Below are 72,089 nucleotides of genomic sequence, written 5' to 3' on the forward strand. Positions count from 1 at the left end.
GTAGAATACACTTTCTACGTACTTTCAATTGACATGGTAGCGTGGGGTGATAACATCAATAGACTAGATGGCACCTGCCCCTCTGATTCTTTGCTTGTTAACCCCTTTACTGGTCTTATTGGTCTTACTGGTCTTGCATATAGGGGTGAATTTTAGGTCACCGTAGGTCACTTTTCCAGTGATGCACTTCTTCAAACACCGCTTATATCAATCGCAGTCATGCAGTGTGCAATATTACAGGAGCAGTGCCATGGATTGTTTATCAGTGCTATTCGGCTCGTCATTTGGCACTACACAAGTTCCTATGCAGTAAACAATTTGTATGCAGTTTGTATCCCATATGGCAAGCCGAGTATGTTAAACTGTACAATGAGCAGGTATAGGGGAGCAAACAGTGGGGAGTAAGCTGCACCACTGATCTAGCCGGGCCCCTTCCCTCACCACAGGCGCAACCCTCGGACAGAGAGCTAAAGCCCTTCCCACACCCCCGATACCCACCTCCAGTTGCACCGCAAAACATATTTTTACCAGGGAGCATTGCAAACCTAGGTGGGGCCCTTTCTGCAGACACTCAACCTGTCAGAACCGCTATCTGACCACTGACTTGAGTATTAACCTTGAGTTCCTGCCTTGCCGCCTCACCAACTTAGCGTTGAGGGATGTCTTCTGGGTGAAAGATGAAGAAGTGATTTGGGAGCTCCAGGTCCTCCTGGGTGGGATCTTCTCTGCAGTGTGGTCCTACGAGCAGCAATCCAACTGGGGCTGCCTGTTTAGGTTTGCAAGGGTTGTAACAGGCCTCACCAGGCATCTCCGGTCGCAGGCCACAGCTTGCTTTGGTTGCATCGGTTTCAGCAGCCTCAGTGCGTGGGAGCGGCAGCACATCTGCGTCTCACCATCTCACACACCTAACTCTCAGCGTCGCAACCAAAGTGGATTATTAGTTGAAGTGGATCATAATACATATCAAGCAATAATGGCACTATTCCTTACTAGGTCCAGTTGGGCCCATCCTTTGGTAGCTGTAGTACAGAGCAGACAGGCTTAGAAATAGATGAAATGTGTAAATCATTTCTCAGTATCAAACCAGTTACAATGTAGACAACAAAACACAACAAAAATACCACTCCAATTTATAAAAATAGAGTAAAAGGAGCAAATAGTCACCAAAATGACAAACATCAGATTTTGGGAATCAGAGTTATGAAGTTGTCAAAGTTTTAGATGTTTCTAGTGTGACATCCGTGGGTTTCTTGATGTGCTAGACCAGTTTAAAGTCAAAAGTTAAGCTAACCATAATGGATCACACATCAGATACAGAGAGCAGAGTCATCTCAGTGAAAAGTTTACCATCTGAGTTAGTCCTTTTCTTGTACAAAAATGTTCCTCGAAGGTGTCGTCGGCAGGTCATGCTTCAGGCTAGAATGGTTTGTTGAAGGTGGCCTGATGCAGTCCTAATCCTTGATCGGACTGCTCTATTGCATGGAACGTGTGCTGGTTGTTGTTGACTCAAGGAGCTAGTTGCTGGTCAGAACTTCATGTTGCCGGGATACACAGGGAGACCGTTGTTGACATGGAAAACTCAGTGTGGGTAGAGTCCAGAATCTGAATCCAAAAAGGTCTCACCACCTGTCAGATGCAGTTTCCACATTGTCCTCAGTGGAGTCCATTCGCATTTGCGAGGAGACTGAGCAGTTGTTGTCAAAGCAAGAAACTCTGTGCGGGTCATCTGGCCAGGTGAATCATACCGGCGGGTCATTGAAAGTGACTGTGACTTCAGCGGCATCTCGGCATCCCGGCATGAGCCTCTGTGTTGTTTTTAGGAAAAATTTTGACCTAAGTTCTTAGTGTCTAGTCCTTCAATTTTGAGATTGGAGTAGTACATTCTAATACCAGCCAAGGGTGAAGGACCTTTTGGGAAAGACTTGGGGCTTAGGGCTCATTCTCTCTGAAGCCACCAGTAGTATCCATTGCAAATCCAGTTGGAAGTGGTCAACTGGGCTCAGCAGTTTCTTGGGCTTTTTGCAGCTTGTGTCTACCTGAAGCTTAATAAGAGGCTAGCCTACTAGCTCTTGGAGACCACTCTTCAGTGCTCAGTACAAGTGGAAGCAGATCAAGCCCGAGCGATCTCTGTCGCCGTGGGTTATAGAAGGTGCTGTCCTATTTCTGAAGTGAGGGTCTGGCAGGGGCAATTATCTGTCTGCTTTCTACAGGTCAAGAGATGTTTTGAAAACGTATCCAGGTGTGTCACTTTTATGCCTGGCACTAGCTTGTGGGTGGTGGTGAACTCCTTACCAATAGGGAAAAAGTTCCAGGGGAAATCCTATCCTGCCCACTTTGACATCGTTCCTGGTGGTTTGTCCATTAACAATCGCACAGTGCTCTGACCTGCCATAGTCCAGTATGGCAGAATCTTTCTTCCCTTGGCCAGAGCTCTCGGCACTCCCCTGACATGCATCTAGAAAAATTTGGAACCCCCCAGCAAAACCAGTTGTAGAACAGGTTTCCCCCCCACTTGGATAGGTGCCACTCTGACTACTTAGACAAACCAGGGGCAGGCAATACTCGAGGAATTCCGAGACTACTATACTGGACTCTACAGGTCCAGATCCTCTCGAGTGGAAGAGGAAATAGATGACTACCTTAGCTACATTAAAATGCCCCTGCTGACTGACTCCCAAAGAGAATTCTTAATGATGCCCATACAAAAAGATGAGATTATGGAGGCGCTGGAAGGGATGCGATCTGGTAGCGCGCCGGGAGCGGATGGCCTGACGGTGGGTTTTTATAAGGCCTTTAAAGATAAACTAGTTCCACATCTATCTACTCTGATATCTGTATGGAAGGTAGAATGCCTAGATCTATGAGGGAGGCACTCCTTATCACAATACTGAAGCCAGGGAAGCCTTCGAATGCCTGTAGCTCTTATAGGCCGCTTTCTCTGATAAATGTAGATGCTAAATTGTACGCGAAAGTATTGGCCACGCGCCTTGCGTTGCTCATCCCAGGAATGGTTGCACCGGAGCAAGCGGGATTTATACCTGCCAGAAACCTCACTTATAATATCCGTACAGTGCTAGGGACCATGCAACATGTAAGGCAGGAGAACAAAGCGTTGGCAATTTTCCTCAACATGGAGAAGGCTTTCGACTCTGTGGAGTGGCCCTTCATGCTGAGAGTGCTTCGAAAACTGGGACTGGGGGAACCCTTTTTGCAGATGATAGGGGCACTATACTACAAACCCACAGCGAGACTGCGAATGGGGGATCGTGTTACGGAAGCTTTTGAGATTAGTAGAGGAACTAGGCAGGGCTGCCCTCTTTCGCCCTTACTGTATGCACTGGTGGCAGAACCGCTGGCGTGCGCAATTAGGGAATACCATAGGTTCGAGGGAATAAACTTTCCAACATACCAAATTGGTATCTCTACATACGCGGATGACACGTTGTTATATGTCCGGGACCCGGAAACGAACCTCTCCTCAGTGCTCAGAGAGGTGGTGAGATTTGGGGCCCTCTCAGGGCTGAAGGTGAACTGGCACAAATCGGTTGCATTTCCATTAACACCCGTGACATCAGAACTTGATGTGGAATACCCGTTACAGTGGACAACGAACCCAGTCCGGTATTTAGGAATTCAGCTCCATACGGACCCCGACGTTTTGATACGGGAAAATTATGGGGTTGCATTTATGAAGTTGGTCGAGGATGTGGATGCATGGTGTAAGCTACCCGTGTCCTTAATGGGAAGAATTGCCATCATGAAGATGGTGGTATTACCTCGATTCCTATTCCTGTTTAATACTATCCCGGTGGTCCTATCCAAGGCCTTTTTCAAAAACCTGACGCAGGTTTTAGTTAAACTTGCCTGGGGCGGTAAACAGCCCAGAGTCCAGTGGAAAGTTTTAATACTTCCCTACGAGATGGGAGGGCTGGGAGCACCAGACTTGGAGAAATACTACAGAGTTGCCCAGGCAGCGCACCTACATACGTGGATACACGGGAATCCTGATATACCCCATGTGATTCTAGAGCGTTTGTTTGCAGACCCGGCTTCCTTGCCGGCCACTGTGTTTTATCCAGCTGATCGCAGTGTTGGTAAGCTAGACTTGATTAAGACCACAAATCACGCGTGGCATGCACTGTAACGGGACAGGAACTGTGAACTCCTATACTCCCCACATATGCCAATAGAGTGGGCGGTGTCATAGATGCACTACATAAACTAGGAATAGCAAAAATGGAGTACCTGTTTACAGACGGGGTGGTGAAAACATGGGAGCAGGTCCTCTCTCCGGGCATTGTAGCTACACTGCTATTACGCTTTCAGTTCCACAGGGTGCGCAGCGCGCTGTTGGAACTATTGGGTGCAGATCTCACAGAACCACCGGAAATCCCGGAACTCACATATGGGATTAGAACTGCGACTCCTCGCAAACTAGTCACGAACTTACTTAAGATAGGATGGCAACAAAGGGAACAGCATGAGTTGAAGGCTAGACTGGAGTGGCAGCGAGATTTACAAATACTGATAGATGACGCAATGTGGAACTATTGTTGCACAAACACGAGGAAGCTGTCCCTCAATGGAAGGCATAGGCTGATCCATTTCAAATACTTACAACGTGTCTATTACACGCCAGTGAGACTGCATAGATATGGGCTTCGCCGTTCGGCTGAATGCGAGCGTTGCCATGCACAGGAAGCAGATTTCATGCATATGGCGTGGAGCTGTCCTGGTGTTAACAACTTTTGGAAAGAGGTGTTCTCGGAAATGAGCGGGATATTAGAGATTGAGATGCCGGCTAACCCTGCGCTGGCGTTGCTGGGCTACTCCAAGCCACTTCCGGTTGCACTGCGACGACTGGCAGATATGGGCTTCTTAATGGCCAGGCGAGTGGTCGCTATCTGTTGGATGAGGGGACCGTTGCCGTCTAAGAGGCGATGGGCGAGGGATATGTTGTATTGCTGCACACAATCGGAAATTTACAGTGAGCTGCTACCACCTATGAGCCGCCCTAAGAATTTTTGGAGTCTGTACCAGACATATTTGCACACTGGGGATGGTGATGAGCTACCTCGGGGTGAGGGAACTGTTGGACAGGGAGTGCACGCGAGGAACCGGGAGGGAACACCACAAAGCGAGGTAATAATGGACAGGGACTAATCGTTGAGGGGATGGAAGGGGCTTAAAAGGGTTGGTTATCTGGACTTAAGAGTGAGTTTGGGTTGAACAAGACAGGAAAGGACGGCTGCCCATGGGAAGGGTGGTGGCGGGACCATGGGATATTACCTGGTGTATATTCCGAGGCGTGGAGCTGAAGGGAGAGCAGCACTGTGCTGACTCGTTCCTTTTTGACAGACAGTACATAGAGTGGACTTGGGCTGGCTCCTGAGGTGAGATAGGTAGGGCGGTAAGGTCCTGTACTTCCAAGATGATGGGATAGGGAGGCTAATAACTGGTGAGTTAAGGGGGGTTGGGCTGTTGGGGTTAGAGTTTGTTTTTTTGTGTATCGGACCTTAGCTTAGGCCTGCATCTTAGAAGGGTAGGCGCAGCACTTGTTGCCTAGACACTAAACACTTATACGCTCGGGCAGTAAGGCGGGCTCAGACCGACGGAGCGGTAGATAATCTGGAGATGCTTACCTAACATGTTATTTGACTGCCGCCGGACCTCCGGGGTGTCGGCTTATTGGCTATGTACGATGTGATCAGATGATGATGCCTTGCTGCCTATGATATGCTGCCGGCCTCCGGGTTGTAGGCTGTATGCTGTGTGATATACACTTTGTGTGAATAAAGGTTTTAAAAAAATAAAAAAAAAACAGGGGCAGGCTTTTGTGTAAGTTACATTTACCTACCACAGGGGCTATCACTGTGAGCTTTTAAAATTGATGGGCACATCACCCAGGCCATCCTGTCGGGAGGATGTCACACCCCTCACATCCCAAGCCCATTCATGAGAGACTGCCAGGTGGTAAGTCCATATAATTTCAGAAAGGGATACTAAAGACTTCAGGTAAGAAAATGCTAACAATCCTAAAGTCAGGCTGGGCCACACTAAAGTCTAACAACACCAGAATTGGCAGTACTTACACACATTCAAAAAATCACTTAGATTTGTGATCACACAATTGAATCACTGCAATCACCATTTATTTGCACAATTGTAAATATTCTTTTAGAGTCTGTTTTACAAAATGAAGAACAATTTAACATGTTTTTACATATACAGCACAAGCACGAACAAAAAAATAATCCTTTCAACTGCACAGTCAATACAATTCATGCAAGACTAAAACATAAACAAATATGTACAAAACAACACAATAAACACTCAAAGAATTGTTGTGTCCAGGTTCTGACTTTTTGTTGCCCTTTAGGAGCTTGATATATTTTAATCTTGTATTACCATTCGTAGCTCCTAAATAAATAGGCTGTAACAAAACAGTGCCTATACAGGACCCAGGGAGAATTTACTACTCCTATAGCATTAAACACACTGGCATCACTGACCTCCAGTACAGACTTATTTTGAATGCACTTGTTTTGTGAAACTACTGCTGAAACGTTTCGAAACCTTTTCTCCTTATGGGTTCTTCTCAGGACTCAGAACTTTTAAGCACTCTTATACTTTAATCCAATCACATGCCATCTTCCATGGCAGGACCATACATCGCTCTTGTTACTCCTACACCCACAAACAACACTTGGTTGCTCTGTTTTCAATGAAGTCTTTTTCTTTCTTAACAAACCAACGGGGGAAGAGGAACAATCCTTAATGTCCTTGTCATCAATTTTTGAAGTATCTCAGTCGAAAAGCTTGCACAGAATGTTGGCATCATTACGATCTTTCCGAGTAAGTGATTTCTAAAGTTGATGACAATGAAATTACGGATGGAAAGGTGTTTGAAACGCGTCAGCAGTAATTTCACCAAACAAGTGCATTCAAAATGATTTTTAGAACGGACTCTAAAAACATCTTTACAATTGTGCAAATAAATGGTGATTGCAGTGATGCAGTTGTGTGATCACGAATAGAAATGAGTTTGGGAATGTGTGTCATTACTAGCAATTCTGGTGTTGAGTTTTGAATGGCCCAGCCTTCCTGACTATGGGTCCAGTGCTGTATAGTTTATACAATCCTAAATTGGCATTTTCAAAATAGTAATTAAAAACCCAACTTATATGTAGATTGGATTTTACATTTTAATTTGAGTCACTTAATTATAGGTCTAGCTTTTCCCAAACCAAAGTTGTACATTATAAGGTGTTATTATGTAACTCACTGCTTTTCTTTGGGAAAGCCAGCATTGCCACAGTGAAAAACAACTTTGGAGATTTTTCACTACCAGAACATGGAAACTTAAGAACACATGTCCAGCCTTTTAAACACCATGCACCCTGCCCTATAGGCTCTTGGGGTTTACTTTAGCTGTGACCTACCAATTTTAAAGAAAGAAGGTTTAAGCGAGGCAAATAGTGTATTTTTCCAGGTTGAATTTGCAGTTTAAACTGCACAGCTAGGCTGCAGAGGATGGCCTAGGGTCATGTTTTCACTTGACACCTTAGTAGTGACGCAATAGGTGCTGCACTCTACTATTGACATTTAACTTACAGGTCATAGGTACACAGAGTACTATATACTAGGGACATATAGGTAAGTTATGTATGATAATCAGGGATTAGCCAATTCTACATGTGTTTGGGTGTCAGACCATATACACTAGGCACTGGATGTCAGCACCCCAGTGTGCAGAGTCACTAAACCAGCATTAAGTCTAGTAAAAAGAGGGAGAGATCCTGCAAAAAGAACATTCTCTCACACTGTTGTTATGACTCTATGTTGTCCAAGACTACTATTCAGTATGTCTTAAATGGTGCTGTCAAAATTGGTCTACTGAATGTACATGAATGACTTTGTTAGATGATACAGTATTACACTTTAGATGGTGAATTTAATTTTCATATGTGGGCTGTGAGGTGAATTTTTGCCACTCACATTTCTAACAAAAATATGTGACTGAAGTAGCACCTGTTTACTGTACCCAAGCTCCAGTTTAAAGACACTGCAGGAAAATATGAAAAAAGCAGGTGATTTTGTTATTAAAGACAGCGTTTGAATGTATTAATAAGTCGTCCTTAAAGTGTGCCCTAAAAGTGCTAGGGCTGAGAATTTAATATAAAAAAGTGGCATATTACATATTTGAAATAATGTTCCATTACAGTGACTGAAACCCCAAGATATGATATGGGGGCAGATGTATCAAAGCATTTTTTTGTCGCAAACGCTGCGATTCGCAAAAAAGCAGCGTTTGCGACTAAAAATTCGCTAAATGGTATGCATGAAAAAAATTGTATAGCAAAATTAAGGAATCGCAAAATTTGCAATGCCTTAATTTTGCATAAGCATTTAAGGAATCGCAAATTGCGATTCCTTAAATGCTATGCATCAAGCATTTCATTTTTGCAATTTCTCCTTACGAAATTGCAAATTACCACCAACTTCAAGTTGGTGGTAATTTGCGATTTCTTTTACAAATGCACTTTCTGGCATTTGTGAAGGTGCCATATGGTGCACATACATGCCCTTAGGGCATGTATGTGCCACATATGCGAACACATGTAAATTTCAGGGGTGCATCAGGGTGTCCTTATGACACCGTTGCCCCCTTGAAATTATACTCAATTTGCGATTCTCAAATTGCGAATCGCAAATTGAGAATAACTTCACATTCATTCCTATGGGCCTCCTGGCCCATAGAAACGAAGGGGAAATTATTCCTTAATTGCGATTCGCAATTTTGTAATCGCAATTAAGGAATTTTAAGAAATCGCTAAAAAAATTGTGATTTTTTATATACATACCATTTTGCAATTCTCAAATAGCGATTCTCAAAAAATCGCTATTTGAGAATCGCAAATAGGTATTTTGATACATCTGCCCCTTACTCTGCAAAAGTAGGTTACTTTCTTCAGGAACAAATCTAGTTATACTTACATTGTTTAAAGTTTATCTTTTCCAGGACCTTTGCTAGAAAAATGAACTAAAGTTCGTTTCCACTGAGTTCTTTCAATATAATTTACTGGTTAACAGTATTGTTTATAACTGTAATGAATAGGCAAGTTTATGAAAATGTGCCTTGACCTGTCGGAGTCAAAACTGGCTTAAAACCAGTGTTACCACTCCCCTCAGCTCCAGAAGATCAATACACAATCTGGATTGGAGTTAACAACCCTGATCTTCACTGGACAATGGCTTGGCCTCTGGGCCCAGGAAAGCAGGGATGTTGGTAGTAAGAAGTCAATTTTCAGTGTTTAGTTGTATTGGAATGGAGCTGGGGCATTTGGGAGAACAAAGGGCAGCTTTAACACTATCTCTTTTGAGTTGGAAATTTAAAATGGGTCTAAAAAGATCCATTCTCATTCATCCCAGGGCCCTCCTAGACATCCAACCACAAACCCCAAACAAAGGAGGAGCCCTACACCTGAAAGAAGCAGTTAGCCAATTTGGACATAGGGATTCTGGTATTTTACATTAAAGCATAAACAAATTGGTGCAAAAGGGGATATCATAGGCAAGAATGTAGACACAATTAGGTCCAATACCTGGCCTGTGCACAGGATAGGACTGGCATCTCACCACAACCTCCTCAGAACATTCCTGGACCTGGGGAGACTTTATCTAAATAAGTAGGCCCTGGAAAAAGAAATAAGATCCAAGGACTCCTGATGTCTTCTAGCACCTAGGGACTGGAACTGTTCTCCATGGGTCAGGAGACTGACCTCCTGTTTTCCTGCTCCAGTGAGTTAAAAAGCAGAAGGACTTTTGACTCCAGGTGAGCCCAGCTGACCACGGAGGAATGGATCCTATCAGCAGTACTGGTTGGAGAGAAACCTGGTGCCTTGATACCTGCCATGAAGACCTGAGGGCTTCAGTAGTCACCAGGGAACACTGTTCCATAATTTGTATAAAAAGGATTGCTCAAGCAAGATGGATTAAGCTTTGACAAAGTGGTTCGCTCATTGCAATTATTACTGAATTGAAATTTGTGAACCGCTAATCCAAATATATTAAATTAATAAAAAGTTAACTTTTAGCAATTTGGTGAGATTACCAGTCAACATGTTCAGAATCTCAAATTGTGAGTTAGTTATTTGTGAAAACATTCCCAAATTGCTAATGTTGCTTTGGCAGTGTCTGGTGACAACACTACCAGGAAGTACAACATCAGGTGCTCAGTACAGACAAGGAGAAAATACAGGACAGGAAGGGATCTGCTTCAGATTCTACTGAAATTCTTTAGAATGAGGGCCAGCCAGAACCCAAGGAAAGGTGGAGCAAGAAAGAGAAACATAAAAGTTCAGTGAGAAGGAATTGGAGATTCTTGTTGAGCATTGTGCTGCCCATAATATTGAACTTTGAGGGAAGTCATCTTTATTAGTTCCGGAGCTGCATAAAAAGAAAACCTGACAAAAAAGTCAAAAAAACATAATGTGATCGCAGACACTCAACGTACCATTGACAAGATCAGGAAATGAATGTTTAACTTGCAGTGTTCTTCCAATGAAAGGCCAGCAATTCAAATAAAAGAGCCGGGCCATGGAAGGCGACAAGGCGGGCCTTTAAAAGCCAAGCAATCGACTCCTATGGAGCTAGTGATTGGGTCAACACTTCAAGCAGAAGCTGTGTCTCGAATTACAAATATAGACACCACTGCTCTTGCCCCACCATCCTCGAGTGAGTGCTCATTATAAAAAAAACATCAATTTTGAATGCAAAAACATTTATAATATAAATAGACATTTGTTATTCAGTTTGATTATGTACAGTTATACGTACGTATTATAAAACTATTATCTCTACAGAAGCGGTATTACTAATAGAAGGAATGCATTTTGGGAGAGGTAGTTAAAAAAAGTGTCAAAATAATCTACATCACGGCCAATGTTCCCTAACAAGAAGTGAAGTAATACACTAATTTATGTTTCAATGTATTAAGTATTGATATGTTTTGGTAATGTATGCATGCTACAACAACATCAATCTAATAATGTCATCTTTCAACAGCGTACCATCAACTGGAGAAGAAGCAGAAAGAGGGAGGAATGGGAAAATAAAGCCTATGGATTCTGGCAGCACTGGCCAACTCACAGACACTCCTATTCCACTTGATTGAGTTAGATCAACAGACCGAAGACAACCGCAACACGGCCGGTATTGCACTCAACCTCCAAATTGGAGTTCAAGACAAATGCAAGCCTAGGCACTTGTAAGACAAAGAATGTTAAGACGCTGCCTTTTACAAAGAGCTGAAAACAGAGCACGAGCCTCAAGTGACTAAAAGATGAGGGTGCAGTACCAACTCCTGGACAATTTAAAGAACTCATTAAGGCCTTAAGGGGTCAGTCTAGAAAAGCTGGGGGCTTGTTTCGGGACATAAATCAAGAGTACACGGCTGTATGTGGCACCATTAACATGTGTTACTAACCGGATAACAACATGGAAGCCTTAACCAGTACTGTCACAACCTTATGCATTACAATGCATAGTGCCAATATCGGCCCGCACACCATCCCCCCAATAATCATGTTGTACCACAATAAATAAGCAGACAAGACAACTTGTTGTTGGGAAAAAGTAGCTGCAGGTTTATTAGCATACTTATGCCAAAACATAGTGGGTTAACTTACAGATGATCCAAAGGCAAGCCGCCCCTCGCAGCTTGCCACCTGATAGGCCAAGTAGCCCGTGGCCTTGGCCAGACGGTGCTTAGCGGTTGTGGTGAGAGGATAGCCCCTCCCCTGTCCGGTGAACCATTGGTCCACCCTCTAGCTCACACCCCCCCTACGAGGGGCGGAGCCTTCAAGCGACCCCCGGTTGTCCAGGTAACCAACCGCCCGTAGGATAACGGGGCGCCGTCGCACCCTCGGGGTCCACCGCACAGATCTCCCGGGGATATTGGGCCTGAGCACCCTTTGTGCTTCTGCATGGGGTACTCCTGAGTACCTTTTGCCTCTAGATCATCCTGTAACTCCTCCACAGCCCTGGATGTGGCGACCGTCACAAGCACGGCCCCACACCTGAGCTACCCTTCCTAGACGCAACCTGCTGAAAGAAGGGCTTCCTGAATGTCCAACAGAAATAAATCCATGCCTACTTTGGAAAGGTGGACTCCTTCCTCGTCAAGGCAACCAGTGGCTTTGGCGTGAAGTTCCCCATGTCGAATGAAGCCGAAGCCCATCAGTTCTGCGAACTTACGAATTGCGCAGTTTACCTTCCTTCGCACCACTTCTATCACTTGCCCAGAGCGAGCACCTAGCCAAACCCGGCGTGGTGTGATCTCAGACCACCATAGTTCGCAAGGTCCTAATAAATTGCTGATCTTGGTAATGTTCACTTTCATGTCCCTCAGGAGGAACCTTTTACCTAGGATAGGCAAATCATTCCCTCCCAGGTGCAGGATAAGCACGTCTGGGGGGTGGGCGTTCCCTTGTAATTCTTGTGATAGTAAGCCCAGCACCCCGCTCCAACGCAAGCCAGCAATTCCTCGCCACACAAATTGAGTTTTGGATCATGAGTTTTCCGCCCAAAGGGCCAACTTGGAAACCCCCTCGTGGCCCAGCACCCAGACCGTGGTTCCTGGTAAATAAAGAGAAGTGTTGTATGAAACTATTTTATTAAAACATGCAATAAAACACACTGGCAAGAAAACCACACTGCAAAACATACACAGCAAAACAGTTTGTGGGACAGGGCCGAGAGTGCCCAAAATTCACAGTTGCTGCCTATAGTCCCAGTACAAAACTTAACAAAATATCCTGTGCTCACTGAGCACTACATGCTGCTGTCTGGTCTGATGTACCTTTTGTAACAGTCAGATGTACATCTCCCTAATTGTTTGATGCCCTCTACTTGCACACCTTCAGAGGATGCAGTTGTCGCTGCACCTATGCGGAAAGAATGAGTGCTGAAATTTTTTGCCTAGCGTAGAGACACCTGCCGAAGACAAGGAAGCGTGCATGACATGTTCCACTTGATATTTAGTGAGCGGCGTGCCATCCAAATGCAAGAGAAAATTACCCTCACTAAAAGGGCGGATGGCAAGGTAAGCAGTCAGGAGGCTCACTGGGCAAAAATTGGGCGAGCCTAGGCTTCGTAACCAAAATTCTATCCCCCTTCCCCGCTGATCGGTTTTGGATTGGCGCAGGGTAATCTTGAGCGTATCACCCAATACCAAAATGTCCTGCAGAGACAATGCTACACCTGACGTATCATTCTTGGATTTGGCAACCAGCTTGGAGATCCTGAAAGCGCCAAAGAAAGCTAAACTGAAGGCAGATGCAAACAAAGCTGTCTCGGAAACAGAGGAAGTAACCTGAGGCAAACACAAGATCATTTTCTGGAGTGTTATGATATCAATAGGTGATCTGTTGTCGGGCACTTTGGGTTCACTTCTAGCCCACCCTTTTAAAGCTGCCCTAATTACAAAGGTACTGGTAGGGTCCGCCTGCCCTTTCAACTTGGCCTTGTGGCTAATGGCTGCTAGGTGGCCTGAAATCCAAGATCGGCTCTTTTTGTTATCTTTGGCCCACAGGATGAAGGCCTGAACTTTCAATTCTGCGGCAGCCCCAGAGTTTTCCCACGGCCCCACAGTGGCAAAAAATTGTTTAACACATGCTTTGTATCTATGTATATATGTTAGTGTTCGGCGCCAGCGACATCTCCCCCAGGGCCCTCATTCTGTTCACCACTTCAGAAGGTACCAGAGGTGTGCTGGGAAGGGGGTGGCTTCCTCTCTCGCACTTGGCCAAGCCTCTCGGAACCGTTGCCACTGAAAACGAGAGAGAGAGCGTCAGCAGCGATGTTCTTGATACCCTGAATGTGTCGCGCCCTGCATTCGACATTATTGAAAAGGTAAGTTCGCACCAGTTCACGCAGCAGGCATAAAACCAGGGGGCAACTAGCAGAGTGAGAGTTGATTGGCTGTACTACTGCTAAGCTGTCTGACCACAGCAGGACCCTTTTGGCAGACAGGATAGCAGGCCATAAGTGGAAGGCCACCATGATGGGGTAGAGCTCGAGGACGGTGATCTTAGTTGTCACCTTTTTCTTAATCCAGGCGTTGGGCCATTTCTCAGCGCACCACTCCCTGTCTAAGATGGCCCCAAAACCGTGCCTACCTGAGGAGTCTGTGTAAAGGGCAAGGTCAGGGCTGCCCGCCCAAGGAGCCCTCCAAATCACTGCCCCGTTGAAGTTACGCAGAAATTCAGCCCACATGGCCAAATCGTGTTGTATACCTTTGCTCAGTTTCCCCATGTGGTGCTTTTTGGCTATGTTAGCAGTAGCCCTGGCTAGTCTCCTGGCAAAGACCCTACCTGCTGGTAGGATTCTGGCAGCAAAATTGAGTAGACCTAGGATGCCCTGGATGCAGCCCAGGGAAGCTTTGTCCAGCCCTACCAGTGCCTGAATCTTGTTAGTCAGGTCGCGCACCTTATCCTCTGGTAATTTGGACTCCCCTGAAATCGTGTCGATCTCTATTCCCAGGAATGTCAGGATTTGTGCTGGCCCCACTGTCTTACCAGGAGCCAGGGGAACCCCCAGGTGGTCTGTAAGAAGAACAAAATCTGCCAGGGCCTGAGAGCACAGCTGTGTCCCGTCACTCCCGATGAACAAAAAGTCATCCAAGTAATGAGTCACCCCTTCTACACCGTATGTGTCTTGGAGTGCCCATTGCAGGAAACAACTGAAAGCTTCGAAGTACACACAGGACACAGCGCACCCCATAGGCATGCATTTGTCATAGTAAAACATGCCGTCTAGCTTGAAACCTAGCAGGTGATAGCTGCTCGGGTGGACTGGTAGTAACCTAAAAGCTGATTCAATGTCTGCTTTGGCTAACCAGGCCCCTCTGCCTGCCCTCCTGACTAGATCCAATGCTACGTCCAGCGTGGCATAAGACACAGAGCATGCTCCCTCCTCTAGTCCATCATTGACCGAAGTCCCTTTAGGGTAGGAAAGGTGGTGGATGAGTCTATAGGCACCTGGTTCTTTTTTGGGCACGACCCCCAGGGGAGATACAACAAAATTCTCTAGAGGTGGGTGCAGGAAAGGACCTCCCATTATGTTCAAAGATCTCTCTTTTTCCACCTTCGCCCTCATCACTTCTGGTTGTTCCTTGGCAGATCTAAGATTGTCAGCATCCTTGCTCCCCAGCGCACCAGTGAAAGGGATCCTAAAGCCTTTGTGGAAACCGAACAACAGCAAGCGGCTGTCTGCCTCTAAGGGATAGCGCCTGAGCAAAGGAGTGATGTTGTCAAGGATCACAGGGGACCCTCCTAGTGGCGCTAGCCGGTGCAACATTGGTGGAGAGGGTGAAACTGGAGAAAGAGAGCGCCCAGAAAGCTTGCTTTGCTGTAACGGGGGAGGGTCTGAAAGCATGCAAGGAGTAGCCAGACACGGTGACCTGCTGCCTGTCCCCAAATGACTGTCCCCCTTTACTTTCTGGCTGGGAGCTCTGTTTGGAGTGGCAAGAAGCTGAAGTTGCGGGGTGGGGTCCCCCCACAAGTGTTGAAGGCATGTACGAATTTGCATGTCTTACGTTCCATGGTGACAGACGCTAAAATGGAGAAAGCTTCTAGCCAATTAGCAATGTTCTTTTCAGGCCAAGGCTGATACTTTACCTTTTTGTCATCTTCCTTTGCCCCAAACTTTCTAGCGTCCATGCCTTCCTGACCCAACATAAGTAGGGTAAAGATATCAATAAACTCCCTTTTCCAAATACCCTCTTTGGCAGCTTGTGGTACCTGCCAAGCCAAGGAGCATCGCCCAGAGAGGAGCGCTGCGGTGGAGATCGCAGGAACAGGGGAAGGCGGGGGAACAGGCAATGGGCTGGTAGCAGGAGGGACCCCTGTGGGAGTGCTTGTGGAGGTAAAGGGTGTCAGGTCCGTTCTGGTTGCTCCTCAGGATTGGATCGATGCTATAAGGGGGCCCACCTCTAGATCAACCCAAGTCTGACTGAAAGTGTGTCCAGACTGTTAAGGCGATCAAGCGGGGGAAAAGTTGGGTCCGGAGGAGAACAGCTGGGCTCTTGGCACCGAAAACCTGAAACCACAAAAGCAATGAATAAGGACTAGATAATCCTAAACTGGGACGTTTGCTATGTAACAACACTCCTGTAAACCTCACCTGGATAACCCACAGGTTTTGCCTGAATGCAGGAAGGATCTAAGGGCGGCTTCTATATCCCTGGGTATAGTACTGGAAAATATAATATAGAGAACGTTAGCAACTCCCTGGTTCCCTCCCTTCCTTGATTCTGAAAGATGTAGCCAGCCAAGAACACCTACCCTTATGTAGGAAATAGACAACCTGTAATTGCCCCAGAGCATCAATTGAAGAAAACAAATAGTGATCACATTCCTGTTCACAGCGGTAAATAAGAACAAAGGTTTTTCTCCTCCGAGGAAATAAGTAGAAGAACGACCTCTGGGTGTGCAAGACGCGACAACCCCAGGATCACTCCTCCCAATATTCCCTGCAAGTTTATAGTTAGAAAAGGAAATTATAAGCCCAGCATAAGTTTGTGTATAGCGTCTCTACAGATCCTGCTCTGTAAACGCTGCTACGTGGTTAAATAGTACAGTACAATTAAGGCGGCACCTATGCCCAGGTGTCCTGCGCTTCACTGGAGCAAAACGCTCCTTGTATGAACAAACAAATAGTTTTAGCGTCTCTACAGATACTGCTCTGTAGGCGCTTTCAAATGGCCAAAGAGTACAGAACAAGTAAGGCGGCACCTATGCCCAGGTGTCCTGCGCAAACCGGAGCAAGACGCTCCCTGCAAGTACTCAGCAACGGGACACTGTACCCGCACACGGAAACTTATGTGCCCCACTCGATAACAAGGAAAACCTGTTGCTGGAAAGAAGGACGAACACGGGCGCTTCCTAAGCCCCTCCTGGTAAATCCAACAACGAACGGCACCTCACCAAGGAACACCACGTTGTAGGCGCTTCCAAAGCCTCACCAGTAATCCACACGCAGAAAGCAGCGTGACCCTTCTGTGAATACCAACCGCTACCTCCGCCGATATCCACGAATATCCACAGTCAAAGGACCAAGACAACAGCAGGAATAATCGGCGGCGCGTCTTCCGCCCGAATTCCTGTTTATCCCTAGGAGCGTCGCGTCATAGGAGCGCGCGGCTCAAAGGATCATGGGATATGTAGTTTTTTATTCCGATTCTCAAGATCGGGCAGACAGTGCTTTACCATAGGTCGGGGAGGGTGAAACGTGACAGTACACCCCCTCTTAACACTCACTGACTGCCACCAGGTTTACCAGGATGAGACAAATGGAACTTCCGCACCAGTCCGGGTGCATGCACCGCACCCACCGGTTCCCATGAATCCTCCTCGGGACCATAGCCCTTCCAAGACACCAGGTACTGGAGCCGTCCCCTTACTCTGCGAGAGTCCAAGATGCGCCGCACCTCATACTCCACCTCCTGTTCAACCCTCACCGGCACAGGGGCTTTATGACTTGGACCCTGGGCAGGCTTGATCAGAGAGACATGAAACACAGGGTGTATTCTGAAATGTGAGGGAAGCTTGAGTTTCACGGCTACGGGGTTAACATGACGAACCACCTGGTAAGGACCGATGAATCTGGGGTTGAAAACACTGAACCTTTTGAACCGAATGTTCCTAGTGGATAGCCACACCCAATCCCCTTTCGTGTACCCAGGACAAGGCCTACGATGTCTATCGGCCTGCGCTTTGTACCGAAGTTTGGCTTTAACGAGATTGTTTCTGGCCTGCACAATAGACTTTCTTAGCTGTACCAATCTGGTCTGTAACTGTGGAATCGAGGCTTCTACACCTGGCACACTCAACGGGGTAAACCTGGGATGGAACCCATATGTACAAAAAAACGGGGAACACAAGGTGGAGGAATGCATCGCGTCGTTATACGCCACCTCCGCTGACCACAACCATTCCACCCATGCTTCTGTGGATGTATCTACAAAACACCTCAGGTATTGTTTGAGGGTCTGGTTTAACCGTTCGGTCTGCCCGTCAGTTTGTGGATGAAAGCTTGTGGACAAGGAGGAGGCAATGCCCAATCGATCACACCAGACCCTCCAAAATTTGGCAGTGAATTGCGCCCCTCTGTCAGACACAATGACCTTAGGTAAGCCATGTAATCTGACAATGTGTATGAGCAGCAGCTGGGCTAATTGACTAGCTGTGGGTACCCCTCTACAAGCTATGAAGTGGCCCATTTTTGTTAGGTAGTCCACGACTACTATGATAGCAGACATCCCATGATCCTGAGGGAGACCCACCACAAAATCTACTGAAAAGCTTTCCCAAGGACTCACAGGCGTGGGCATTGTTTGTAACAGCCCTTGCGCAGGTCTATGATCGCTTTTGGCTTGCGAGCAGACCTCACATCGTTGAACCCAAGCAACCACATCCGGCCGGATGGTGGGCCACCAGTAAGCGCGTAGCAGCTTTTCCAATGTCTTCTGTCCTCCAGTGTGTCCAGCGCAAGGTAGATCATGACACCACTTGAATACTTGTTTTCTCAATGCAAGAGTAGGGAGAAGCAATTGTGATCCCTTCCTAGGCAGTCCTTGACGTATCCTCCATTCCGGGTGCAACCGAATCCACGTTTTCCACGCGTAGGTCTGGATGCCTCTCTTAACCTTGTGTAGAAAGTCAGCCGTATGGATCACCCCTATCACCCTTTCCGGTGTGATGATGCTGGTTTCGGGGAGCTCCCTCAAGACGGGGTGACTTTCTTGCCGGGTGAGAGCATCTGCTTTCCGGTTGTTACATCCAGGCCTGAAGGTGACCACGAAATGGAACTCTGAAAAGAAGAGCATCCATCTCAGTTGCCTGGGAGTGAGATGGCGTGCGGCTCTCAGAAACTGAAGATTCCGGTGGTCTGTATAGACAGTGATTTGATGGGTGGCACCCATCAACCAATGCCTCCACTCTGTGAAGGCGTCTTTAATAGCAAGCAATTCCTTTTCAGCAATCGTGTAATTGCGTTCTGCCGAATTTAGCTTGCGTGACCTGAAGGCAATGGGATGCAGATGTCCTGTATCTTCACTTCTCTGCGAGAGAACAGCCCCTACTGCGAGGTCAGACGCATCTGCCTCTACCACAAAAGGGAGGCGTGGGTCAGCATGTATTAGGACCGGAGCAGAAGTGAAAGCGGTTTTCAACCGATCGAAAGCAGTTTGTTCTTCTGTTCCCCATATAAAGGGGTTGTTCTTCCGGGTTAATTTCGTGAGAGGGGCCACCAGGTCCGAAAAGTGAGAGATGAACCTCCGATAGAAGTTTGAAAAGCCCAGGAGTTTCTGAATATCCTTGACGGAGGCGGGTTGTGGCCACTCCACAATGGCTCGTACCTTCCTCTCAGCCATTATCTGCCCTGATGGAGTGAGCATGACTCCCAGGAATTCCACGGTCGTGACATGGAACTCACATTTTGTCAGTTTGCAGAATAGTTGGTTTTGTCGAAGAGCTTCCAGTACTTGTGTCACATGCTGGATGTGTTCTGGTTCATCGTTAGAATAGATTAAAATGTCGTCTATATAGACAACTACAAAGACGTCCAGGTACTCTCGCAACACCTCGTTGAGAAAAAACTGGAAGGAGGCTGGGGCGTTGCATAGCCCAAAGGGCATTACAAGATACTCAAAAAGTCCGTACCTAGTTTTAAAGGCAGTTTTCCATTCATCGCCTGAGCGGATGCGTACTAAATGGTATGCTCCCCGAAGATCCAATTTAGTGTACATCTTGGCTGATCTTACCTGTTCCAGTAATACCGGAATCAATGGAAGAGGGTATTGATTTTTGATGGTGATCGCATTTAATGCCCTATAATCGATACAGCAGCGTAATTCCCCATTAGCCTTCGGAATAAAAAAAAGGGGGGAGGCTGCTGGGGATCGTGATGGTCGAATGAATCCCAAAGCGAGTAGATCGTCCAAATATTCCCGTAGGTGTTTCGTTTCAGGCTGAGACAATGCATAAATACGACCACATGGAACCACTGCCCCTGGTGTTAAGTCGATGCGGCAGTCGTATTCCCTATGTGGGGGAAGCACTTCTGCTTTGGTTTTACTGAACACATCTTCAAACTCCTGGTAACATTGGGGCAGTTCCACCTCTTTTTCCGCTGCTGTGGAAATGGTGTGAGTAACAGCCAATACCATAGATGGTCGGGGGGTCTCCTGGATGCAGTGGACTTGGCAATGAGAAGAGGAGAACTCCAAGGATTGTTCTTTCCATTTAATATCGGGTTCATGTTTTTTCAGCCAAGGGAGTCCTAGAATTATACCGTAATTAGGAGCCTGGATGAGGTTAAATGACAGCTGTTCCTTATGATAACCCCCATACCACATTTCATATTCCGGAGTGTGTTGAGTGATAGGACCGGATTCCAACACATGACCGTCTACTGCGAACACTTCTTCCATGACCGGTTTATCCACTGGGGTCACACCCAATTTCCTTGCTTCTGCCAAGTCCATGAAACAACCTGTTGCTCCGGAATCCACCATTGCACGGACACACTTAGGGTCTTGGTCAATCCACAATTCAATGTCTATAAAGAACAATCGGTTTCCCACTCGATTTTCTTCGGTTATAGAAGGGATGTAATGAACACTTGAGTCCCTCCCTTCCTTAGGACTCAAGCCTCGGAGTTTTCCGAACCCTTATCAACAGTGGATAAGGCTCCTTGACCCACTCGATAGCGTCCTCCTTTCGGTTTCACCGGACATTCTCGCAAAAAATGGCCTTTTTTCCCACAGTACAAACATAGTCCGAATTTGCGACGATGTTCTCTTTCACTGGTAGTGAGAGACGCTCGCACTACTCCAACCTCCATAGGTTCGGATTTGCCTTCGGCTTTCTCCCCGCTAGTAGTTTTCTCCCCGAACACCGGAGGTCTGTCTCTTCGTCCGGTCTCTCCTTTTCTTTCTCTTAATCTGTGATCCAAGCGTAACGCCAAATCGATAAAGGCTGCACATGTGGTCGGCTGGGGTTCAACTTGTGCTATCACATCTTTTAGATTGTCTGTGAGACCTTGGTAAAACAGAACCATCTGTTTGGCTTCAGGCCAATCTGTTTCAGCTATCAATCGCCTAAAATGATTTAGGTAGGTCACTATATCCGAATTGCCTTGTTTAAGAACAAGCAACTCCTTATCAGCTGAGAAGGTCTCAGCTCTTCTGTCAAACGTTTTCTCGAATTCGGCTCTAAACAGGTCCCAATCATAAAGGATTCCCTCGTTGTTCCTGACTATGGGTACAGCCCACTGGGCTGCCTCTCCTCCCAGATATGAGATTAGAAAGGAAACCCGAGATTGATTGGTTAAAAAACATTTGGGTTTACAGGTAAAGTGCATCATCACCTGGGTCATAAATACCTGCACTTTCTTTCTATCTCCCATAAACCTTTCTGGGGGAGCCAAAGGAACCGGAGAAGGCATTTCCACTACCAACGAGGTTGGATGTGGGGCGGGATTCCCTGCATCAAACGGGTTCCGCTGCATAGCATCCATGCGTGCTTGCAACGCAGCCGTTTCCTGGCGAGAGGCTGCCAACTCCGCCTGAACTAGGCCTAAGGCTGTTACTACCTCTTCTAAGTCCATGTTTTGAATCAACCCAACCAGGAGGAGCAGAACTTTTAGGCCGATTATTCTGTCAGGTCCGTTCTGGTTGCTCCTCAGGATTGGATCGATGCTATAAGGGGGCCCACCTCTAGATCAACCCAAGTCTGACTGAAAGTGTGTCCAGACTGTTAAGGCGATCAAGCGGGGGAAAAGTTGGGTCCGGAGGAGAACAGCTGGGCTCTTGGCACCGAAAACCTGAAACCACAAAAGCAATGAATAAGGACTAGATAATCCTAAACTGGGACGTTTGCTATGTAACAACACTCCTGTAAACCTCACCTGGATAACCCACAGGTTTTGCCTGAATGCAGGAAGGATCTAAGGGCGGCTTCTATATCCCTGGGTATAGTACTGGAAAATATAATATAGAGAACGTTAGCAACTCCCTGGTTCCCTCCCTTCCTTGATTCTGAAAGATGTAGCCAGCCAAGAACACCTACCCTTATGTAGGAAATAGACAACCTGTAATTGCCCCAGAGCATCAATTGAAGAAAACAAATAGTGATCACATTCCTGTTCACAGCGGTAAATAAGAACAAAGGTTTTTCTCCTCCGAGGAAATAAGTAGAAGAACGACCTCTGGGTGTGCAAGACGCGACAACCCCAGGATCACTCCTCCCAATATTCCCTGCAAGTTTATAGTTAGAAAAGGAAATTATAAGCCCAGCATAAGTTTGTGTATAGCGTCTCTACAGATCCTGCTCTGTAAACGCTGCTACGTGGTTAAATAGTACAGTACAATTAAGGCGGCACCTATGCCCAGGTGTCCTGCGCTTCACTGGAGCAAAACGCTCCTTGTATGAACAAACAAATAGTCTTAGCGTCTCTACAGATACTGCTCTGTAGGCGCTTCCAAATGGCCAAAGAGTACAGAACAAGTAAGGCGGCACCTATGCCCAGGTGTCCTGCGCAAACCGGAGCAAGACGCTCCCTGCAAGTACTCAGCAACGGGACACTGTACCCGCACACGGAAACTTATGTGCCCCACTCGATAACAAGGAAAACCTGTTGCTGGAAAGAAGGACGAACACGGGCGCTTCCTAAGCCCCTCCTGGTAATTCCAACAACGAACGGCACCTCACCAAGGAACACCACGTTGTAGGCGCTTCCAAAGCCTCACCAGTAATCCACACGCAGAAAGCAGCGTGACCCTTCTGTGAATACCAACCGCTACCTCCGCCGATATCCACGAATATCCACAGTCAAAGGACCAAGACAACAGCAGGAATAATCGGCGGCGCGTCTTCCGCCCGACTTCCTGTTTATCCCTAGGAGCGTCGCGTCATAGGAGCGCGCGGCTCAAAGGATCATGGGATATGTAGTTTTTTATTCTGATTCTCAAGATCGGGCAGACAGTGCTTTACCATAGGTCGGGGAGGGTGAAACGTGACAAAGGGCGTGTTAGGAACCAAAGAAATGACCGGGGATGGAGCGGCGGGAGGACTCCCCAGCGGCGCCGCACTCAGCACCCCATTCGTAATAGTATTAGCCACCGATGTGGTTGCAACTTGCCCTGAATGCCCTTGCTTAGACGCTTGCACAGATGAGCAAACAGTGGAGGCTGCCGGCGCAGGACTCACGCTAACAACACTACTACCCCCGGCTTGGGGTAAGTTAGCAGCAGAAACCCCCCCCTTGGAAACGCCCCATAAAATTGTTCAAAGTGTCCAATACTTTTGCCAGATTGTCTCTGGTAGCGAAATTACCTTGGGCAGCCTGGTTGTCCTTGGAGAGGACCGGGGGCAGTGGCGTAGCACTTGCCCCCTGTGACGGGACCTCACGGGGGTTCGCCACCGATTTGCTTCGTGTCAGCGGCAAAGATTCCAGGGGGAAATCCCTAACAGTGGGCTTTCTGATCCGTTTGGGCCTGGAGGGAGCGGCATCGGTACTGCTCTGGGTATCGGACGATGGGGATTCAGCCGGAAAACCAGAATCCTCTGGCTCTGGCGTGTTCATCAAGTTCTGTGCCCAAGCAAGGCCTTTGAGCTTTGCCATTTCCAAAAAGTCTGACCACATTGCGTCCTGGGAGGTGCCCGGCAACGAGTCCTCCACATGGGTATTTTCTTGAAAGAGGGGAGGGGAACTTTGGCTGTCCATTCTCACTTCTGTTCGCCCACACAGGATCTGGGGATAAAAATTAGGATCAGCCACAGCACACACAAGGTGAAAAGTAACCTGGCCATCTTGAGTAACAACTGGTGCGTGTCCCAGACCCCTCCATACTTACATTACAATGGTGCGACAAAGCGGAACGAAAAAAAATTGCGATCGATTCGGAGGAAATCCACGAGGGAGAGTGAGAAAAGGCTATGGAGGGAAAAAGGTCACGTTAGTTGGAGCACTTGAAGGAGACAATTTTCTTGACAACACACTGTCGTGTTCCCTCTCCCTTTCTGTGTGCATGCGCCCCCCCTCTGTGTCCACACCAAAGACTGGTCCTTCACCATATACCTGTCTTTAGTCCACCAATTGCCACCTGTGCCGCTTTCTCGTCCTTTGCGCTGATTACTTTGCTTTGTATCCTGAAAAATAAAAGAAATTGTCACAACGTTCCTTCCATTCTTTACAATGAGCTCTTTAATCTGTAGTGCTCCTTCCGCTTCAGGCGTCATGCCACCGTATTCCAGCTTCCTCTTAGCCAGTCCTCGCCAGCCGTACACGTTCTAACCTGAAAGTAAACACATGAGAGTGCCACCTTATATGTAACATGTAACAGCCCTGATTGCCCTTCTAGTTACTCCCCAAACCAAACCACCCAGGGCAAAAGTGTCAATACAAAAGCTCACACTAACTTACTGCGAGACCTATTGCATAGCAAATGCTTGTTTAGTATAATGCGCTTCACGGGAAAGTGGTCAAAAAGCACTGACTTACCTCCCGTGCCTGCCCCTAGGGCGATGCCACTTGCACTCCGAAGAGGGAGCAGCCACTGAGTTATAAATAGCACGAACTGGACCCTGTCCGAATCGGGTATCAGAGCGCATAACATAGCACCAGTTACATGCAAGGGAACAGACATACATTTTAGATAGGCACGGAGAAAATAGGTGATTTGCACAGAATCACCGGAAGTTGGGCGTGGTAACCGAGACTCGAACCCAGCACCTCCATGTCCGAGGACGAGCGCTCCAGCCAAAGGCCAACACCTCTCCAGGGTAACGCAGGCCTGACGAAAGACGTGGTCTGAATGCCTGACGTGACTCGCAGAACAACTGAGGAGTACGGACCGAGGGGAGTGCCTCCTTGAACCAAAAGCCTAGGAGGGGGGTTTTACCCAATAAAAACTCTCTCGCAAGTGGAGTGCGCGCCGCATCGCCGCACTAAAACCCCCGTATGCCGATCAAGACCAGGGACGTCCCCCTCAGCGCTGGCCAGCACGAGGCATACAGTAACGCAACTAAATCCTCCCAGGCAAGAGGAGGGCCGACACGGGAGATCGCCGTGGCACAGGAACACCAGGTACGGTACATGCACTGCATGCGAAGATGAGACCTGGACCCCAAGGGGGAAACCTGTGGTTGCCCCACTCTGCAGTGCGAGGGGAAAAATGCGCTGCCACAGGAAGGGAAACACCGGAGCGCGCAGGCCAGTCCCGCATGGACCGCGCTGCACATCCGACCAGTGTTGGGCAAGGAGAAGGGGCACAACCAAAGTTCCCTGTGTCGCCCGGGAAAAACGGCCCGCTGGCCGAGTTGCACACCCCCAGGAGGTGAGGGGAAGATCCCCGAGGGGTGAAAGAGTGTAGGCAGATGCGGTAATAACTCCCCGGACCGCCGCATGGGCGAGTGCCCCGCGAGCGCTGGAAAGTGAACGCTCAAAAAGAACACACATGACATGCTGGAAAGTCTACTGCTCTTAACCCATTGTGCATGCAGTGTAGCTCCTTGTACCCCGGCCCCTGCACCACAGTGGCGGCAATGACCAAAGCTGCCCCAAAATGGCCACCCACCCACACCCCTCCCCCACTTGAGCCGAAGCGACAAACTGCCTGAAAATGGCCCCCAGGGCGTCCTACCCACGAGGCCGAACAATGGCGCCCCAGGAAAACACCCGCAGCGGAGGGGTACGACCCCACGCCTCGAGAGAGACTGGACACTAGCTACAGTGCCTAAGACTGCTCGTCCACGAGGGGTCAATAAAAAGAACCACCTGACGAAAGTGGGCAAGATTCCGTTCTTCCCGCGTGCTGAAACCCCGAGAAAGGATAAGGAGAGGATTCTGTTCGCGAACCCGCTGCCTCTCGCAAGCAGAGCGAGACGTTGCAAATGCTCGTGAAAAAATTCCAGTCCCGGGCAAGATCCCATGGGAACACCGCCGGCTAGCTACTAACCCGGATAAGGCAAAATCCCAGGCCCCTTAAATCCTAACCGTAGGGAAGAAAATGCCAGGGACGGGAGGGGTGGGAGAGGGGGGCAGGCCGGCCCTAGACGAACAACCGACCCCTGCTTCCTCACACTGCTGCGACCCGGTGTGAGCGCATGTATCCTCAACATAAATAAACGCATGCTGCCCCCGGGCAAGGAAAGTACCTGAATTTAAATAATCAAGCCTCGCATGAAACCTGGAGCGAAGAACCCGGTAAAGTGCCCAGCCCTGACGAAAACAAACTACACATAATTTATAAATTAAACATCGTTTCGACAATTAACGCCCCAACTTCAGCGGCCCGTTACTAGGCAGGCCGCCCAGCCCATCTCGACCCCCATAATGGGGGGAGCGAGCACGAAGGGGGGAAAAGCCTCTCACCTCTAATCCAGACGATCCTGGGCACCAACATCGAGGGCAGTAGGAGCGACAAAGAGGGCGCTCATGGGGATGGAGAAGCCTAAATACCCCGACCCCCCCTACCCCCCTACTGGAAGTGACGTGACCGCAGCGGCCCCAGCCGCTGAACACCAGAAGGCTGGTGCGCTTGCTATCTTGTGGCACTACGGTGTCCGCCCTTTTATGAGGGTCACCTGCGGCGACGAGTCGGGAGGCCTGCAGAAAGAAGGCAAATCTAAAAAACGCTGGCAGTAACAACTAATGCACCAACTGATGTGTTTCCCATTCTGCAAACTATCTGTCAAACGCTACATAAGTATTATGCAGATGCACAGGTAATTTGCCAGTAGAAATTGCCTATTACATGTAGCACGTGGATTAAGGAAAGTCACTACTGCACTTGACGTTTTGCAAACTTCACACACTACTGCTACTACAATAGTATAACGAACTGAAAGGGAGTAGGTCTCAAGCCAAAGTGGTTCAGGAGATACACTGTTTGCATCAAAGCCCGAGGAGAAGTGATGATCCCTCATAATCTGCTGTGAGGTGTAGCTTCTCAAAAGGAAGGAGTCACCATTAAAACGGGTTTATGATCAATTTAGAAATTGTTGATGTTAATTTCTGCTTAATATATATTCTCTAATATTGTGCATTATTATTTCATTACATGCTACTGCTACCTGCTATTTTTGGTATTGTTATGTACAGTGAATAAATAAACAGATTATTTCTATCCAATATAAGAATAAACAGCACAATTGTTGCTATTTCTTCTTTGTTATAAAAGTCTTGCATTATAATTATTTTTAACTATATGTATGGGTATATAATAGACTTTTTGTGAGGTGTACTAAAAAAGTATTTAATTTCTTGATGTCTCAACAGGTAAATCAAAAAACGTATGTACATTTTTAAAGAATACAATAGGCCCAATCCCACCTACTGTCAACACAATGCGATCTAAAGCAATATAAACAGTAGGTGATATAATTATAGGAAAAAATGGGATTCATTGATTAATATGTACTTTACTTCTAAGCACATGGTAAAATAAACTAACATCCTGCAAAGCCAGTACTACCCAACATTCTCCTTCACAATCCAGTTAATAAGTCTTACTGGGTCTTCAAAGATCATGTCCTTTCACCTCATTCTCCTATGTTTTGTTTCTAAAATTTACAGTTTTTCATATGTGCATTGTAAGAGACAATTCTGGCTATAAAATAAGAAGGATCATATATCAATTTGTTTCCGCATATGCCTACCACATAGTTCAACTTCAGAGTAATCTGAGAGTCCAAAATGTTGGTTTTGCAACTATTTGCAATTTGTGAATCGTTAAATAAATACGGTTAATGACTCGCTATTATTAAATAGATATTAAGAAAGGTCACACAAATTGCTAACTTGTATAGATTTGGTTCGTTATTCTATTTTTGCAAATATAACTGAATTGAACTTTACTATACATTACCAGTACACTTTGTATGGTCCTAACTAAACCAGTTTTCAAGTGGTTTGGTGACTCTTTCGCACATCTGACCCTCAGTAATTTCTTTCACTTCCAGAGTACTGGAACAAGGCTTGTCCAGTGAATTCACACCCAAGGTGGAAAAAAACAGGGTTGTCTCTCTCAAAGCTTTTTGTTGTGATGAAAACTGGTTCAACACAACCTGAAGGGTAAAGTATTTAGTCTCATGGAGCTCATCCCAGCAACAGCTTCCAGCTTTAAGAAACTAGTTTCAAAGGTACATTTTTGTCCTGGGGCCAGGTGGCAAACCGATCTCAGGATGAAGCGCGTTTGGAAAACTACAAAATCCAGCTTTTCTACACCCTCTGAGATTTTGCTGTTAAAACCAACAGATTTTGTGGGAAGTCAATGACGGCATATTCAACTTCGAGGGACACTTGCCATTTTCATTCTAGTATCTTGCCCAGTGGAGGACTTTATGAGCGATAGGGAGAAGGGAGGCAAGCTGACAAACAATAAACAGGGGAGCAAATAGGAAAAGGAAAAAAACTCAGGAATCAAGGGAACGAAGGGGCCTGGGGGAAGGGGACCAACAATGATGAGGGAACAGAACAAGCTGTGAACTATAGTAACATGCAAGGGAGTCACAACAAACAATGTTGCCAGATAGCCTGCTATTGCACAGATTGGGTCGTATATACTGTGTCTGCCCCTAATGCCCTAAAAGTCTTCCTATTAGGAATGGCTCTATTGTGACGGGAGCAGCATAAGTGACTCAGGGTGTGTTGTCTTGGGGGGAGACACCCCAACACGTTCTGGGCACAGCTGGGTGCGTGGATGGGCACAGCACACTATAAAATATTACAGGAGCCAGTGGTGTGGTTAACCTCGTGGGATTCGCCTCCGTCGCCTTACTGGCCTACGTGAGAGCATCTCACTACTTTTATAGAACACGGGTCACATGACCGTTATGCTCGTGACGAGCCTCTATCATCAGAGCCACGACATCACATTCCTCCCCAATACAGATCAAAACAAACATAACAATGAAACTGCCCACAAACAGTGGAATACACCTTGACTACTATAACTGAGACCCACACGGGGCACTCTTGTTTAAACGTAAATATATATAGAACAGTCTTACGTGAGATAGTCTTTCATTCGGCACGATGGTTCAGGATTTCTACGCAGCAGGTACTGAGACTGACTTTGCCTGGAAACAGGAATCGGCTCAGTCTCAGTAGCGACTTCACCGCAGTTGTCCACCAGCAGAGCTGGACCGCTCTCCATCTCCGCACCACAGGGGTCATTGAGTGAAGAGATATTCAAACCACCCGAGTCACCATCAGCTTCCAGGGGGTTGTGATCTGCAGAGTCACTGTGACCTTCCTCAACTTCTGACTGAGCGGAAGGCGAGGCCAACAGTTCCGGATGAAACTTCTGGAAGTGAGAAATATTGCAGGTTACTGTTTCCCGCCCTCGAGTGGCCATGATCCTGGTTCATTTGATGGTGATCACAGTCCAGGGCATCTTTTCATACGGCAATTGGAATTTACCAGTATAGAAACAATTCTCGAGCAACACTCGATCACCTTGTTTAACCTGTGCATTCTGTCGGTGGCTTACTTGGGCATAGGCATTTCTACGACGAGCATCAATCCGAGGATCATCCGGGTTCTGCAGTTTCCACTGCGGAGGATGAGTAATGGAGCCAGCAACTATTCAGCCCATCAATAAGTGAGCGGGAGCTACCCCAGTCGTGGTGTTGGAGTTTGGCGGTAGCTGCGGAGGAACGTGAATATAGCCAGCTCTATGGATTGCTTCTTATCATGTGCAATTCTTATTACCTTGTTAAGAGTCCTCATGAACCGTTCTGCTTCGCCGTTGACTTGGGGCCAGTGAGGCGTGATTCGGCGGTGTCGGACACCCAGGGCCGTAAGATATGCAGCCAGTTCTTATCCCTGGAAGGGAGGCCCATTGTCAGTGCGCAATTCTTGCATTAGTCCATGGGTGGCCATGATTTTTTCTATTTTGGGTATTACTTCAGCGGCAGTAGGAGACGTTACAATCTCCACCTCAGGATACTTGGAGTAGTCATCAATAGCCACTAGAGTGTCTTGACCGTCAGGTAAGCTGCCAAAATCCATGCTGACACAGGACCATGATGATTTTGGCCGAGGCTCTGCGATGACTGGAGCGGGATGAGGCATGTCTCCGGTGACCTGACACGACGGGCAAGATCGGACAGTATTCTCCACCAACTCATCCATCAAGGGGAACCACACCTTGGTGCGAAGCTGGGATTTGGTTTTTACCATGCCTTGATGCCCCACGTGGGCCACTTGTATGCATCGGTCCGTTAATGATGTGGGGATGACCAGCCGATGTCCTCTCAACAAACAACCCGTAGGATCTTCAGTGAGTTCATCTCTCACATGGTATAAGCCTTCAATGATCAGCTGAGCTGGAACTGTTAGAATTTTCCATTACTCTTTGGCCTCGTGCCAGTTCCCATCGTGCAAAATTTGCTTGGTTCTTTGTAGGCACTCGTCCTGGGCTGTGGCCTCAGAGAAATCCTGCATGGACAGGGGAAGTGGATATGAACAAGCCGTTACACATTTGACATATTCTTCGGTGTCAGCGGCGTCCTCCATCTCCTTGTCCGTAGCTGCTCTTGGATGTCGGGACAAGTAGTCCGCCGGATTGAGAGAGCCGGGTTGGTATTCCACTTTACAATTATAATTTTGAAGTTGTAGCTTCCATTTCTCAATCCTTGGCGGAGGCTTCGTGGATGTCCCTGTGAAAAGGGCCACAATAGGTTTGTGATCCGTCGTAACCACAAACGGCTTTCCATATATATATATAAGTGGAAGTGGCGACACCCCCAATGGATGGCAATGGCCTCCTTCTCTAATTGAGAATATCTTTGTTCAGTCTCAGTGAGGGACCTGCTTGCAAACGCCACCGGGGCCCAGTCTTCTTTCTGACGTTTCATCTGTAAGAGTACTGCCCCTAGGCCCATCGGGCCTGTATCAACGGCAATTTGGGTCTTCTTCTTGGGGTCAAAGAAAACAAGAGTTGTCACCTCAGAGAGGGCGTCTTTGATGTCTTTGAACGCTGTGTCTTGAATCGGCCCCCACTTCTACTGGACAGAGTCTGTGGTAAGCTCTCGTAGCGGCAGTGTTAGGGTTTTAAGGTCCCTAATGAACCTGCCGCAATAGTTTATCATGCCAAGGAAGCTGCGAACTTCCGTCACGCTGGTTGGGCCACGGCTTCTTTGATGTCCCATACCTTTTCGGGATCCGGGTTGACTCCCTCAGTGGGAAAGGTGTAACCGAAGAACTGGAGCTTCTTCTTTAAAAATTCACACTTCTCTCTACGTAACGTGAGGCCAGCGTCTCGCAAACGTCGCAGCACTTGTGTTAGGCGAGAGTTGTGTTCAGGTAGTGACTTAGCATGCACCATGATGTCATCACTTACATTGATGACTCCCGGGATGTCCATGATCAATTCTTGTATGACCTTTTGGAATACTTCCGCAGCGCTTGATACTCCAAAGCTCAGTCGAGTAAAGCGTTGTAGCCCCACTTGAGTTGAAAATGTGGTAATATTGCGTGACGCCTCATCCAGGACTAGTTGGTGGTATCCTGACCATGGATTCAGTTTGGAGAACGAGCAGGCTCCTACCATTTCTCCGATTAGATCATCAATGGTCGAGGTGAAATGGCGCTCCCATTTTATTGCGGCGTTTGGCAGGTGCATCTCAACACAGATTCTTACCGCGCCGGGCTATTTTGGTTTGCTCGTGACCACAATGGGGGAAACTCACGGCGTGGGACCGGTGACTTTCTCGATGATTCCAGCGGCCTCCAGCTTTTTTAACTCTTCCTCCACTTGTGGCCATAGGTGGAATGCTATCCTTTGGTGACGTAAGGCGAAAGGTTGAACCGTGGGGTCAACATGCAGGTGGACTTCTTTCCCCTTGAACCTTCCGATGCCTTCGAATACTTCGGAGAATTCTTCCAGCAGGTGTTGTATGGACTCGTGGTACACACTGAAAGCGAATGTCACAACCCCTAGGTCTTCTGCAGCCCTACACCCTAAGAGCATACCTTGACCATATTCTGTGACATAAATGTCGGTGTTGACGGTCCGCTCTCCATGAGCTATTGATGTCTTGAAGCGTCCCAGGATCTTCAGAGGGGTATCTTGGCCATACGCGAACACCGTGATGGCTGACGGATGGAGCGGGGGTGCAGGGCAAAATGTCCGGTGAAGGGCGGCGGACATGATGTTAATGGTGGCCCCAGTGTCTACTACCGCCATAACTTCCTGAGCTCCTACACAGATGCTGCACTGTGGTAGGCGTTGCACTTTGCGGGTGGTGGTACCAATCATGTGCACTTTGTGGACCACCCGCTCTTCCTCCTCATCGTCGTCCATATCGCTTGGTGTTTTGTCTCCTTCCGGTACCACGTTGACCATGTGTCGTGGCTTGTGGTACTTCTTGGCTCTGCGTACCTTTTCGAAGTGATTAAATCGCCCACATCCAGAGCATCTTTTTCCTTTTGCGGGATACTGGCTGGTGTGGTGGGCCGCCACAGTACCCACATATTTTGGCTGTCCCCGCCGTGGCAGTGCAGGGTCCCTTCTTGTTCCAGCGCTTCACAGTTTTGGGTGCCACAATGTTGACCGGTTCCGTCTTCACGGGGGCTTGGAGGGCCGCCTCCATATGGGCTGCTCGGGCTTTGGACAGCTCCTTGGTGCGCCCCAGGGTTAGGATGTCGGCGAGGGACTTGCCAGACTCTTCTAGGATGCGTTCCTGAAGTTTGGCACACCCCTGAATGACTATGGGGCATATGTAGGTAATTTCCATTTTGCGATTCCCAAATAGCGATTTTTAAGGAATCGCTATTTGAGAATAGCAAAATGGAATGTAGGTAAAAATTCGCAATTTTTATGCGAATCTCTAACATTCGTTAATTGCGATTTGCAAATTGCGAATCGCAATTAAGGAATGAGTGTCCAATTCATTCCTATGGGCTAAGAGGCCCATAGGAATGAATGGGGATACATTCTCAAATTGCGATTTTCTATGAGAAAATCGCAATTTGAGAATCGTAATTCCAAGGGTCCCAGGGTGTCCAAAGGACACCTGTTGCACCCCTGGAATGTGCCTCTAAGTACATGTGCCACACATACATGCCCTAAGGGCATGTCTGTGTGCCACATGGCACTTTGATTTAAAAAAAAAAATGCATTTTGAAAGGAAATCGCAAAATACCACCTACTTGGAGTAGGTGGTATTTTGCGATTCCTTAAGCCAAAATCGCATTCTAAAATGCACTCCTACATAGCATTTAAGGAATCGCAAAATTGCGATTCCTTAAATGCTTGAGCAAAATAAGGAATCGCAATTTTTGCGATTCCTTATTTTGCTAAGTGGCACGTACATATCAAAACGCCATTTGCGATTCGCAAAAGCCGAAATTCGCCGAATTTTGGCGTTTGTGAATCGCAAACGCCTACCTACATATGCCCCTTATCTCTTCTGTCTCATCCTGAAATCCACACGTCACGGCAAGGTTCTTCAACCTCGCATGGTACGTGTCCAGTGACTCATCTGGAAGTTGTCGGGATTGACGGAATATGAATCTCTCATAGTCCTGATTGGCCATTGGCTCGAAATGCCCATTGAGCGCATTTATTAATGTGTGGTGGTTCTTCAGCGTGGCCTCTACAAGAGTTTTGGCAATGTTGTGTATGTCTTTTCCCCCTAGGTGCAGCAACACTGCTCTTTTTTGGTCTTTATGTACTCTAGTGGCCTCAAAAAAGATTTGTAGGCGGTCCACCCAATCTTTCCATTTTGGCGCACGGGAGGATGGCGATCCTTCCACTATGAAGGGCTCAATGCGTGGTATTTGCGGCAAATTTCCAGTTCAGTAGCACGTGAGTGTGATCTTTGGGGGTGCAGCGGTTCCCTACAGTTCCCCCCTAGTGCGCGGCTGGGGTAAAAACGGGCACTCCCCTCACTCCTGGGTACCCTGGAGACTAATCCTTGACAACGTGGGCGCACCAGGCAGGTACACACGCCTTTGGACAGAGCCCCGTCGAGATGAGCGTTATTGTATGTGGTGGGGGCTGTCTCTCAACCTCTTCCTCCTGTGCTGCTATCCCTGTAGAAATGCATTAAATCCACCAGCACTGGGTGCACCCCGTGTCTGTTTGCAGGGCCTGCCTGTGAGGCACAGACTGTAGCCAGCTGGTCACCCCTTGTGGAGTGTTACGAGGTAAGTTCAGGGCCTTGATGGATTAGGGGGCTCGTTTTTTTTTACACCCCTCCCGCGTTTTCAGGCGCCTTGTGCTGGGGCTTGTCGGCCTCCCCACACATGGCAGATAGCTCGCTGGATGGGGCCCCTGCGCGCACTACGCCGAGTCAGGCGAGATGCTCCAGTCACGCCTACCGTAACTCACCGCTCCGTGCTCCTCCAAGCGGGCGGGGCAAGGCAGGCTGCCGGAGTGTCACGTGGGCGGCACCGCTAGGCCGCAGATAGCTGCCGCGATGGATTGAGCGGCAGGCAGCATCTCGGGGCAGGGCACAGCGCCAGCCTCACCTCAGCGGCTACCACAGGTCGCGGGTCTCCACACCGGTCTTCGGGCGCCAGCAAGGGACGGCGCCGGATGTTGGGGCACAAGCGCCATGAGCACCAGGACACGCTTGTGGCCTCTCACCACGGTGCAAGAGCATGCCCACCCCCGTCCCCAAATGTTGTGTTGGGGGGAGACACCCCAACACGTTCTGGGCACAGCTGGGTGCGAGGATGGGCACAGCACACTATAAATGATTACAGAAGCCAGTGGTGTGGTTAACCTCGTGGGATTCGCCTCCGTCGCCTTACTGGCATATGTGAGCGCGTCTCACTACTTTTATTGAACATGGGTCACATGACCCTTACGCTCGTGACGTGCCTCTATCGTCAGAGCCACAAAATCACAGGGTGCTCGAGTTCTTATTGTGTTGTTCTCTACTCTCCACTACACTGCTCTCCACCTTCTGGGTGCTTTCTTGAAGAGGTGTGGCACCGCGGCCAGGGTGTCTGACTCTGGATCACAGGGTTCATGGTTCCATCCATGTCTCCTGCGGCAGATTAGCCCAGCACCATGTGACTCTGGGCAATAGCTTTCCTAATCTTCCCGACGGCCCCCAGCGCCTGTACACCTCTCCAGAGGTAGATGTGTGCTTTGCAAATGCTGGTATTTCATTTCATTTCCGCTTTTGAGGTATCTAATGCCATAATGTGCCCTATTACTATACAGGAATAATGTGTGCTTCCTCTCTTGCGAAAATGATTGACAGAGTCCTGGGTATAATGCTTGGCTGATGTGCCAGCATGAGCATCTAAGGACCTCATTATGAGGAAAAACTGGGAATTGTGATATTTTGTGGCCTAACATGAAGGTATTGATGTTTCCGCATTAATTCGTATACAATTACCCACAGAGTTTTACTAGATTTAGGCTGCTTACATGAAATAGATCTCACTCAGATTCTGATGGGTCTGGTAACTTCGGCTACCATGCTAGAAAAACTGAGAGCAAAACTCAAGGCCATTGTGATCTGGAGCGGAATTCCAGAGCAAAATTCTACACAGGAATTCCACTCGGCCATATTCAGGGCCTAAGTTAGAAATGAATAAGAAAGAAGATCCTTTCAAACATCTGATCGAACATGGTTCTCCTGAAATTGCACCTAACTTTCTGTCAAATTTAACTGCCACTTCAGAGAGGGGTTTTACTTTTTTTAAGTGCTTTTTGCCGTGAACTTTAAAATCCATTTCTCCACTATCCAGCATTTTATTTTTATAATGTTGGTCTCTTTTTGCACATTAAAATGTTTTCTCATTTTCGAAATTGGTTTGTGATATTATTCTCATGTTTTGACTACAACATTGTTGGTATTGCTTAAACTTAACATGCAGTCTCTACAGCTTCCTGCCGTTGAAAAGGGTTAGTCAGATGTGCATTGGAATGATAGCAACTGTGTGTGGACTACAGAATGAGTAACTAGCACATGTTAATAAATGCCCTCCAACTGCACACCAATCTCCTGTCTGATATTAAACAGTAGAAACATACCTATCAACTTTTCAGAACACAATTCCAAAAGGCTAATGCAACACTTATAAGGTACTCCTGACCATGAGCTGAAGTAATTTACTCTGAGTGTGATAAAGGGTAGGTACTCACCACTAGGTTGCTCCTTTTAATCCTGCAGCTGAGTAGACAGCTCCGGTCAGGTCTGCACCAGCTCCCTTTACTACAGTCTGTTGAGGTGGTAGAGGGTATTTTCGCGAAACTTGGTGGACCTCCCACATATATTTAAGTGCTTGATCCTGGAAAAGAGCCAGAGTTTATCTGGTTTTTCCAACCTATTTCAGGCAGCAATTCTCACTTTCTGGTGATGTCTTTCCATATCACTACGCAAACCTTGAAGCTTACCCCTTAAAGTTGAAGACAATTCTGGAGGATTCCTTTTCAAATCATCTTCACTTCCACCTGGGTGAAGTTGGGGGCTCTCTCCCTTTTCTCCCTTATTATTTAATGGAATGGTATAGTCAAATGAAAAGCAGGATTAGGCAGAAATTCTTCCTCTCTTTGGATGACTCTGAAATGGCAGTCTTCCTTTGTTATTTTCCATATATGCAAATGGCATAATTTTATGCTGAATGCTGTGGGTAACATTATACTGCTTCGAGCAGGAAAAGACCTAACAACATGTGACTGATAGTTGTGTTGGTATATAGCAATCATGATAAGATGTGCTTTGTAGTAAAAGAGACTCACTTCTGTGTAGATGCAAATCTCCTTTATTCACAGCTCAGCACAGGCTTGTCCCATCTAGGATTAGGACCGTCATCTTCCACATCGCAGCTTCACTATCCCAACCTCCCTCCACAGAACACCCGAAATATCCCACATTCCACATTACCTCAAAGGTGTTCACATACCTCATACATTCCATTGCTTACAAACACAACACCACACAGTCTCCCTCTTTATATATTTAAACAAACTATAAATACTTATTCAGCTAATACATGATTTTCCAATCAATTTACCAGAGACAAAATTTACATAACATGTAGATGTGATTGCAAAATAAAATATTTCCTATAATGTTAAACCTAAATCTTTTCATAGCCTGACACTAGTTATGCAGTTCTGGTACTAGTTTACAATGCAGAACCCGTAATTCCAGCTACAAATCTGTCAGTTTGGCAGAGGTACTGATGATCCTTCCCAATCTTCCCATTCTCTCCACCCCAACGCCATCTCCTCCTTGAACATTTTCAATTTCTCCAGAAACCACCTCTTTCCTGTCCTGCACATCCTCCTCATCCTCCTTCTGCCACAACCAATTATCTTCACTTCTTTCACTACCAGCCAAGGAACAACCTCCCTCCAGTGTTTCCTTGTACTTTGCCATGAGAATAATGTGCCTCACTTTTCATCACTCAACTTAGCCAAATTCGTCATGCATTCAACTACTTTCAAGAGCTCCAAATACATACTTTCCCCTTTCGGAACTTTGCCCACTTTCTTGACTTTTACTCACTCACCAACAATCAATTTTTCCACTCTGGTTCCTCACTTGGTGTCATAATATTTCTTATAGACCCTCTGTGCTGGAGACCACTCCATCTTCCTTGTACTAGCTAACCAAAGAGAATATAACGTGTGAGGGATAGAGTTAAGCGATAAGTCCAAAACATCTTCCTTATCTCTACATTCCATTTCTTTCCATTGCCACATGCTATCTGAATAGTACATTTTGAAACACAGTTAAATCACTCTACCGCACTATTTCCTGCTGGATGGTAAACTGAGGTACATAAGTGTTTCACCCCATTCCTTCTGTGAAACTCCTCTACCACAGTGGCCTAGAATTGGGGTCCATTATCACTTAAGAGTTTTTTAGGCAAACCTTCCATCACGAATCCAGAGTCCAAAAACATCAGCACAGTCTCTACACCTGCTTTCTTTACAACTTTCAACTCAAACCACTTCTTGTAATAGTCCATGTGCACAATGATCTGTTGTTCTCTCCCATTTCTGTCTTAACTGGACTTTAAGTTATCATCTAACATTTCCCAAATCATTTTGAGACACTCAATGGGCGTTAATGCAGCTCTCATGGTCTTTAAACTTTTATCTGAATCTGCACATTGTACACAATTCCTTACAAGCCTCTCAATGTCAAGATCCATTGCTGGCCACCAATATGAGGACTTCAATAATTTCTTTGCCCTGACTATCCCAAGATGTCCTTCATGGCGTAATTCCAACACTATCTTTTAGCCACTGCAGCAGTACAATTCTTCCTCCTCACCTAACAAAAAAAATTTCTAGTCGAACCTCATTCCTGACCTCCCAGGAGCCTTTAATCACATCCACACAACAATCCTTCCTGGAATTTTTTTTTTACCATAATCAGCACCGCATCATTTTCATATGTTTCTCTCCACTCTACCTCTCCAATGGAATCCAAACCATCCCCTTCAGCTTATGCCACCTGAAGCGCATCCCACTCACTCTTCGCTATTTCTTTGATGGGTAATGGAATGCACCGCGAACAATCTGTCACCTTGTTCTACACCCCTGGAACATATTGTATTTGACAATTAAAATCCTGTAAATGCACTGATAACCTTGTAATTCTTGCTGATGCCTTCAAATCCCCTCAATAGTGAGTAGGTCAACAAGAGGTTTGTGATCAGTCCTCACATCAAACGCTGTTCCCCATACAAACAACCTGAAGTGCTCCATGCTCCATACACATGCCAGTGTTTCTCTTTCAATGACCGAATAAGCTATTTCTGCAGATGTGAGACTGCGAGAAGCGAATCCTATCACACATTCTCCACCTTTCTCATTTTTTTTCGTCAATACTGCCCCAAATCCCTTATTGATAGCTTCCACAGTTATTATGGTGCTCAATCCTAGATCAAAGCCTTGTATGGAGTAAATTTGCCAATATCTTCTTTTATACTCTGGAATGATTTTGCACATTCTTCATTCAACTCAAACTTGCACTTGCGCTTCAGCAACTGTCTCATGCCATACATTTTCTCCACAAATGTATTGACACATTTGGAGTATTATTCTGCAAGCCCCAAGAATGAGCATAGCTCCTACTTACTTTGTGGTGCCAGGGCTTCCTTTATCCCCTCTACCAACTCTTTCTTAGGCGAAATACCCTCACTACTTATGATATGTCCCAAGTATTGTAGTGTGTTTTATCTAGGTACCTGAATCAATATCCAATTCTTTGCCCTTGTCCGGTTATAAATCAATAATATCCCTACAATGGCATAGAAACCCTTTTCATAATTCAGTCATAGCGCATGCTGTCACATTAAGCAAGCTTATTCCTCCAGCCCCCTAGAAAGCACACCGAGTTCTTAAACAAATCCAAGCCTCCAGCAACCTGGGAAATCCCCGCTGCTTTGTTTTGATTTCGTCCAAGAACTCCTGTAAAGCACTGTAAGAACGACCAGTTCTAAGTGACATCTTTATTGATGTCTTATGTCCAGCCTTACGTCAAACCCGGCACCTTTCAGGTATAAATATACCAACGTTGCCTTAAGCAAACACACGGTGGTAATCCTGGAGCAGTGCAGCTATCTACTTCCGAAGAGCCCAGCTGATGCGAGAGCCCACGGACGCTGCCCCTCCCTTTTGACGTGCTGAGAAAGACGCTGTCTTTTCTCTTGCCGAGAAATCCAGCCTCCGGCGTTTCCAGCCTACCCTTGCGGGTGACTGGGATACCGAGTCCTGAGAGAGAGATACCAGCCCTCCTGCCTTCTAATACCCAGGTACTGAACTGACTAAACCCTTACAGAGAATTCTTGAGTCAGATTCTTGGCAAAACAAACTTAACTTAAACTGCTACTTACTTACTCCCTCCCACGTATTAGGCTTAGGTCAGGTACACCGGGGTAGGCGTAATTAGAAGCACCAGTTGAGTACGATTAGTCAATGTATATATGTATGTATCTATTTTATCCATTTTAAAGTATCATATGGCTAAGAAACCATATCAATGCTTTTACAGTATTATTTCATAATCCTGCTTTTACTGTATGCACTTTACTTAACTACAAGTATTGCAATTGTAGCAATTCATTTCTCTTGTATGAGGAAAGAGACTGCTCAATAAATAACACCTTTTATTGAAAACGCCCGTCTCTCTTTTTCTCTGCAATCTGGTGAAACTAAGTGCGCACATTTGACTGAGTGAAATAGCTGTCTTTTGTTTTCACACGACTCTAGAGATATACTCTTATTCAGGGAGAGCAAAGTTGTCATGTTTTATGGTTGTCAGAAACTAAATCCCTTCTTGTCTATCCAGGGAGGTTAAACTCCTCCTCGCTTATTCGAGAAAGTTTCTAGTGAACTCTGAGCTAGCTGGCACAAAACTTAAGTCTAATATAGTCAGTAGAGACCTAGTTAACCTCAGTCCTACGTCTACACTACTGAAGATATTATTCCAATGCGCAGAGCCTATTGGGACTATAGGAACTACACTACATGGCGCCCAACTTTTTGTAAGGCGATAAATCTAACGCAAGACGTTAGAGTAACTCAGTCGTGCTTTTTCACACAGACCCTTTCTCCCGTAAATACTCCAAAGACGTCTGGAGTGGGTCAAAGGTTAAAATCCACCGGAACTTAGTAGGAAGAGATTTATATGTATAGTTTTTGGTTTATTCAACGTTGAAGGATACAGTCTTCCAAAATATTGTGCACCTAATCTTTGTTTCCTTGAAAACCTGACTGCAACAAAAAAACCTTCTTGTCAGTAAAATGTCAGACGGTGAAGGAGATAGGGAGACAGCTAGAATAGCAGCTCAACTCCTAGCGGAAGACACAAGTCTCTTACAGCAAGACCCGGATGCAATACTCATCCCGGTCAGCATAAGAAAAACTATAACTCTTAAACTAATAGAAAATGGACTGACATCGAGAGGTGGTACAGTCATATTCGTAATTGAGGCACATGAATATCGGCAGACAGAGGTATTCTATTCATGGATAAACTTTCCAGCAGCAAACGCTGTCACACATGAATTCCACTATTACAAAATAGAGGAACCACCGGATATCTACACTCCTTTCGAAGAGGTGGAAATCCCATTAAAATACCAAGAGCATCTGCTCTGGTTTAAAGGCGCCCTAAAACATAATAATCACATCACCAGGCTCGGAACATTAGGTAGACCAGGAGCAACGTGGCCTGTTCTAGCCAGCTACACACCACATCCAGACATTGAGAAAATGTCAATACCAGAACTTTTAGCACAGCTAAAACAACTGATTAAAATTAATAGACAATTAGTCCAATATGTAATGCGGACTTCAACAGTCCAACCAGCTATTAACATTCCACAGCTGACCCCTCATCAGGGGAATACAAATAAAACAACACCACAGAACATACAGTCATGTCTGGGTAAAGTACCCATAAAACGGGAACAAATTCCATTCTGGTTAGCACAAAAAATCACTCAAATAGAGGCAGTATTTCCGGATACTACCCCTACTGAGAAACACAGAATTCTGACTATCTGCCTTCCAATGGGGATCGCACCACATGTGGAGGACTGCGACACTTGGGGCACAGTCTTTGCTTCCATTTACACAAAAACACATGGTGTTCCGTCCATGGCGGTAATATCCGATGTGCTAAGGGAGATTCAAAATGAATACGGTCCAGAACCTGCTTTAACTCTGGGTATGAAATTACTGAAGGACTTCAAGCAGGTCTCAGCTTTATTATTATCTAACATAAAAGGAGAAGCAGCATCTGTGGCGATCCATCGGAAATTGAAAGAAACAGATATAGCAGAACAGCCATTTGAACTTGCCAGAATCATAGAAAAATCGTACGAAGAACTAGGAAGAGATAGTTTGTGTGGGAAACCAGTAAAACCCCAACTAACTGAAAATCCTGAAAAGATATTTATTAAAAATAATCTAAACACTCCAAAAAAGAGCTGGGATGGAAATAAACAATCCACTCCCAAAGAAAAAAGATTCCAGTCCAGAGGAAAGTCTCCTCGGCGGAGAGAAAGATCTCCGGACCAAGGACACAGGTCTCCCCAGAGGGAGCCCTCTGAGAAAAAATACAACCTTAGAAATAGGGATAATTTGAAGAAACCTGATAGATATCAAGATATTGATACACGTCCCTCTCGATCTTTTCAGACTTCCTCGCAGAAATCGGAAAGAAGAGGACGGTCAGAACACATGGAAGAGCACGTCAAGTCCAAAGACAAAGAACCTGCTCATCAAAGTAAAAAACTACAATTTCCAAAAAAGAAGGTAGCCAGCATTAAAATAATCAAACATGCCGAAGATCCTGAGGACACAGCTGAAAAACGGAGAGTGGGCTCAGACAATGCTCGACAGCGCAGCAGAAGTGAGCATAGCTCGCAAGATCCTGATGAATCATCTGGAGACAGTGGACACGAATGAATACATTCAGGTGGAAACTGCAGACACCAGAGTTAGCAAACATCTTAAAATATACGAAATAACATTACGTATAGAGGGAGATAAGACTAGGAAAATAAGGGGTCTATTTTGGGATAACCTCTCAAAAGGCTATGATATCCTTTTAGCTGAAAAAGACTGGTCTCCGGAGTTTGTCAGGGAGTGCCCTCATGGCGAAGAAATGATTATGCCTGCCTTCTCAAATCACATTCCAATTCATAAAAAATATACACTTGCAAGAAAGTGGGCAGTAGCCCAAGCTCCTGCATTATATAAAAACCATGCTGAATGGGATGAGGACTCTCCTCCTCACAAAATCCAGTTAAAATGTCAACCAACTGCACAGAGGCAGTACCCAATTAAGCAAGAAGCTAAAAAACAGGTCAGGGAGATCTTAGATCAACTTGAATACCAGGGGGTGATTGAAACTTGCACCTCACAAATGAACAATCCTTTGTTTCATGTCTCCAAGCCAGACGATTCATATCGTCTAGTATTGGACTACAGACACCTTAACTCATGTTGCAAAACCTTTGCAGTACAAAACTCACATAGTGCAGCACTAATGAATAACATCGTGCGCAAAAAATACAAAACAACATTAGACATCTCTAATGGATTCTTTTGTCAAAATATAGCACCTGAAAGCAGGTATTTGACCGCTTTCTCAATAATGGGCTCTCAGAAAAAATTCTGTTGACTCCCACAGGGGTTCAAGAACAGCCCAGGATTATTCTCAGCAAGAGTAACAGAGTTACTACAAATGTATGATGATGAGGCATTATCTTATGTCGATGACATCTATCTAACAGATGATGACTTGGATACTCACTTGAACAGAGTGAACACCATAATACTTGGGTTCGCAGCAGAGGGTTACAAATTCAACTTTAAAAAGTCACGAATTGCCCATCTAACTGTATTGTTTTTAGGATATGAATTATCAAGTGAAGGCAAAAGCCTGGCAGACAATTTCTTAGAGAAATGTGCTGTAATCCAAGCACCAAGAACGCTGAAAAACTTACAATCAATTCTACGTTTCCTAAATTTCGGAAGAACTTACATTCTAAATTATGCAGAGAGGGTTAAACCTCTCTACGAACTAATAAAACCAGATTTTAAAACAATCAATTGGACTCAAAAACACACAGAAATTTTGAGATCATTGCAAACAGACATGTTAGCTAAAACAAAATTGCAAACACGCGATAACACACGCAACCTTGTGATCCGAGACATCCCAGGAAGATGCGGATTCACATACCTAACCTCTAATGAGGTAGAAAAGGTACCAATAGCATACAAATCACATTTGTACACAAAAGCTGAAATAAAATTTAGCGCAACAGAAAAAATCTAACTGCGGTTCAGACTGCGGTAGCAAAATAAAGAGCCCTAGCACGAGGTAAACGAATAATCATCGTTACACCAGTACCAACTCTAGAAGCGGTAACAAAGGCAAGCATCCCTAATGCTAAAGCACTACATCCGAGATGGATACAATGGGTTAATTCTATTGCTGCAACAGACGTGGTCTACGAATTTGATCCTAATTTAAAAACACAAGAATTTCTCCAATATGAATTTGAATGTCCTCTGCCGACCGAAATCCTGCCCCTTGAACACTACAGCTGTATAATATATACAGACGGATCAGCACAGCCCGCAGATGGGGGTAAACAAGCTTACAGTGCTGCGTGCGCGATTGTTAAAGGTCGTTGGCACGAAGGAAAATTTAGACCACTGGTCACTAAAACAAAATCCCTAGGAGATTGTACAGCTCAGCGAGCTGAACTATTGGCTTTTAAAATGGCGCTTGAAAATACTGATCGCGAATTCCCCACACTCATAGTGTGCGATTCATATTATTGCGTTCAGTCTTATAATGAATACTTGCAGAATTGGATTCTAAATGGTTTCAAAGATGCGAAGGGTGGCACAATCAAGCATAAAACGCTTTGGGAACAAGTAGTTCTTTTACAAAAGGAACTACAAAAGACTCACGTGATACATACACTGAGTCATCAACGTGATGGCGTTCACGTTGCGGGGAATTCATTGGCTGATGAGGCCGCGAAGGCAGCTGTGCAAACGGCTTCCGTAGCTGCCATCACCCGGTCAAAAACAAAAATAGACAGCGACATATTACAAGCTGTCAGTGCTACAGTAAATAATGCAATAAAAACACTCCCGAAAGGCTTTCCAGTAAAGTACTCATACATAACTGATGGGAATAACGTTCCATTTGCTCGAATCCCTGGAGTGGGGGATAGGGCAATTCCAAACATGGAACATAGGTTAGGACTAATTATTGCGGCACACAAAGGGCTCGCCTCTGCACACGCTGGTGTCTCGGCCACAGTATCATTATTAAAACAGAGATACTGGTGGCCACAAATGAGAAGACAAACTAGGAACTCTGTTCTAGATTGTTAAATATGCCAAAAGATGAAAGTTTCGACGGTAAAAAGACCAGCACAGACGCCCCTTCTAATCTCAGATAAACCATGAGCATGTGTTTACCTGGACCACTGTGGTCCCTTACAAAGGGATGGCAACTATAAATACATCATGGTCGCAGTGGACTCCTGCACGAGATTCATTTGGATGTGGCCCCAGCGCTCGGCTGACGCCAGAACTGTTATAAAAGATTTGCGAGTCTTTATCGGCACATACGCAATTGGCATGCTACACTCTGACCAGGGTCCTGCTTTTAGCTCTCGAGCTTATAAGGAGGCCATGACCAACATGGGCATTGCATTGCGGTATTCTTGTCCCTTCCATCCTGAGGGAAACGGGCTTGTGGAAAGAAAAAACCGAGACATAAAGCAATCTATAACAGCAAAGGTGTTAGGTTCGGGGGCTGGGTGGGTCAAACATTTAATAAGTGTCCAACGTAGTCTTAATAATCTGCCAAGAAATTCTCTAAAAGGTTTCAGTCCGTACGAACTATTGTTCGGGACTAGAATGCATATCCAGGATCTCGATAGTCAGACGTCAGTGGTAGAAGGAAAATGCTTTGATATCAAAGATCGTTTGGCTATTTTACAGGACTTAAATGAAACAAGAAAAGACCTGAGAAACATAAAGTTGAAACAACAGCCAACAGCCACTGAAGAGAAACCACCTGTCCCAGCAAGGCCTGTCTGGATTCCAAAGATTGGGGATCTGGTCAGAGAGAAAATCGCGGTGAAGAAGGAATTTGGGCCTTCTTACAGAAAAACAGTACCTGTTTTAGCTGTCAACGGAACAAGATCAGTTGTACTACCGCCCCTTGCTGGTAAAAAGGAGAACCGAGTTGTATCGAATGACCTGGTTAAACCACAATCATGTGGCCAATAATAAGTAGTAGGCCAAGTGGACTCCCAAGAAGTAGCAGAACACCAAAGTTTGCTACAAATCAAGAGGTTCGAACTGAGAGACTAATCACATTTGATAAACCTACAGTGAATCAACAAGGACTATGCAACAAAGCCATGGAACTTATGCCTCTTGAAACCCAAATTACAACAATTCGTCAAGAAACACCTGTCTACAACGATGTAGCCACGGACTATGCTAATAAAACAAGGAAAAATCCAAAAGCAATTCCAATAATTGACAGAACTGCGTCAGGCTACTTTATCAACTTCGATGACTTTTCTGAGGATCCGAGCGAACTTGAGGAACAGCCAACAAAAACAAAAATTCTTAAAGACAAAACTAAAGAACTCTTTCATCAACTAAAAGAAACCTATCTGATTTCCCCATGGATTGAATTTTGGGTGGTGCTAGGTGTACTTTTCCTCCTGCTTTGGCTCATCATGGTGCTATGCTTGGGACACTTCATTGAGGGAAAATATGTTACAATGGACACAGCAAGCCAGAAAATCAACCTGGTCCTAAAGCCACACAAGTCTTCACACATCGAGAAAAGAGAAATTTCTTCAGTAAACTTCACAGCCAATCCATTACCCGGTGGGGTAGCATGGAACAAAACAGATTACGATATATATGGCCCGGTCGAGCTCTTGAAGTATCCTCATCAATTTAAGGTTTCATTAAGTGACTTTGTAAAACCGAGTACATTCTCTGATGATTGGGATTTTGAAAGTATTAATGATATGATGTCAGACTTAGTTATGTCAGCAAAATTTACAGAACATGATTATTTACAAGGTTCATCGAATTATGATCAGATGTACTGCTACAACCACTATGGTAACCATTATTTGCATAAATCTGCTCAACCTAGAAATGTTTTAAATTATAATCAATGGGAACAATGTGCAACTCCACCAAAAGGTAGCTCAAAAACATTCTATGAGAAATTCCCATACTTCTCAGGGTTTAATACAAGTGAAGCAGAAACATTTTATTTCAAACTGTTAAACAAGACAGGAATGAAACCCATGCTGACAAATACAAAATTAATCTATTCAGAATCGTTTTTTGAAAAAATGAATACATTTGGTTTTGATTTTTGGAAAAATAACATTGAGACAAAAACGATCTGGGGTACTAAAGATTGGCAAGTGCAAGGTATAGATTCATTATTCAGAGCCTGCATGATCCCAGAACAAATTATATTTTTGAATGACACAATTCAACAAACAACCTGTCTTGGCCTAGCCAAAATTAAAGACTTAAACAAACCGTCTATTCCAAAGCCAACACCTGACAGTAATAGCACTACAGAGGTTGAGATAGACGTATCCTATATTTTAAAACCAAAACAGAACACATCCTGATTGGAAAAAATGGTTGATATGGCCCTCAGACACAAATAACTGTCAAGATAGATTCCTGAACAAAATACAGGGGTTCAAATTGACCAGGCCAGACCCTAGATATTCCCAGAGACAACATCCAGGGATAGTAACAACATACAGTGTAGGAAAACTCTGCCTTGAATGGCTACATACATCCACACTGGCAGAAATTAAGCAACATTTAACTTTACTTAAAGAAGGTGCTGACCACGCAAACAGCGTCAAAAACGTTTCATAGCGGCCTCTATATATGCAGCTTATAACGAAGTTTGGAAAGAAACTCAAATTAAAACAGCAGAGAAAATACGGGAAATTGACCGTATTAATTTGGAAAAATCACTTTCTGTTGTGGACAATGGGTTAATGACTCTGTCTTCCAGAATATATTCACTGGACAGTATTGTATCATCTGCAATCGATATAATAGAGCAGGACATGCTAATGTTACAACATGGTCAGTCCCAATTGCGTTCTATTGTACAGCTTGGCTGGACGTTACAAAATCTGCAGACTCATTGTCAGTGAAATTGCTCTCCCACCCTCGCAGCTCCACCATTAAGTGAGGTGCACCTGCCCCTGCACTCTTGAGTGTTGGTGATCGAGGCCCTCCTCCACCCGCAGGTTTCCCTGCGCCTCATCCCTGGTGGTCCAGTGGACCTCTGTCTCCTTTCTTTCTTTCTGCTCCTTCACTCGTTTTTCTCCCCTTTCTATCTTTCACCTTTCTGCACCTCTGCTCTTTTGCGCCTTATTTCTGCCCATTTCCCTTTCTCTCCCTCTGCTCCTTCACTCGTTTTCACTCGTTTTTTTACCCTTTCTATCTTTCACCTTTCTGCTCTTTTCTGCATCTCTGCTCTTCTGTGCCTTATTTCAGCTTATTTTCCCTTTTTTCTTTATCCCTTCTTTCCTCCCTTTACCTTTCCCCGCCGCTGCTGCCCCCGCGGCCCCTCCCCCCCAGCACGACCGGCCCAATCCAGCTCCCCTCCCCGCTCCCGCCTCCCAGCTGTCCAGCCCTCCCCGACCCCTACTTAATGGCGGCCACTGCGGGGACAGGCGAGCAAGACCACTGACTCATTGTCAGTGAAATTGCTCTCCCACCCTCGCAGCTCCACCATTAAGTGAGGTGCCCCTGCCCCTGCACTCTTGAGTGTTGGTGATCGAGGCCCTCCTCCACCCGCAGGTTTCCCTGCGCCTCATCCCTGGTGGTCCAGTGGCCCTCTGTCTCCTTTCTTTCTTTCTGCTCCTTCACTCGTTTTTCTCCCCTTTCTATCTGTCACCTTTCTGCACCTCTGCTCTTTTGCGCCTTATTTCTGCCCATTTCCCTTTCTCTCCCTCTGCTCCTTCACTCGTTTTCACTCGTTTTTTCCCCTTTCTATCTTTCACCTTTCTGCACCTCTGCTCTTTTGTGCCTTATTTCTGCCCATTTTCCCTTTCTCTCCCTCTGCTCCTTCACTCGTTTTCACTCGTTTTTTACCTTTTCTATCTTTCACCTTTCTGCTCTTTTCTGCATCTCTGCTCTTCTGTGCCTTATTTCTGCTTATTTTCCCTTTTTTCTTTATCCCTTCTTTCCTCCCTTTACCTTTCCCCGCCGCTGCTGCCCTCGCGGCCCCTCCCCCCCCAGCACGACCGGCCCAATCCAGCTCCCCTCCCCGCTCCCGCCTCCCAGCTGTCCAGCCCTCCCCGACCCCTACTTAATGGCGGCCACTGCGGGGACAGGCGAGCAAGACCACTGACTCATTGTCAGTGAAATTGCTCTCCCACCCTCGCAGCTCCACCATTAAGTGAGGTGCCCCTGCCCCTGCACTCTTGAGTGTTGGTGATCGAGGCCCTCCTCCACCCGCAGGTTTCCCTGCGCCTCATCCCTGGTGGTCCAGTGGACCTCTGTCTCCTTTCTTTCTTTCTGCTCCTTCACTCGTTTTTCTCCCCTTTCTATCTGTCACCTTTCTGCACCTCTGCTCTTTTGTGCCTTATTTCTGCCCATTTCCCTTTCTCTCCCTCTGCTCCTTCACTCGTTTTCACTCGTTTTTTCCCCTTTCTATCTTTCACCTTTCTGCTCTTTTCTGCATCTCTGCTCTTCTGTGCCTTATTTCTGCTTATTTTCCCTTTTTTCTTTATCCCTTCTTTCCTCCCTTTACCTTTCCCCGCCGCTGCTGCCCCCGTGGCCCCTCCCCCCCCAGCACGACCGGCCCAATCCAGCTCCCCTCCCCTAGCTCAAAGATCGTTTGGCTATTTTACAGGACTTAAATGAAACAAGAAAAGACCTGAGAAACATAAAGTTGAAACAACAGCCAACAGCCACTGAAGAGAAACCACCTGTCCCAGCAAGGCCTGTCTGGATTCCAAAGATTGGGGATCTGGTCAGAGAGAAAATCGCGGTGAAGAAGGAATTTGGGCCTTCTTACAGAAAAACAGTACCTGTTTTAGCTGTCAACGGAACAAGATCAGTTGTACTACCGCCCCTTGCTGGTAAAAAGGAGAACCGAGTTGTATCGAATGACCTGGTTAAACCACAATCATGTGGCCAATAATAAGTAGTAGGCCAAGTGGACTCCCAAGAAGTAGCAGAACACCAAAGTTTGCTACAAATCAAGAGGTTCGAACTGAGAGACTAATCACATTTGATAAACCTACAGTGAATCAACAAGGACTATGCAACAAAGCCATGGAACTTATGCCTCTTGAAACCCAAATTACAACAATTCGTCAAGAAACACCTGTCTACAACGATGTAGCCACGGACTATGCTAATAAAACAAGGAAAAATCCAAAAGCAATTCCAATAATTGACAGAACTGCGTCAGGCTACTTTATCAACTTCGATGACTTTTCTGAGGATCCGAGCGAACTTGAGGAACAGCCAACAAAAACAAAAATTCTTAAAGACAAAACTAAAGAACTCTTTCATCAACTAAAAGAAACCTATCTGATTTCCCCATGGATTGAATTTTGGGTGGTGCTAGGTGTACTTTTCCTCCTGCTTTGGCTCATCATGGTGCTATGCTTGGGACACTTCATTGAGGGAAAATATGTTACAATGGACACAGCAAGCCAGAAAATCAACCTGGTCCTAAAGCCACACAAGTCTTCACACATCGAGAAAAGAGAAATTTCTTCAGTAAACTTCACAGCCAATCCATTACCCGGTGGGGTAGCATGGAACAAAACAGATTACGATATATATGGCCCGGTCGAGCTCTTGAAGTATCCTCATCAATTTAAGGTTTCATTAAGTGACTTTGTAAAACCGAGTACATTCTCTGATGATTGGGATTTTGAAAGTATTAATGATATGATGTCAGACTTAGTTATGTCAGCAAAATTTACAGAACATGATTATTTACAAGGTTCATCGAATTATGATCAGATGTACTGCTACAACCACTATGGTAACCATTATTTGCATAAATCTGCTCAACCTAGAAATGTTTTAAATTATAATCAATGGGAACAATGTGCAACTCCACCAAAAGGTAGCTCAAAAACATTCTATGAGAAATTCCCATACTTCTCAGGGTTTAATACAAGTGAAGCAGAAACATTTTATTTCAAACTGTTAAACAAGACAGGAATGAAACCCATGCTGACAAATACAAAATTAATCTATTCAGAATCGTTTTTTGAAAAAATGAATACATTTGGTTTTGATTTTTGGAAAAATAACATTGAGACAAAAACGATCTGGGGTACTAAAGATTGGCAAGTGCAAGGTATAGATTCATTATTCAGAGCCTGCATGATCCCAGAACAAATTATATTTTTGAATGACACAATTCAACAAACAACCTGTCTTGGCCTAGCCAAAATTAAAGACTTAAACAAACCGTCTATTCCAAAGCCAACACCTGACAGTAATAGCACTACAGAGGTTGAGATAGACGTATCCTATATTTTAAAACCAAAACAGAACACATCCTGATTGGAAAAAATGGTTGATATGGCCCTCAGACACAAATAACTGTCAAGATAGATTCCTGAACAAAATACAGGGGTTCAAATTGACCAGGCCAGACCCTAGATATTCCCAGAGACAACATCCAGGGATAGTAACAACATACAGTGTAGGAAAACTCTGCCTTGAATGGCTACATACATCCACACTGGCAGAAATTAAGCAACATTTAACTTTACTTAAAGAAGGTGCTGACCACGCAAACAGCGTCAAAAACGTTTCATAGCGGCCTCTATATATGCAGCTTATAACGAAGTTTGGAAAGAAACTCAAATTAAAACAGCAGAGAAAATACGGGAAATTGACCGTATTAATTTGGAAAAATCACTTTCTGTTGTGGACAATGGGTTAATGACTCTGTCTTCCAGAATATATTCACTGGACAGTATTGTATCATCTGCAATCGATATAATAGAGCAGGACATGCTAATGTTACAACATGGTCAGTCCCAATTGCGTTCTATTGTACAGCTTGGCTGGACGTTACAAAATCTGCAGACTCATTGTCAGTGAAATTGCTCTCCCACCCTCGCAGCTCCACCATTAAGTGAGGTGCACCTGCCCCTGCACTCTTGAGTGTTGGTGATCGAGGCCCTCCTCCACCCGCAGGTTTCCCTGCGCCTCATCCCTGGTGGTCCAGTGGACCTCTGTCTCCTTTCTTTCTTTCTGCTCCTTCACTCGTTTTTCTCCCCTTTCTATCTTTCACCTTTCTGCACCTCTGCTCTTTTGCGCCTTATTTCTGCCCATTTCCCTTTCTCTCCCTCTGCTCCTTCACTCGTTTTCACTCGTTTTTTTACCCTTTCTATCTTTCACCTTTCTGCTCTTTTCTGCATCTCTGCTCTTCTGTGCCTTATTTCAGCTTATTTTCCCTTTTTTCTTTATCCCTTCTTTCCTCCCTTTACCTTTCCCCGCCGCTGCTGCCCCCGCGGCCCCTCCCCCCCAGCACGACCGGCCCAATCCAGCTCCCCTCCCCGCTCCCGCCTCCCAGCTGTCCAGCCCTCCCCGACCCCTACTTAATGGCGGCCACTGCGGGGACAGGCGAGCAAGACCACTGACTCATTGTCAGTGAAATTGCTCTCCCACCCTCGCAGCTCCACCATTAAGTGAGGTGCCCCTGCCCCTGCACTCTTGAGTGTTGGTGATCGAGGCCCTCCTCCACCCGCAGGTTTCCCTGCGCCTCATCCCTGGTGGTCCAGTGGCCCTCTGTCTCCTTTCTTTCTTTCTGCTCCTTCACTCGTTTTTCTCCCCTTTCTATCTGTCACCTTTCTGCACCTCTGCTCTTTTGCGCCTTATTTCTGCCCATTTCCCTTTCTCTCCCTCTGCTCCTTCACTCGTTTTCACTCGTTTTTTCCCCTTTCTATCTTTCACCTTTCTGCACCTCTGCTCTTTTGTGCCTTATTTCTGCCCATTTTCCCTTTCTCTCCCTCTGCTCCTTCACTCGTTTTCACTCGTTTTTTACCTTTTCTATCTTTCACCTTTCTGCTCTTTTCTGCATCTCTGCTCTTCTGTGCCTTATTTCTGCTTATTTTCCCTTTTTTCTTTATCCCTTCTTTCCTCCCTTTACCTTTCCCCGCCGCTGCTGCCCTCGCGGCCCCTCCCCCCCCAGCACGACCGGCCCAATCCAGCTCCCCTCCCCGCTCCCGCCTCCCAGCTGTCCAGCCCTCCCCGACCCCTACTTAATGGCGGCCACTGCGGGGACAGGCGAGCAAGACCACTGACTCATTGTCAGTGAAATTGCTCTCCCACCCTCGCAGCTCCACCATTAAGTGAGGTGCCCCTGCCCCTGCACTCTTGAGTGTTGGTGATCGAGGCCCTCCTCCACCCGCAGGTTTCCCTGCGCCTCATCCCTGGTGGTCCAGTGGACCTCTGTCTCCTTTCTTTCTTTCTGCTCCTTCACTCGTTTTTCTCCCCTTTCTATCTGTCACCTTTCTGCACCTCTGCTCTTTTGTGCCTTATTTCTGCCCATTTCCCTTTCTCTCCCTCTGCTCCTTCACTCGTTTTCACTCGTTTTTTCCCCTTTCTATCTTTCACCTTTCTGCTCTTTTCTGCATCTCTGCTCTTCTGTGCCTTATTTCTGCTTATTTTCCCTTTTTTCTTTATCCCTTCTTTCCTCCCTTTACCTTTCCCCGCCGCTGCTGCCCCCGTGGCCCCTCCCCCCCCAGCACGACCGGCCCAATCCAGCTCCCCTCCCCGCTCCCGCCTCCCAGCTGTCCAGCCCTCCCCGACCCCTACTTAATGGCGGCCGCGGGCTGCGGGCGCGCCGCTGGTGCACCGAAGGCGCGTCAAAGGCAAGCACGTCTGCGCCCGTCTGCGACCCGTCCGCGACCAGCACCAGGAACCCTGGACCTCCGCCCCGCCAACGCTACGACCCAGCAGCACTCCACGCACTCAACCCAGGCTGCAACAACAACTGCAAGCTAGCATCACCAGCCGACACCCATGGACCCTTCAGCTGTCACCGCTGCCGGCACACCTGCAGCACCGCCAAGAACACGGATCCAGCACAACCCGCCCACAAGAACACAACCGAACCGAAGACCCTGTAATGCATCCTCCTCAACGTCCGATCCCTCCACAAACACGCCACAGAAATCTGGGACCTCCTCGACAGCATTCTTCACCAAAACCTGGACCTACACCACCTCGGGACCGGACATCGCCATCGCCATCCCCCAAGGATACAAGATCTCCAGGAAGGACCGCCCCATCCACCCAGGAGGAGGAATCGCCATCGTCCACAAATCCAGCCTCCGCCTGAGCACACTCCCTGACGAGTCCACAGAACTGATGGAACACCTTCACTTCAAGATACTGGCCAGCCCCACCGCAGCCCTCCGAGGAACCCTCATCTACAGACCCCCTGGACCCCGCGGACCCTACGCCAACTCCATCACGGACATTATCTCCCCGCAGGCCATCGCATCCACCAACTACACCCTGCTGGGAGACCTCAACTTCCACCTCAACAATCAACTGGACCCCAACACCACATCCCTCCTGGACAACCTCCACAACATTGGACTCCGCCAGATCGTGACCGAGCCCACGCACTCAGCAGGACACACCCTCGACCCCCTCTTCACTACAGGAAACTCCATCACCTTCAGCCACACCACCGAACTCCCATGGACCGACCATCGTTGCGTCCACTTCACCTTCAGAACACCCACCATCCACAGACATCAGCACCTGCTTCCACAAAGAAACTGGACTAAAATCACCGATGACCAGCTCACCTCCTCACTCAACAACTCCACCCCAACCATCGCGGAAAACGACGACCCCAACACCGCGCCCGAACCCTGCATAGATGGATCTCGGACAGCACCAACACCATAGCCCCCCTCAAGATACACAACAATACCCGTGCCTAGAAAGCCAGGTGGTTTACCACCGAACTTCGAGAGTCCAGGCGCACATGCCGCCGCCTCGAAAAGGCCTGGAGAAACACCAAATCCACAGAAGCCCACAACAACTTCAGAGCCGCCACCAACGCCCACCATCAACTCATCAGAGAAACGAGGAAAAAAGCGATTGAAGACAGAATCTCCACCCACGCACACAACAGCAAGGAACTCTTCAGCATCATCAAGGAGTTCGCTCAATCCACCAGCGAGTCTACCGACATCCCTCCCTCACAAGACCTCTGCGACAAACTCAGCATCTTTTTCCACCACAAAATCAAGAGCATCTACGACAACTTCGACGAAGACAACCAACACACTGAACCCTCACCAACCACCCCCGACACCCGGAAACCAGCGATTGATGACTGGACAGCCCTCACCACCGAAGACACACTGAAGACAATGAAGTCAATCCACTCAGGGGCCCCCACGAACCCCTGCCCCCACCACATCTTCAACAGAGCCGCCAACACCATCGCACCCATGCTCCGCCAAACCATCAACCGCTCCCTGGTGACCGCCTCATTCCCCGACGACTGGAAACACGCCGAGGTCAACCCCCTCCTAAAGAAACCCTCAGCGGACCCCACCGACCTCAAAAACTACAGACCCATCTCCCTGCTCCCGTTCCCAGCGAAAGTCATCGAGAAAGCCATCAACAGCCAACTCGCCACATTCATTGAAGAACACAACATCCTCGACTCCTCCCAATCTGGCTTCAGAAAAAACCACAGTACGGAAACCGCCCTCCTCGCCGCAACAGACGACATCCGCACCTTACTGGACAAAGGAGAAACAGTAGCCCTCATCCTCCTCGACCTATCAGCGGCGTTCGACACAGTCTCCCACCGCACCCTAATACACAGACTCTACGATGCAGGAATCAAGGACAAGGCCCTCGACTGGATCTGCTCCTTCCTCTCCAGCAGGACGCAGCGGGTCAGACTCCCCCCTTTCCTCTCGGACCCCACACCTATCACCTGCGGAGTCCCCCAGGGCTCCTCCCTCAGCCCGACGCTTTTCAACGTCTACATGGCTCCACTTGCCCCCATCGTCAGAACCTATGGACTCAACATCGTGTCATATGCAGACGACACCCAGCTCATCCTCTCCCTATCCAACGAGCCCAACACCGCCAGACGCAACTTTCGAGAAGGCATGGAAGCCGTCGCCAACTGGATGAAAAACAGCTGCCTACAACTAAACACCAACAAAACAGAAGTACTCATCATGGGCCCAAACCCCGACGCCTGGAGTGACACCTGGTGGCCCACCGCCCTCGGAAACCCGCCAACCCCCACAGACCACGCACGCAACCTGGGAATCATCCTGGACTCCGAGCTCAAAATGGACCGCCAGACCAACTCTGTCTCATCTTCCTGCTTCCACACCCTCCGCCTCCTTCGTAAGACCTTCAAATGGATCCCCCTTGAACACCGAAAGACATTCACTCACGCCCTGGTCATCAGCAGACTCGACTACGGCAACGCACTCTACGCCGGAATAAACAAAAACCTCATCCGCAAGCTACAGAACATCCAGAACGCCGCAGCAAGACTGGTCCTCAACCTGCCAAAACACTGCCACATCTCCCAGCACCTGCGCACACTCCACTGGCTCCCCGTCGAGGCGAGAATCACCTTTAAGATGCTCACCCACGCACACAAGGCCCTCCACGGCACCGGACCAGCATACCTGAACAGCCGACTCAAATTCCACGCACCCCAAAGGACCCTACGATCAGCCCAGCTTTCCTACGCTGTGGTCCCCCGCACCAGAAAGACCAGATCGGGAGGCCGCTCCTTCTCCTTCCTCGCGGCCAAAGCATGGAACGCCCTTCCGCTCCACCTCAGACAGACAACATCGCTCCCCATCTTCGCAAGAAACCTCAAAACCTGGCTCTTCGACAGACCCCCTCCTTGATGGAATGGAACCTGCACCCCCCCAACTCCCCCCCCACCCCTAGCGCCTTGAGACCCTTACGGGTGAGTAGTCGTGCTTTAACAAACTCCTGATTGATTGATTGATTGATTGATTGATTGAATCTGCGTTCAGGCTATGTGCCTTGGCGTTTAATCAGCACAACGTCACTATTCTCTATCTTTAACCTTACTGATATACAAATCAGCTTGGCACAAAAAGGAGCAGAATATACAATTCTGAGCATTGAAAAACTTGAGAGATTACCATTGACAATGTCAGAACGACCTGTCATTGAATGGATAATACACAGGATATTAACTATTCCGATAACAACTTTCCAATTTCGATACTGCCAAAAATATATACAGACAGGCCAGTATGAAAGGTTGGGTAAAGGATACATCAAGTCATCATGGAAATTACCTTACACTCACACATGTTATAGTGAAAAAGGACTGAATGTATTTCTTAGTGGTGATAATTGCGAGAAATCACTAAGTGGTACACTTCTGTGTCAGGGTATAAATCTACATGGGGCCTGTGAGGGGACTTCAAATAACCTTTCATGTCACCAGCTTGGCACACCTGCAACTCGAATAGAGCCATTCTTTAGACGGCTTTCGATCGGGAGCTACATTCTAATAGTGGACCACATATGTTGTGGCCTGGTGCCAGGAAAAGCTTATCTCGTAAGCGTAACGTCCAGGGTCACTTGCTGTATGCAAGTATTGTAGCCGAAAGACACTCCAGACAGGGAGGGAAAAATTTGGCCCAGTTTGAAAATCTCTTCTATTCGAATTGATACTTTAAGCAGAATGAAGTCTGTTCTTCTACAGATGCCAGTGCACTTGACGTCATCAAAAGAAACGTATGATCTCCAAGTTGCAAGGACAACGGCAGAGATACATAACCTTTTATCAACAAATCTTAAACATTTCTGATACGAATGGTATCGCAAGTGTATTTAAGACAATTTTTTCGGGACTGTTGACACCTTTCAAAGCAGTCCTGGGCATCTTTCCTAATTTTGTCCATTCAATCTTTGGCGGCCTTCCACTCCTGTTGGGACTCTTAGCAGGCATTTTATTTTTGATTATCCTGCTTCGTTATGGCAAGCCACGTCACAGACAAGACTCCAGCAACAATGGAAGAATCGATCCTAGCTATCCGCTATAGGGACCGCATAACTAAAGTCCTTGGATTAGCCCGGCTAAGAGATCTGAATATGACCTGGTTTCTTTCCTTCAGACCCATCTGGCAGAATTGTATCTTACCTGTGTTAAGATGTATGCTGTGCGGAGAAGAATGCGTGTTAGACGTCTGTCTCACACTACAATCAGAAGTACCATTGGATACATATACTTTGCTAAGTCCAGTAAAGGCTCATGCATCGTGTTGTCCCCAGCGGTTACCCATCCTGATGACGGCATTCGTTGAGACTTCACTACTGCGATTGAAGGGTAGTGAAGTACAAGATGAGAGCAGCATCAACCAGGTACGACCTTCTGTGAGCAATGCTGATCAATACATCGATGATAGCAATCATTCTCACGACTGCACAGTTGCGGCATTTTCCAACTTGGTCGAACTTTCACCTGAAGCGGTAAACTGCTTTTTTGAAAGTCTGTCTGAAATGATGTTCTCCCCCGAACAGAAAAAATAAACTTTTAAGCAAACGAGCACTCAGCGTTCTCTGAACTCTGAATTTGGCCTTCAGCTTTGAAAAACAAGAGCTTCTGAAAATATTTGGAACTGTTTTGACTTCTTCCCTTGAAAAACGAAACTATTTTTTTCCCAATTCCAAAATATTTACCTTTTTTTTGGCACTCATCCTCTGCTTAAAGTAGAACTATTCTTAGAGAACAGAGCTTCTATTTTTAGGAACTCTAGAGACAATATTACCTCAGCCTCTAGCATATTTACAATTAACTGTATTTATATGTGATGGAATGGTCTCGCACTTTTCTTTTCTGTATTAAGAGCCTTTTCATGTGTAATTTTCGCAAATCATTCATGCTGATATATACATGCATCCTTTTTAATGAATGATTACACTGCTTGAAAGCATACAGTACCTATACTCATTTTTCGTGTATTTCGCATATGCCATTTCAGATGCAAACTAATGTATTTTGGGGAGGATCGGTATACACATGCACCGTTAGATATGTTTACTATTGCTCAGTTTAGTAATTATGGACATGAATTCGTGGAGTGGGTGTAGTGTGTTTTATCTAGGTACCTGAATCAAGATCCTATTCTTTGCCCTTGTCCGGTTATAAATCAATAATATCCCTACAACGGCATAGAAACCCTTTTCATAATTCAGTCATAGCGCATGCTGTCACATTAAGCAAGCCTATTCCTCCAGCCACCTAGAAAGCACACCGAGTTCTTAAACAAATCCAAGCCTCCAGCAACCTGGGAAATCCCCGCTGCTTTGTTTTGATTTCGTCCAAGAACTCCTGTAAAGCACTATAAGAGCGAAGTTCTTAGTGACATCTTTATTGACGTCTTATGTCCAGCCTTACGTCAAACCCGGCACCTTTCAGGTATAAATATACCAACGTTGCCTTAAGCAAACACACGGTGGTAATCCTGGAGCATTGCAGCTATCTACTTCCGAAGAGCCCAGCTGATGCGAGAGCCCACGGACGCTGCCCCTCCCTTTTGACGCGCTGAGAAAGACGCTGTCTTTTCTCTTGCAGAGAAATCCAGCCTCCGGCGTTTCCAGCCTACCCTTGCGGGTGACTGGGATACCGAGTCCTGAGAGAGAGATACCAGCCCTCCTGCCTTCTAATACCCAGGTACTGAACTGACTAAACCCTTACAGAGAATTCTTGAGTCAGATTCTTGGCAAAACAAACTTAACTTAAACTGCTACTTACTTACTCCCTCCCACGTATTAGGCTTAGGTCAGGTACACCGGGGTAGGCGTAGTTAGAAGCACCAGTTGAGTACGATTAGTCAATGTATATATGTATGTATCTATTTTATCCATTTTAAAGTATCATATGGCTAAGAAACCATATCAATGCTTTTACAGTATTATTTCATAATCCTGCTTTTACTGTATGCACTTTACTTAACTACAAGTATTGCAATTGTAGCAATTCATTTCTCTTGTAGGAGGAAAGAGACTGCTCAATAAATAACACCTTTTATTGAAAACGCCTGTCTCTCTTTTTCTCTGCAATCTGGTGAAACTAAGTACGCACCTTTGACTGAGTGAAATAGCTGTCTTTTGTTTTCACACGACTCTAGAGATATACTCTTATTCAGGGAGAGCAAAGTTGTCATGTTTTATGGTTGTCAGAAACTAAATCCCTTCTTGTCTATCCAGGGAGGTTAAACTCCTCCTCGCTTATTCGAGAAAGTTTCTAGTGAACTCTGAGCTAGCTGGCACAAAACTTAAGTCTAATATAGTCAGCAGAGACCTAGTTAACCTCAGTCCTACGTCTACACTACTGAAGATATTATTCCAATGTGCAGAGCCTATTGGGACTATAGGAACTACACTACAGTATGTGACCACCTTTTGCGCAAATATACATTCCCATATTCTGCAGCAAAAACCTTGGATTTCAGCACCCTTATGACCTTCCTTAATCTTCCATCATGCTCTGTAATGTTATCACTCATAATCAGTATATCATTTTGAAAATACAAGACTCCATCAACACCCTTCAAAATTTCTGCCATCAACCGCTAAAACATTGACACCACTGACACCAACCCAAAGGGCATTCTGATACACTGATAGCAACCCTTTGGTGTTATGAATGCAGTAATCCTTCTACTTTTTTCATGCAACACTACCTGATGATATTCATAAGAGATATCTACTGTTGAGAATCACTTTATATTCTTTGTGCTGGCCAGTAGCTCACTTATCTTTGGCAATGGGTATTCATCTATCTGAATTTGCTTATCCACACCCCTCACATCAATGGACAATCTTATTTTTCCATTTGGTTTTCTAGCCAACACTACTGGTGACATCCCCTCAGATGGTGGCGGGTGGCCTAGACCCTTCACAATCTGGGTTTAGGCCCAACCATAGCACCGAATCCGCCCTACTGGCCGTCACCAATAACATCAGGATGACGCTTGATAGTGGAGGGTCGATGATTCTGGTGCTATTGGACTTATCCGCTGCCTTCGATACGGTGTCTCACGATTTGCTTCTCTGTCGGCTGAGAGAGATAGGACTGGGAGGTACAGCCCTGTCCTGGATGGAGAGCTTTCTTTCGGGCCGCTCTCAGGAAGTCCGATTGGGCTCCCATAAATCCACCGCTAGGGAGCTCACCAGGGGTGTGCCACAGGGCTCATGCCTAAGCCCCACATTGTTCAATGTGTACGTGGCCCCCCTGGCTGACTTAGTGAGATCCTTTGGGTTTATACCGGTGTCCTACGCCGACGACACCCAACTTCTGTTCCCTTTTAAGACCTTCTCTCCTGCTTTACAAAGAACTTTCGCAGAAGGCATGAGGGCAGTTTCCAAATGGATGGCCAACAACTGCTTACAGTGCAACGTGACCAAAACAGAGGTTGTACTCTATGGGGAAGCAGCAACACTATGGTCCAATGAGTGGTGGCCGCTTGAACTAGGACCTGCCCCTATTCCTAAACAGACCATAAGAAATCTGGGAGTGCTATTTGATCAGTCACTGACCTTCAAAGAACACGTCAACCAGGTTGCTGGTACCTGTTTCGGGGTTATTTCTCTGTTGAGAAGGGTGTTTCCTTTCCTCCCAGATCACCACAGAAAGACCTTGGTCCAGGCTCTGGTCGTCAGTAGACTGGACTACTGTAATGGCCTTCTTTTGTCAGCTAATGAAGGCCAATTTAACAAACTACAGGTGGTCCAGAATACGGCCGCGAGGTTAGTCATGAAGGCTCCATCTAGGACTCCCTCCCGGCCACTACTGATGGAACTTCACTGGCTGCCAGTGCGACTGCGGACCAAATTCAAAATCTTGTGTACAATTCACAAGTGCCTGATGGGGAAAGGGCCGAAATATCTCACCTCAGCCTTCCTTCCTTATGTTCCTGGACGCTCACTACGATCAAGCAACCTCCAGCTCCTTAAGGTTCCAAAAATTAAAAACACTCGGCAAGGAGGCAAGGCTTTAGCATACACAGGGCCTGTTCTCTGGAACACCCTGCCCCTCGCACTAAAACTTAGTACTGACCACCTGTCTTTCCGAAAAACCCTGAAAACGTACCTTTTTTCCAGCATTTAATTCATTCCCCTCCCACCACCCACTAGAAATGTTTCTGGGCAGAGTAGCTGGTTTTCTTTTGTATGGCAAAGCGCGGAGATACCCCTTCGGGGGTCTATTCAGGCGCTATAGAAGCATATAAAATAAATAAATAAATAAATAAAATAGATGATTCTGTATGTTCTATTACACCCTCTTTATCCAGCCTCAACAAGTCTTTCACCACCTCTCCTCTCATTACAAATGGTATATTCCTCACCCTTTAGTTCACAGGTACAGCATTCTCTTTAAGCACAGTCTTGTGCTTAAACCCTTTCAGCATACTGATTTTGCCCTTGAACACTCATTTATACTTCTTCGATATTTCTTCACCCACACTTTCCCCTTTATCCACCATCAACACTTGTTCTTTGCTATTGGGATTTAAAACTATGCCCAAGCTTCCTTGGTCTCTTCATCCTGCAACACACAGTCCATACTCTGCCCAAGTGCACTACTTCCTTTAAATCCGAACTGCACTTCTTTACACCCTACCATGGGTATGGTCTCCCCTGCAAATCTCTTTGGTTCAATATCAGAGCTCTTTAAATCTTCGACAATGTTTCCTTCAAATTTCACTTGCCACATTTCCTTGTTAATAGTAGAACACAGCAATACCAAATCAGCCGCCAAAATGACTCAAACCCCGCCGTTATTATCTCACATTTAGGCTTATTTCTGGAATGTGTAGTCACAACCAGACCATTTTCCTCAACCATTATAACACAATCATCAATATCTAATTGATCCTCTTCCGCTGTGGATTCTTTTTGAAAATCTGATACACATCGTACCTTCTCCCTATTATCTCTTTTTTTACAAGTTCTTTCAAAATGCCTAATAAAGCCACACACTGACCACTTCTGATCGCTAGCTCTACATCTAATGCTATTTGCCAGGTGCTCACAACTCCCACACCTGTAACAACTCCAATTATGCTGTTTAAATCCTTTGTCAGTGTCTCATTGCAACCTCATTACTCTTCAATACTTTATTGCCAGTAGTATCCTTCTTCCCTCCAGCATATTTTTTAAATGTTTTCCCACCTTTGATTCCACTCACTGCACACATATCAGTGCTATCTTTACCTCCCTCTAGAGCTGCCTTCGCACACCTATTTATAATTTCTGGTTATCTTGATATACCCAAATCCTCCTTCAATTTGCTTCCCTGCTTTCCCATAATCTTTCTTGCATCCTATTGTTATTAATATGCATGATGACTTGGTCTCTCAATAACTTATCTTGCAATTGCAATTGCCCAAACCTGAATGAGATTCAATTTCCTAAGTTCTGACATGTAGACATCTATTGTTTCTTTCTCTTCTTGTTTGCGGTGATAAAAGTTATATCTATATATCTATCAATGACTATACACACAGTGGGTGCATAATATTCTTCCAGATCATCCAAAGCATTAACATATACATCTGTCTCATCAACACTTCTAACTTTCTTTTTAATTTGATAGTACTGTCTGATCAATTCTGGACCAAGGGAGTGCAACAAAATACCTAACTTTGTTTCAGGTGTTTTCTCATTGTCAATAGTTGCCATGTAATTACTAAGCTTGGGCAGAGTTCCACATTAAAATAATTTTGACCACACTTGGCCGAGCTCCCCGAGTGGTGGAGTGTGTTAGATAATTGAAGTTCATGGTGATTTTCAGCACCAGGCGTTTGTCTACACTGTGCAATCATCAGGAATGGCACCATGCAAAGTGCAAGCGGGCGCTGCTTCGTTTCTGTCACTCAGGAAGATTTTTTCCATGAGCGGCAGCTTTCTCAATGCGATCGGACAGTTTCTCAATGCGAGCGGTCCCGAGCATACGCAACCACTATCAATGAGATATCCGACCGGCCGGGATGAGAAATCTCATCGGGAGGTTGATTCTCCATGCTCGCTCTCGTAAACTTGACGTTGATGATCGTGAACGAGGAAAAATCTGGTTGGGCGGTGGATTTTCCTCACTTGCACTCGCCAACTTGACGTTGACAAGCGTGAGTGAGGAAAAAACTCAGCTAAGCTACGCTTACAAGCACAGCACCACAAGATCACTAAAATTTGTGTTTCATTTTAAAAGCAAAACATTATTTACAGCATTACCCTTGTTAGATGTGGGGCAGGAGTGGTATAACGCACAGCGGAAATCATTTTTAAAACATCATAAGCCCCTCACACTGGGTTCAAACAGATATGCACTACTGTGCCCTAATGTCATCAGGTGATGCAGACCATGAAATATCAGAATGTTTGGTGTGACCTGAGTTTTGCTCCACATTTCAGCACTGCCCATACAGTGTGATACTCAAACCAAACATATGGATGAAGTAAAATTCAAGGCCATAAACTGGTTGCATGTCTGCAAACCTTGACCTCTGGTTACCCGGACAGATCAGGGAGCCTGATTGGGTCAGAGGACTGAGTGTTTGTCCTTCTGTACACCCAAGTACAAGGCAATTTTGTGTAACATGAAGGCAGTATACCTCTATTGAAAGACAATTGTTGGAAGTCTGAAGGCGGTGAAGTGTTGGGGAGAATGGCCATATGCACAGCACTACAGGATGTAATGAATAATCAATGAATGTCTTTATTCCCATTTCTTCCCATTTCACTTATGCATTCATGATAGCTTACCTCAGGGATTGTGTAGTGAAGAATATTGTGTCGCATGACAGACACTGATGGTATGCCACATGTGAGCGTGGATGTTGGATGTGTGTTTTCTATACTCACCAAGTAGCGACATGTCTCTAAAATACCTGGGATTTAAAAGCCATGCAGTCACCAACTGTTTGTGGAAAAAGCCCTCTTTTGATTCACAGGAAAAGCGATGTACATGTTTGTGATGGGGCACAAAGAATCACACATTGATGGAGTGCCAGAGATTCCAAGTGAGAAAAAGGTTTGCTGTCTGATTGGTTGGCTGTAATGCCACACCTACTGTTAATGACTCCTAGCACATTAAAAGGCACTGTTGTTGCTTGTGAGACTCTAACCATGACTCTACTGATGCTTTGGAGTGGTCCAGAGATCAGGAAAGTGAGTGAAGCTGGTACATTGGTTTGAGCAGTGATGCCACTGAAAGTATTCTTCTGGTCCTTTAATGTAACTATAGCTAGGATCACTTTCCCAGTACCTCTCCACCACAGATAGGGCAAAAGAGCAATCTTTTGTCTCGATATCCATATAAGTTGTTCATTCTCACAATCAAGGACAATGCAACACACACTGATGTTATCATCGTGGAAAACTTGCTGTGCTTCTGGCTGTCCAGCTTATGGTTTGGATCATTGTGTCAGTGTTTTACATGTGCATTTTCTATAATGTTTCTGTAGTATTACTGTGTTTGCTGATGTGACAATTAGGTCAGTGTCAATATTCAGTTTACTGGGACCTGTGGTTCATTAAGCTAAAAAACATGTTTAATAGGACATCAAATTACCATGTATTAGGTAAAATGTGATAACATTTCATCTCTCTACATCCCAAATATCATTCAGAAGCTGAAAATAAAAAAATATTTTTACTCAATTAAATATCTGGATACATGATGAGAAACATTACATAGGCTATTTTAAGGCCATTAAATATCTTATTATGAATTGTGATTGATTGATTGAAAAAGCTTTATTCGAGTTATAATCTCATAAAAGCACAAACATACAATTTAAAATTCATACATTTTAAAATACATTGCAATTAAAATACATAAAAATACATAAAAATACATTTTAAGCAGTTGTGCTAGCTTTAACAAGAGAATATTTAAAATTTATTGTAAAATTTCAATTCATATTGGGAGATAAAGCCCTCCGCCTAATGGACCATGCCCACCCCAAATACTTTGCTGTTCCCAACACAATGGGCATGTCAGTGGAGGTACAAATAATTCTCAACCCCTCAACACCACTGGGCACCCCAAGGGTTCTACAGACTGGGGCCAACCATACCCTCCTTGGGTTCGCATAGGCCTCACACAAAAATAAGAAGTGAGCTATGCTTTCGTTGGGGGCACCACACACCGGACAACATAAGGTATTAGTACTCCTCCACCTACCCGTCAATGACCTCAGGGGGAGAGAACCTGACCTTAACTGGAAAAATAACTTCCTATCCATCCGGACAGTAATACTGTCCCAATACTTTTCTAGTAACGGTCTTGTTTTGATTTCCAGAAATCTGCCCCCCATTGTTTCCGATTGTGTACTCCTCCAGAGCCTTTCTTCTATATAATCCCAATAGATGGCTTTGATAGTATTTTTACTTGGGAATACTTCCTCGGAGGGATTTTCCCAAAGGTTAGGGAGACCAAGCTCACAAAGAACAACCCTGAGTGTCTTCAACCATGATATTTTATGGAACGTGTCTGATTTAATTAAGGCTAAAAACCCATCCGCATAGTGTCGGATCTCTGGGGTCGTCCAAAGACGTCTCCAATAAAGGATAGGCCTTAGTCGAGCACGGTCACCAACCGATCTCCTCCCTAGGTCAAGGCCAAGCGGGATTAATGGCGCACTCTGGGGGAGACCCGTTATTCCCCTCAGAAACCTATTCTCTGATATTTGTAGAGTAGGGAGCCTCTCAAAACCCCACACTTCTGCCCCGTACAGGGCTGCCCCTAAAGCTTTAGCATCATAAACCATGAGGACCGGTTTTATAGGCCTAGTTTTTGATTTTGCTTGCTCAACGCGGAGCGCCCCTGCAATCTGCTGATGTCTCAGTACCGCCTTTTCTATGTGGCGTGACCAACCTGGCTTACTCGATATCTCTACCCCAAGATAAGTAAAAGCGTTTACTACCTCGAGCTCAATGTTATTCAGAGATACCCTTGGTTGGGGTCGGCGCCTTTGAGAGAAAACCATCAGCTTTGTTTTGCCAGCATTAACTTCAAGGCCATGCTCCCTGCAAAAAGTGTCAAATATATTTAGGGCACGCTGCAGTCCAGCTGGGGTTTTGGACACAATTAGAGTGTTGTCAGCGAACATCAGGATCGGAACCCTGATGCCCGCTAGCGAGGGTGCATCCACACTTGCGTCCAACATCCTATCCACGATACCATTAATGAATAAGGAGAAAAGTAGGGGTGCCATTGCACATCCCTGGCGTACACCCCGCTCAACGGGAAAGTTAACAGTAGATTCCCCGTTCCTCCCCCATTGAACTCTGGCAAAGTTACACTCATGGAGTCGCATTATTAAGGTGAGCAACTCAGGTGGAACCCCTATCCCTTTCAGGACTGCCCAAAGCTTGCTCCTTGGGACCAGGTCGAAGGCAGCCCTCAAGTCTACAAACGCGACATATAGGCTGCCTTCGCCAAGGAGTACCGTCCCCCACCGTAACATGGTAAATCGAAATATTTGATCCACCGTGCTGGTCGCCCGCCTAAAACCTGCCTGGTAGGGGGAAAGGGCATTGTTGTCTTCTACCCAGTCCATAAGTTTGTTGACCACCATCTTCCCCACCACTTTTTGGACAGTGGCAATCAAACTTATCGGCCTATAATTGGCCGGGAGTGACCGATCGCCTTTCTTATAGATCGGTATAATTATTGCCCCCTTCCATATTTCTGGGATTACAGCCCCTTTAGCTAATGCATTCCCCAGTAAGGTCACATACCTGGCCCACCGTACCTTGTCATTCTTAAAAATGTCGGAGGGTATCCCGTCCAAACCCGGTGCCTTACCCCCTTGTAGTGATGAAATTACCAATTCTACTTCCTTGGTTGAAAACAAGTTTTCCTCGCAAAATACAACTGGAATTGGTTCTAGGGCCACAATCTCCCTATTCTCTGCGTATTGGGGTTTAAAATACTCGACCCATGATGCCTCACTGACATTATTATCTGGGTTATTAGGGGTACCACCTCGGCCCCACTTCACGATTTTCCAGAAAAGTCTGGAATCCCTTACACTGGAGGCTTCCAGCAACTCATCCCAGTATTCTTCATCCCACTTTTTCTTGGCCTGGCGAATACTAAAAGTGTAATGTTTCCTGGCTGCGCTGATCAGAACCTTATCCCTACTTCTGATTGCCCTACCCAATTCCAATCTGGCTAACCTACACTGTTTATTAAACCACCTGGCCATTTTAAGTGGGGCTTTTCTATTTGCATTATTCGCTTTCATAAAATATGGCTTTAAAAGGGAAAAACACTTATCGTGTATAGCTGTCGCTGAGGCGGCCCCAGGTATTACAGGATTTGCTATTTCCATGGCGGCAATTGCATTGTCCACCTCCGAATTTATATAGTCCATGGACCCTACATTTGCCAGCACATTTGGCCATTTGACTCTACGCATATCGTTGGCCATAACAGGTACTACTGCACCACTTGACTCTTGATTGTCTGGCGTAGCCGTCCACCAAGTGTGGGTGACACAAAGGGGATTATGATCGCTTTCTAATCTACCCTTTATTGCCATATCGCCTATCCCGTGCCATAAATTAAGGCTACAAATGACATAGTCAATTCTACTTTTGCTATGACCATTGTCAAATGTACAATTGCCTCCCTGGTCACTCTTTGTCCTCCCATTAAGGGCCCTCAGCCCATATTCCAAACATAGCGCATTCAATAACAATACGTCTTTTGTCCACCGTTTAACTGGTGCAAGATTTAGAGTCGGGACACCCCATTGAACATCTTCCTCTTGCCCTATCGGATTTTCCGTATTTTCCAGCGGTTCGAAGGTCCTATTGAGGTCACCAGCCACAACCACTCTATTTCCCAGGGACTGTGATTCAAGGAAGGTGGATAGAGCCTCTAGGGTGGGAGAGTTCCCAACGTTGATACCCCTAGCATAAATATTATATATGTATATCACACCCCCATTATCTGGTGATATTCTTAGCAACTGTATATCCTTGCAACCCAGGTCAAGCACTTTTATTTTAACTTGTAGACTTTGCTTGACCCAAACTGTTAAACCTCCCATGGGTCTACCCCTAGGGCCTCTACTTGCTGGGATACAAAAATGTAAATATCCTGGGAGGAAAATCGGGTTGCAAGCCCATGTCTCCTGGAATAGACACATTTCGAATCCGTTGACAAAGTTTATCCAATGTTGTGACAATAGCCTGGTACCTAGCCCCGCAATATTCCACGAGAAAAGCCTCCCCGGGCTAGTACCATTACAAATCCCCACATCGATGACTGTCATAGGCGGGAGATTAACCAGGCTCTCACAATTACCTTCCTCATCTATAGCGATATCCACACGGTTAACATCAGTTCCCTGAATGACACCAGTATTTAATATTGATCTTGTTTCACCCCCCAGAATTCCCATGGGCACCCTACTATCCGCCCTCCATATCTCATTCTTTCCATTAGTAATCACTTCATTTGAACTTACTATTACATCCCCAATTAATGCAACAGATTTCTCAGATATGTCCTCCCTACGCATGTTGTCCCCGGTTTCATTGAAAACAGACAATTTCCGTCACCATCCCCACCCCAAATTTTTCCGCCCATCATGGGGGTTATAGACTCGATCATAACAAACATTTGGTTGTGGAAAAGGAACATTAAACGGGTTGATCTCTGCCTGTGGAGCGAAGCTGGGTCTCCCTAGCTCGTTATTCCCACCAAGATGAACACCAACTGGTCTTGGATAGAAAAAAGTGAGATCCACAATACCAATCCCACCACTGCTAGTGCTCCAACCTGGCCTCGTGATCAATCCTACCACCCTTGGATCTTGGAAGTTAATTATGATACATTCACCCCCCAAGTTTTTCAGTGTATATCCTATCCAGTTAACCCTTCTTACCCCGATAATCAAACCATCCACTTCCCCGGGCAATGGTCTATTAACCCTTAACCAGTGCATAACCTTGTTTTTTAACATCTGGTAGGTTTCTCTTTGCCCTACCAATAGATGTGGAACATTGGTAAGAATGGCCACATAGGGATAGGAATCCGGAGTAAGATTTATTGGGGGTATCCTGGTTGGAGGTTTTGTCAAAGAGGGTGTTGGTTGGCTTTGTTCTGGGGCAGCAGGGCATACTAGGGGAGCATTATTTGGTACCGAGGGGGCCTTATTTTTCCCAGAAGTATCATTAACACCCCTTGCAGAATCATCCCTGTTCTGAACTTGTGGAATTTGGGACTTATTTGTTCCTACACTATTTTTACAGGGATTTCTGTCATTACTAACCAAAGGACCCTGGCAAGTTATCAGGGTACTTGATAGGGATTGGGTGACATTGCTAGCCGGGGTAACATTTTTTGGAGTGGCATTTTTTGGATGTTCCTTACTACCTTTAGCCACCGTACTATGGGGCTTAGTTTTCCCGCAATTGCTTTTGGTTAGAATATTTGGCATTTCGGTAGTAGTCTTAGCACTTGGTCCCTTCCCCTGCTGAACAGTTGCAATACTATCAACGGGGGGATGTAATTCAATAACGGGAGCACATACATCTCGTTCAGCTATTTGCTGTTGATGTATATTCCCGCCCGTTTTATGACAAGACTTAATTAAAGATTTAATTGAAAAAAAATATCAAGACTAGCCTGCTCTAGGTGGTCCAGCTGGTCAGCTAATTTTTTTAGTCTGTCTTCGACGGGGTTCAGAAGGGAACGTATTAGTTTTTCCAACTCCAACTCCAAAAGGAGTTGCGGCTTAGGTGGTGATGCCCCCGGGGATGCTGTTATTATGGCATCTAAGCCTAATGGAACAGCTTCTCCCTCGCCCATTGTTGGCCCAGTAAGATTATTCCCAGTAATGTCACAAAGTTGTGCACATAACCCTAATTTCCTTTGTTTTTTTGGAGGTTTTGGAGCATAACATTTCTTTATAACTACACTCCTTTTCCTTTTAGACTTTGCAGTAAGCTTTAAAACACTGGGTTGGGATATATGCTGTTGCCCAACAGATGGGTTAGTAGGGACACTAGGAGGGGTTGCGGACAAAGTAGAAGTGACTAATTCCAAAGGAAGAGTAGCCAATGGCTCAATTATTGGGGGAGAGAGGTGTGGGATTTCCTGTGCAACAGGTAGCGTAATGGATGATAAAGGGGTTACCAATGATGGAAAACTTTGGCTTGTACATTTGTCAACAATAGTTTTTAAGAGCTCAATAGACAACCTGCGCCCGCACGTCTTTCTGCCAGGGCAATTTCCCTATCAATATCCTGTGGCAGCCGTTTAAAATAGGTAGCTAGAGGGCCCAAAACAGCAGCCCCGGACTCGCTCAAAGAGGGCAGCAAGGTAGAAGTGTTTATGGAACAAGCCATAGGAGCAAACCTTTTTCCACCTCAATAAATTGAAAGTAGATTAGATCACTAACACTACCACTATGCCAAAAATACAATACTGAGTCAGTAAATGTCAATAGGATGTCCCAGCCCGGCCTCCTTCGGCCCCGGACGGCCACAGACGGTCCCGCCCTTGTCCCGGGCTTCTCCCGGGCGCGCTCCCGCGAAGCGGAAGTAGTGGTCACCTTTATACTCAATACGGCTAGCTAATAGGATGAAGAGCAGGGGGGTGTGGCCAGCGGGGAGAGCAGCCCAGGTGTGTTGAATGGGCGCGCAGGGGCTCCTGGACACTGGAGTCCCTGCCTATGCGCTCGCAGCCCCGCCGACTCTCTCGCCTGCCCGCACCTCTTCACTCCCACAGCAACCCAGCCGCTGGTAGACAAGCGCTGCGGGACCCGCGAAGCGGGTCCGGCGAGGTTTTACCCGCTTTTCACCGTGGACGTTCTCAGGTGCTGTGACTCCGCTTGGGTAGGGGCTGTAATCCGGGGTCAGTTCTGTGTAAAAAGAGTTCCAAGTAGTGAATGCAGGAAGCAGCTTTTCAGTCCGTCAGGCGGGGGCGTGGCCAGCGGGGAGAGCAGCCCAGGTGTGTTGAATGGGCGCGCAGGGGCTCCTGGACACTGGAGTCCCTGCCTATGCGCTCGCAGCCCCACCGACTCTCTCGCCTGCCCGCACCTCCTCACTCCCACAGCAACCCAGCCGCTGGTAGACAAGCGCTGCGGGACCCGCGAAGCGGGTCCGGCGAGGTTTTACCCGCTTTTCACCGTGGACGTTCTCAGGTGCTGTGACTCCGCTTGGGTAGGAGCTGTAATCCGGGGTCAGTTCTGTGTAAAAAGAGTTATTATGAATTGTAAAAACTTTCCAATGGCACTTGTCACATCAAGAGAATACATATTGAATATAAGTTCCAGTTTATTTATTCAAGTGTGTATTAGGGATTCTTGCTTATATTTACACAGTTGACATTCTTGGTATTGAAACTGTTCTTTCCATTTGGGATAAGATCTTTGGTTTCCCACATGCCAAAACGGAATTACATAAACTGATG

Source organism: Lissotriton helveticus, chromosome 6 (assembly GCF_964261635.1).
Source record: "Lissotriton helveticus chromosome 6, aLisHel1.1, whole genome shotgun sequence".
NCBI lineage: Eukaryota > Metazoa > Chordata > Amphibia > Caudata > Salamandridae > Lissotriton > Lissotriton helveticus.